Source organism: Pleurodeles waltl, chromosome 11, assembly GCF_031143425.1.
Source record: "Pleurodeles waltl isolate 20211129_DDA chromosome 11, aPleWal1.hap1.20221129, whole genome shotgun sequence".
NCBI classification, from domain to species: Eukaryota; Metazoa; Chordata; class Amphibia; order Caudata; family Salamandridae; genus Pleurodeles; species Pleurodeles waltl.
In genome coordinates this window covers 474,994,515-475,066,603 of record NC_090450.1, presented here as the reverse complement: position 1 = coordinate 475,066,603, position 72,089 = coordinate 474,994,515, and positions in this window count along the sequence as shown.

Genomic DNA, 72,089 nt, shown 5'->3' with positions numbered 1-72,089 from the left:
GCCTCATTCAGCGATCATACCATGTTGGACAGCTCATCCACTATGTTTTAACAAAATATCCCCTCCGCCAAAATCAAATGAGGCCCACTATTTTGGAAATCACTGTTCCAGCACCTTCTCAAGAACAGTGACCATTTAACATTTTAGAAGCAGCTGAACACCTTGCTGATTGAAGGATAAGACTCTGCTAGATGTTTTAGTGAGATTGTGGTGTCAGACAGCGCAATGAAACCTGCTACTGTACAAGTACACTATACAAGGAATGGCTACACATTTTCCAGTCAAGCATATTTTGGAAATGTGTTGGTAACGCAAGGCACACGCCCGACTCTAGTTTATACATATCAAAATGATAATACGCGAATAGAGCCAGTCATTTCCCATTATAATGTTCGTAAACTTCAAAAGTGCACTTGGTGACTGCACTATTTGCAATAGATTTTACCCGTACTTATCGTGTGGGGCAGGGCTTTATGTGGCGGCCGTCCCTAAAAGGTGCGTGGCAAATGTATTTGGTGAATTGGCTTAACCCTGTGAGCTAAATTTCTGTGATTCCCACAGTGTGCCACCCAACCACTATACAGACTACAGTCGGCAAAGGGTCAAAACACCAGCCAAGGCCCAATTGGACCTCACAAATGGTTCTGGCACAATCACTAAAGGAAATAGACCCCTGGAAGGGGACTCAGAGTCAAAAATGAATACAAGACAAACAAGGACACAGAGGAGGAAAGGATGGAACAAAAGCCTGCTTTAAAGCAAGCGCATATCTACCTCCTTTTTCAGCAAAATTCAGATCAAACGATGGGTACAAATGGAGACCAGGTCAATCAATCACCGGAGCCATCAGTGGTCGCCAGGAATCATCTCACAGAGGCTTTCACTCAACAGCAAGACGCGGATGGAAACATCCTAGGACCCAATGTCACTGCCCACCTCAAGGAAAGCTAGGCAAGCAATGTTCTACCTGGACCTGTCGAGAAGGGAAGCTCAGTAAAGAACCCTGTCCGGGTAGCCTGTGGCCTAAACACAGGGGGTGGGGCGCAGGACGATCTAGCCATTTACTTGAGCATTGAAAACTGCCCTTTCCCTCATACTGCAAGCACTACTGCACCGCAACACACTATAGGGACTTTAACATGGGGCAGTTGAAGCTTCCTAAAAGGGCAGGAAGATATTCATTCACGCCTCTCCCTGAGAAGAAAATAAGCATACAATAAGCATACAACTAAGCACACAATCAACCTAATGACAATTGGAGGGGACAAGGGGAAGGGGACACACCGCCACTTGAGGATTACAGACTGCCTATTCGACTTTCAGATGCCACTCTCTGTCAGCCTCACGCTCCATCACACACCATCATTATTCCGGCTGGAGAGCAGAGGTCAGGTCTTCAGGAACAAGCACCGCCAGTGGGCCAAAGTCAACCCCCTTGCACCCTGGGAGATGTGATCACTCAGGGTCAGGTAATAAACAACTTGCAATCTGCTACCAATAGGCTCGTTTTCAAACCTGAATACAAATCCAGAGGCAATTGACGTTTTGAACAGAGGTAACATCTTGTTGTTATTACACATCCCAACTTTAACCGTTTTTTTGCTCAACGAACCTTGTGTCAATAGAATTCATTCATTTTGAAACATCCTCGGCATGTGAAGCTACCGAGAGGACCTGGAGAATAGCTACAATTGCACAGAAAATCCTTGCAGAAAGTTCTTCCTGTGAGAAAGGGCAAAAAACATCAATCCCTATCATGAACCAGGCTAGCCTCTGTTATCATCTGGTCTGGTCTGTGGGCCTGCTAGGTCTAATAACTTTACCCGCTCAGTCCTTGGAGGTGCACGGGGGCACTCACCAAGAAAAACAAAGATCACCCAAGTAGTACATAAGCTCAGCCGGTAGGTTACTGATTCACATAACCCAGACACTGACCTCAATTAACAATCAACCTGGGTGGCAATGACAGAATCAGGTAATTGAAGGCAGCCTAGCAAAACCCTGCAAAGTTCCTTTGCACTTGTGTTCACGGAATGGTAAAGGCTTCACCAGGAAAATCTCTGGCCAGGACTTTGTCAAGTACATAAACGCCTTTGAAGTTATTCTGCTGCAGAAAACGTAGCTGGAAGAACCTTAGCATTTGCACGGATATACTGTATATGCTTCCACATACCAGCAGTTGAGGGGGCAAACTATGGTAATCTGCAAGGCATCCTGGCAACATATGTTTCAACAGCTTGTACTGTCTCTGCATCTCTTCTACACTTCACCTCTTCAGTCACTAACGTGGTCAAAATCATTCCTTCATCTCATAACACCGCAAATGAGAAGCTAATCATGAATGCCTATATTCACCCGAAATGGAAGGCTAAAGACTCACAACAGTTAGTAGATCAACTCGTGGCATACCTGAGCAAGGGCAATACTGTGAACTTCATCCTCACAGGGCAGTTAAATCTACATGTGCTAGGCTCCTCCTCGAACGATGCAGTTATAGCTTAAAGTGCAATCTGTGACATACCTGCGCAAGGGGCTAACTCTCAGGGCTGCCCGACTAAACCTGGCACAGACCTATTAGGTGATCTAGAGCATCTCAATCTAAGGGCTCTCAATGGAAGGTTCCCAGCAGATAATCCACTGGTGGCTTCCTACTATTCCTCTACTGCAAGCATGACACATCTTTGTGTGTCCCTCTCTGTCCCTCTCACTGTTTCAACAAGTCAGCGCTTTCAGCTCAGGAGATAAAGGAGATAGTGATCACTGCCCACTAGAGATATCCATATTAGTAACTGCACCTACACTCATCAGACCTTTGGAGGATTCAGGTTCCATCTTCAGGGTCAACTACAATGGAATTAAATTCACACAATAAACTATAGGGCATATTTCTCAGTCTGCACTAAATGTTTAACAAGCACAAAGCGGGTCAGCAGTAAATGAAATGGGAAGGTATGAGTCCTTTAACAGCAGTCTGGCAGAAAACCAAACATCACTACATACTCAATGAGGCTAGGTGCATCGCAAAAGCTCAATGGATCGAACTTAGGCAGTGTAAAAAACATCAGTAAATCGTACCTTTAGGTTTCTCTGACACAATCCTGAGGACAACACTTTGCAAACATTACAGCAGCAAAAAACAAATTGAAGAGACTGAAGTGGTCGCCAACAGCAAGATGAAGAGATATGGACAAAGCTGTACACGGATATCAAGTATGACAGTGCACTTTTCTGGGGGATGATCAACATGCTATTACGCCCGCTACATGGTGGTGTTTTCTTTCACATATCCAAAGATACTTGAGTCATGTACATTGGGGGCCACTTCAACCAGCACAACACCTCAAACCCCAATGGGCCAGAATCCAAAAAATTAACAATCACCACCTCTCTTGACACCTTTTTAAGGAAGGAATCTCCTTCATCCTTGGCTTATCAGTCACCATCTGGACCCAGGCACTCCCCAAGGTCACCTCGAACAAGCCCAATCAGGCGCAAAATCTGCAATGGTTGGCGAGAATGGTCTCTGGGCATCCCCCAGGAATCTTAAAACGAAATGCAGAAGTCTAGAATGAATCTTTAGAGCCACTTTTCACTGAAATCAGACTCTGCGGCTTAATCCTGCACTCTTGGAAAGGATTAATAATATCTCCGATATACAAAATCAGGGACAAGTCCCTTCCAAATAATTATTGCTTAGTTGTACTCACTGATAATGAGGCAAAATATTTCACAGGAACACTGCCAGAGGAGTAACAAGCATGGGCAATGGAGGAAGCAATCATGCTGCTTAACCAAACTGGGTTCTCAAAAGATTCAGGCATGATAACAAGTATCTTGGCCCTGGCTCTATTGATAGGTAACATAAATGCCTCAAAAGCGCCTCTTCATGTATGCTTCATCAATAACAGGGCCGCTTTCGATTAAGTGGAATGGCCCTGGCTCCTGGGGAAGCTGTCACATTGGAGTATGCCAAAGGTTCTGCTGAATCTGCTAATTGCTCTTCATACAGGCACATGGGTGAATGTGAAGGTAGAAGAAGGAACACACCTATCAAGGCAAACACCAAAGAGCAAGGGGCTGAAGTAGGGGTGTTATGGCTCTTACTTTATTCAATGTGTTTCCGGCTGGCCTTACAACCGCAATCCATACCTGAAAGTTCCATGCCCCAAGGTTGGGGGACCTGACGCTGTCAAGCTTCCTCTATGACTTAGTTTTAGTCAGCCACACCCAGGTAGGCCTACAGCACCTCTTAAGTGCAACACAGGAATATGGAAATGGAAATAGATTGAACGTCAATCTTGACAAAACTTGCACTTTGACGATTGGCAGCAATATAAAAAGGCCATCGCATCGTTCTGGGGCAAGGCACAAATCCAGACGGCATCAGAATACAAATATCTAGAGTTGATAAAGGTGGTCAATTTGTGAGACAGAGGGAGATAAAGAGAAAGGGCAGGCAATGGCAGTGTTGCTAAAGAATCTGAAATAAAAACGGAAAGGGCCAACGCTGTCCCCGTCTCCAAATTGTGGAGGTCAAACTTTTACCAACCATAGTGTATTATTATTATTATTATTAGTATTATTATTATTATTATTATACTACATAGTTTATAAAGTGCACAACTATCAATAAGGTTTCCCAGAACTGGCAAAAGTTACAGATAACTGCACTACGTACACTACAAAGAACGAAGATGTTAGAGATGTTAGAGCGATCTTTGACCCTGTCACCAGGCAGGTCGCTCCCCCCATCTGCCACGCAGCCCCCTGTGGGTTGAACCTCCGTTGCCACTTTTGCCGCCTGAGTACTCGCTCCCTTTTTTCTATTCCCTTGAGCTTGTGCTTCTGTGCCACTTGTTTTCTCCATTCTGTGCCCCTGTGTTTTGCTTTCTGTACCCCTGTGCTCTGTTGTCCCTCTCCCGCCGTCTTTTCCCGCCGTTTTTTCCCCGGGTTTTCCCCTGGGTTTTTCCCCGGGTTTTTCCCTTGCTGCTGAGCCCTGCTGCCCCGCCCCCTTCACTCCCATTGGCCGCCCCGCTCCCACCTCCCAGCTGCCTAAGGCAAGCCCGTCTGCGCCTGTCTGCGCCTGGACCGCACCCAGCACCAGAACCCCTGGAACCCGCACCCCCGCAACGCCAGACTGCACTACAACGCAAGCACCCTCCACGCACTCAACACCAGACGAGACCACCCCTGCTACTGGGCCACCCCGAAACGCACCCAGGGGCCTTTCACCTGCCGGAACTGCAGATTCACCAGCATCCAACCCTCCACACCACCAGCCAGAGAACCCAACCACCTCCGCTGCATCCTCCTCAACACCCGCTCCGCTCGCAAGCACGCCATCGAACTTTGGGACCTCTTAGACTCCACTGCCCCTGACGTCGCCTTCCTGACGGAGACCTGTCTGAACGCCACCTCAGCACCAGACATTGCCATAGCCATCCCACAGGGCTACAAGATCTCCTGCAGAGACCGCACCAACGGAGTGGGAGGAGGAATCGCCATCATCCACAAAGACTCCATCAAAATCTCAACGAACACCGATGACACCCTCACCACCGCCGAGCACATGCACTTCCAGATCCACACCAACCCCAACACCACCCTCAGAGGAACTCTCATCTACAGACCTCCCGGACCTCGCCGACAGTTCAGTGACACCCTCGCTGACCTCATCAGCATCCACGCCCTCGCTTCCACGGACTACATCCTCCTCGGGGACCTGAACTTCCACCTCGAGAACAACAACGACGCCAACTCCACCGCCCTGATCGCCAACCTCGGACTCAAACAGCTAGTAACGACACCCACTCATGCCGCTGGACACACGCTTGACCCCATCTTCTCCGCAAGCCCCCACGTCGCCTTCAACCACACCACCGAACCACACTGGACCAACCACAGATGCGTCCACTTCACCTTCAGAAAACCCACCACACACCACCGCACCCAACAGCTACCACGCCGCTGCTGGGGCAAGGTCACCGGGGACCAACTGACTACCGCCCTCGCCCTGAGACCACCCACCGACCCCACCGACCCAGACACTGCCGCGACCAACCTCACACAGTGGATCAACGACTGCGCCAACACCTTTGCTCCTCTCAAGACCTTTACAACCAACCACACCAACAAGAAAGCCGCCTGGTTCAACGAGGAACTCCGGATCTCCAAGCACACCTGTCAGAAGCTGGAGAAGAAATGGCTCCACGACCGAACACCAGACAACCACACAGCCCTCAAGAGCGCCACCCACAGACATCACCAACTCATCAGGACCGCCAAGAAGACCGCCTTCAAGGACCGCCTAGACAACAATGCACACAACACCAAAGAGCTCTTCAGCATCGTGAAAGAACTCTCCAACCCCAGCTCCATCACCAACGACATCCCGCCATCTCAAGACCTGTGCGACTCCTTGGCCACCTTCTTCCACCGCAAGATCACCGACATCCACGACAACTTCAACCCCGACCCCCCCGCACCCACCACCGAGTCCACCACCCCTGCGACTACCACTCGCACCAGTCGCCTGACCGTCTGGTCCAGCGTCAGCGACGAAGACACCATCTAAACCATGAACTCCATCCACTCCGGATCCCCATCGAACCCCTGCCCTCACCACGTCTTCAACAAAGCCAGCGCAGCCATCGCGCCCCACCTCCGGAAAACAATCAACTGTTCCTTTGAGACAGCAACCTTCCCAGAAAGCTGGAAGCACGCCGAGATCAACGCCCTTCTGAAGAAGCCCAAGGCGGACCCCAAGGACCTCAAGAACTTCCGTCCCATCTCCCTGCTCCCTTTCCCGGCAAAAGTGACCGAGAAGATTGTCAACAAACAGCTGACCCGCTACCTCGAAGTCAACAACATCCTGGACCCGTCCCAATCTGGTTTTCGCAGTAACCACAGCACCGAGACCGCCCTCATCGCCGCCAATGACGACATCCGGACCCTGATGGACAAAGGAGAAACAGCCGCCCTCATCCTCCTGGACCTATCAGCAGCCTTTGACACGGTCTGCCACCGCACCCTATCAGCACGCCTCCATGACGCCGGTATCCAAGAGAAGGCCCTGGCCTGGACCACATCCTTCCTCTCCGGCAGAACCCAGAGCGTCCGCCTCCCACCCTTCCGCTCCAAAACCACTGAGATCATCTGCGGCGTCCCACAGGGATCCTCCCTCAGCCCGACACTGTTCAATATCTACATGGCCCCCCTCACCCACGTCGCACGACAACACAACCTCAACATCATCTCCTACGCCGACGACACCCAGCTGATCATATGCCTCACCGAAGATCCCCAAACTGCCAAAGCTAACCTCCACCGAGGAATGAAGGCCATAGCCGACTGGATGAAGGACAGCAGACTGAAGCTGAACTCAGACAAGACGGAGGTCCTCATTCTCGGACCCACCCCATCAGCCTGGGACGACTCTTGGTGGCCCACGTCACTAGGCACAGCCCCGGAACCCACGGACCACACACGCAACCTGGGGGTCATCCTCGACTCCACTCTCTCCATGACCAGGCAAGTCAACGCCGTCTCCGCGTCCTGCTTCAACACCCTCCATATGCTCCGCAGGATCTTCAAATGGATCCCCCTCGACACGAAAAAAACCGTTACCCAGGCCCTCATCACCAACAGACTCGACTACAGGAACGCCCTCTACTCAGGAACTACAAACAAGCTCCTGAGACGACTCCAACGCATCCAGAACGCCTCGGCCCGACTCATCCTTGATGTCCCCCGCCGCAGCCACATCACAGTCCACCTGAGAGGCCTGCACTGGCTCCCCGTCAACAAAAGGATCACCTTCAAGCTCCTGATCCACGCACACAAAGCACTGCACAACACCGGACCCACCTACCTCAACAACCGACTCAGCTTCCACACCCCCACCCGAAGCCTCCGCTCAGCCAACCTCGCCCTCGCCACAGTCCCGCGCATCCGAAAAACCACCGCCGGCGGCAGATCCTTCTCCTACCTCGCCGCCAAGACCTGGAACACTCTCCCCACCATCCTACGACAGACCCAGGACCTGCTGGCCTTCAGAAGACTCCTCAAGACCTGGCTCTTCGACCAGTAGCACCCCCCCTCCCCAGCGCCTTGAGACCCTTGCGGGTATGTAGCGCGCTTTACAAATGCAGTGATTGATTGATTGATTGATTGAGACCAGATCGCTGGAACAGCAGGGTTTCAACAATTTCCTGAAAAAAGAAAGAATCACAGTCTCTCAAAATTTCTAGCAAATCATTCCAGAGTTTAGGCTCCAGGTAAGAAAAGGCACGGCCTCCTAGGCGCGATTTCCTGTTTCTAGGAATTGCTTCTACCTTTTGATGACTCGACCTCAGGAGGCGATTTGGCAAATAACGAGCAACCAATGATCTCAAATAAGTGGGTCCACATTTGTACATATAGCTCAAGGTCTTAAATTGCACCCTCTGCTCAATGGGCAGCCAATGAAGAGATCTTAACAGGCTGACCGAGCTAGTACTTTGGAGAACAAAGCAAAAGGCGTGCAGCCACATTTTGCACCATTTGGGGGCATTTAAGTAGAGAATTTCTCACCCTCAGATATAGAACATTTCCATAATCCAGCCATGAGGTGACTAAGGCTTGGATTACGGTTCCCTGAGCAGCGGTCGGGAAACAATGAACAAGCTTTTTAAGCCTTTTTAATATACCAAACAGGTGGCTGCTACATAAGTGATCTGTTGGTTCATAGAGAGTTTGTGATCCAGCCAGACTCCTAGGTTTTTAACAACGGGGACAGGATTACGAATATTACACATCGAGCCAGGCCATAAGTAAGTGCCCTAAGGTGTAAAAGAATTGCCCACTAACAAGACATCCGTTTTGTCTCCATTTAACTTCAGGGAGTTCACACTCATCCAATTTGACACTTGTGCAAGACAGGAAGGCAAGGCAGCAGCTTTCTTGTGATCCTTGGATGACAGAGATACCATAATTTGTGTATCATCTGTATTTGAAAAAAATGTAAGACCACAATTCTCCACAATGTCTGCCAGAAGTCCTACATGTACATTAAACAGTAAGGGGCTTAAAATAGAGCCCTGAGGCACACCTGATATTAGATAGTGTAGTTTTCACCTATATTGATTGATATGAACATAAAGAGAGCAGTTTTCTAGGAAAGATTTAATCCAGGCATACCCACTGCCCTGAATTCCAAGTGCCTTGAGTCTTTGGAGAAGCATGCTGTGATTAACAGTGTCAAATGTTGCACTGAGATCTAATAAGGGAAGAGCAGCAGCGCAGCCTTCACCTAATTTATGGCTGAGATACTACAAGAGCCCAAAGAGTGCTGATTCAGTGCTATGACCTACACACCATCCAGATTGGGAAGGATGAAGCAAATTGTTTTGTTTTATCTCTCTAGTAAGTTGCAAATTCACATGTTTGACCAACACCTTAGAGAAAGTGGATAAACGGGATATTGGTGTATAATTAGACCGCATAAAGGGATCTCTATTAGTTTTTTTCAGCAATGGAGTAACCAGTGCACTTTTCCAATTCTTTGGGACTACCCCTTCTGTCAATGACTGATTGAATAATTGGCCAATCTGCTCCAAATTTTACTGGGAAAGTTTAGCCATAATATCAGGGGGACAGGGATCCACCGGAGAGGCTGATTTAATATAGGAAAGAATAGTCTTAACAGACAACGGGCCCTATTACAGCTCTGGTGGCCTAATGACTGCCATGGTCGCAGTGGCAGTTGTTCCCAACGGCCACATTAGGACTGTGAGGGTAGCACCATGGTGAGACCGCTAGTTTTCCTCACAGTTTTCCTCACATAATGGTGTGGTGCTGCTGGCGGTCCTGCCCTGCCGGGGCAGCGCTGCAAGCAGTGCCACCCTGGGGATTATGACCCCCCTCTCCACCAGCGGTTTCATGGCAGTAAGCCCACCATGAAATGGCTGGCGGAGACGGGGTGCAGGGTGCCCCAGCGATACCCCTGCACTGCCCATGCACTTGCAGTGGGCAGTGCAGGGTCCCCCCTGGCCAGCCCTGTCGAAATGTTCACTGTCTGCTTGGCAGACACTGAACATTGTGACGGATTCTGGTGCACCCTATGCACAATAGCATTTCCACCAGCTTGATTACGAGCCAGAGACAATGCTGTAGGCTGTTTCCCGCTAAGCCCGCGGGAAACTCGTAATGGGGCCAGGGGGAAGGCGCCATGCACTGGCGGCAACCTACCAGTCGGGATTTCGGGGGATGGGTTTTTCTGTCCACTGAAGTCGTAATGATCCCCAAGGTGTCCAAAAGCTGAATCTTTTCCAAAATGGTATTAACTTTGGGGATGCTTATTAGGACATTGACCTCAGCGAAGATGGAGAAGGTAGCCTTGATATCATCCAATTACTTGATGAAGAACTCAGCACTTGCTCCATCCTGTATATGGGAAAGAGAGATAGGTAGTGTCACTTTTGTGTGATCTGAAAACGATCTCACAGCTCCAAAAAGAGTATTAGGACAGTTTTGAGTTTCTGTATTTTTATTAGTAAAGTAAGTAGTTTTAGCTTTACGGCAATCTTTATGATAGGACTTTAAGGCATTCTTATAGACTATCTTGTCTACATTATTATAGTTATTATGCCAAATCTCTCTAATTGTTTACATATTTTTTTCTCCTTGTAGAGACACTCATTATGACAGTGAATTTCAGAGAGGTATTACAATCCCGAACATCACCCTATTGAAAGCATATAGACTCATCGCCCTCCAGGACCTATCTTAAGGAATCGCGGACCAAGACTGAACTGTCTCAGCTCAGGGAAGCCTCCATCATCCACCCGGTGTTTAAAAAACGAGTATGGAATTCAATAAAGTTCCAATCTTTAATGGAAGAAAAGGCTGTACTTTCTGGGACAGCTCACGCCGGGATGCCATTAAGGGGCATATTTATACTCCGTTTGCGCCGAATTTGCGTTGTTTTTTTCGACGCAAATTCGACGCAAAACTAACTCCATATTTATACTTTGGCGTTAGACGCGTCTAGCGCCAAAGTTCATGGAGTTAGCGTCATTTTTTTGCGTGAACACCTTCCTTGCGTTAATGATATGCAAGGTAGGCGTTCCCGTCTTAAAAAATGACTCCGATGCTATTGCGTCGGATTTATACTCCCGGGCAACAATGACGCCCGGGAGTGGGCGGGACTAAAAAACCCGCATTTGCGCCGGATTTTAGCGCCTGGGTCAGGGCAGGCGTTAAGGGACCTGTGGGCTCAGAATGAGCCCAGAGGTGCCCTCCCAAGCCCCAGGGACACCCCCTGCCACCCTTGCCCACCCCAGGAGGACACCCAAGGCTGGAGGGACCCATCCCAGGGAAGAAAAGGTAAGTTGTGGTAAGTTTAAAAAAAAAAAAAAATTGTGGCATAGGGGGGCCTGATTTGTGCCCCCCTACATGCCACTATGCCCAATGTCCATGCCCAGGGGACAGAAGTCCCCTGGGCATGGCCATTGGGCAAGGGGGCATGACTCCTGTCTTTGCTAAGACAGGAGTCATGTTAATGGCGTCTGGGCGCCCAAAAAAAATGGCGCAAATCGGGTTAAGACGATTTTTTTGCCTCAGCCTGACTTGCCCCATTTTTGGACGCCCAAACGCCATTTTTCCCTACGCCGGCACTGCCTGGTGTACGTGTTTTTTTTTCACGCACACCAGGCAGCGCCGGTCGACTAACGCCGGCTAACGCCATTCAATAAATACGGCGCCCGCATGGAGCTTCAGAATGACGTTAGCCGGCGCAAATTTTTTGGGTGCAAAACTGCGTTAGCGCAGTTTTGCGTCAAAAAGTATAAATATGGCCCTAAGTACTCACAGCGCACCTACTCCCCCTGAAATAGCTCAGCCTTGCCTTCTCAAGAAGCATCAAGGAGCAATTTTTAAAATATCGTCTGGGGTTCTACCTTGAGCTCCACAACTCAACCTGTGGCTGAGATGATCCACAGTGAATGCCTGTCGCCTGTGTGGCAATGGCACAGAAGATCTGCCACACTTGGTATGCACCGGAACAGAGCTGTTGGCAGAAAGGAGACAGTTGCCAAAACCGCTCTTCAACTAAAGAAGAATTTGGTCGAGGGGGCCGGCTGTGCTGGCATGATTTGCACCCGGCGATATTCAATTAAACTATTGATTAGTAAAATTCTTAGCATTTGTGCACAAAAAATTGCCAAAGGAGTGTTACAGGCAGCGATCAATCATCTCAGCTTCTGCTCTTCTGGAGTCTCTTAATCTCTGCAACCGGCATTTTCATCAATTTTTCTAAACCTGGATGTGGGGCGGTGACTTATGTCTTGAGCATATGGGAGGCAAGTTTAAGACATGCACTTTGCCCCCTTTTTGCAATATGTGGAACTTGGCCCCATTTTGCACTATAAGGAACCCATCCGAATTTGTCACTTTTGCACCAGTATTTAGAGCTGGTCGTGGGCCAGGCACCATGTCTTTCAGCTCATGCTATGTAGCACCAATGGGATCATATTATACGTAATTCGTATTTTAGATGGCTTATTGTCGCGATGAATGTCTTTAGCACACGTACATTGTATGTTTATGCTGTAGAAACTTAATTTTAGTCGGCATTTCCCACTTTTGATCCTTGCATCTCTGTTGTGGCAGCATGCTTAATGAATAAACCTTTTACAATTTTATTTATGTTGCAAAGGTTTTTAGTAACTATGCTGATAAAATAAACTTGTGTACTTGTAACTTGCAACCAGAATTTTTGTTCCGTCTTGAGCTTTCTGTTTTTGTATCCAGAACACAACAACCGACAGACACAAAATTAATCACAACTATTGGCTTTGTCACTTGTTTGCTGTTTACAATAAATGAATAACTACAATGATTTTGTTTCAAATAAATAATATTCAAAACGTTTCAATTCTGAAATTGCGAGACTGTGAACTAAATCTTACTTTCTAAGGGCCAGATGTAGGTACCTTCTGAATTGCGACCCGCAAATTGCAAGTCAGACCGACTCACAATTTGCGAGTCGCAATTCAGAATTTTGGATGGTGTTCCTGACACCATCTGTGATTCGCAGGGGGGTCGCAAAGGCCCACCTCATGAAAATTCATGAGGTGGGTCGCAATATGCGACCCACTTGCGGATGGCGGCCCTCACAGGGATGATGGCCTGATGCGGACATTAAAGGATTAAAGGAAAACGAGATGCATTACAAAAACGAAAAATTAAACATTTTCGTTCAATTTTTTCAGAGCAGGCAGTGGTCCATAGTACCACTGCCTGCTCTGAAAAAATGTTTGCAGTGCCATTCTCATCCCATGGGGACCCCTTCCCTTTTGCGAATGGGTTACCACCCATTACAAAAGGGTGCAAACTGCGATTGGTTTGCGACCGCGTTCGCGGTCACAAAGTAATCCTGCATTGCACTCCGACTCGCAATTAGGAAGGGAACACCCCTTTATAATTGTGACTCGCAAACCCATTTTGCGATTCGGTAACCAGGTTACCGAATCGCAAAACGAGGTCTGTGCATTGCAAAGTGCGAAATTTGCTATTTGTGACGTGCAAACTGCTTAGTACATCTGGCCCCAAATCTCTACCATTATATTCATCTGAATATCTAACACCTTCTGTCTTTCCTCTTCAGTGCCCTCTTTTCACTCCCCTCTTGAATGCACTTTCTCACATCTCCTTCACTTCACCACCTTTGTGCAGGTGGTGCCTGGATCGAAGTCCTGATTTGGGTGTAAACAAGAGCTTGCTCTTGAAACAGGATTTGAGCCCGCATTATAAGGAGGGTCCTAGATAGGGTTAATTTAGTGAGGTATTGCCATCAGAATCAGGCCCGACGTGGAAGCCCTGTTACGCAAAAATCATAACCTAAGGCAGCAGAAATTCCTAATGTCCTACTCAACTTTTATACCTTCAAGCAGACACACTAAATCACTTTATTAGCTAAGCATTGTACTAAAAAGCCAAACAAGTACTCACTGAGCACAAAAAAGATGTCTTAAGTTCTCAAAACTCTCACAGTCCTAAAATACCCATATCTACCTAAATACTCCAATCCATAACTCAAAGGCCCTCATTTATGAAAAGTGGTGCTGCACCTAGTGCCTCGCCCCTTTTCTTGCGCCCCTTAGTGCCCCCTAACGCCATTATGTGCGTGCTGTATTTAAAATACTATGCACCATGGCGGTACTCAGGGGGACTAGCATCATAATTTTTGACGATGTCCGGCGCTTTGCAGGACTAGCGTCAAAAGTTTTGCAAAGCACCCAGAAGTCCATTGAACACAATGAGAGCGTCTTTGTATCATCTGCACTTAGCAGGCGTTAAGAAATGCTCATAAAAAGTGGTGCAAAGGAATCTTATAGAGTCTTTTGCAGCATTTTTACGGCCCCCCTAGTGCCAGGATGCCCCCTTTGCATATATTATGCCTACATTTGGCGCTGCATTTTTGCCCTTCCAACGCCACCAAAGCTTAAAAAGATTGATGCTAATGTGGCATTGGAATGGTGCTAGGCCACCATAAATGTGGGCCAAAATATGTAGGAGCTTTCCAAGTACAAGGCTCAAATAAGGGCATTACTGTGTATGGAAATGTGCTGGGAAATAGCTCCCGATCTTACATGCATGCCAACATTCTGAAACAGAACCGACGGAGATTTAGAAAAAAAAATAGAGGGAATTTCTTCTCGTCATAGACTTACTTTCTCAGGTACTGCCAGAGTGCCGGGATGTTTCGACTGACAGCTTCTAACTGGCGTAGGAATGACTCAGTCACCTATGAACAAAAGGGTTGCTGCCCCTAATCCAGCAGTCTCGTTGAGAGGTGAAAGTCTTTCACGACATGGCACCACTAACGATGGTGCTTAGGCACTTAGGGCCATATGTAGCAAGAATTTTGCATGGTGCAAACTGCGAAAATCGCAGTTTGCGCCATGCAAAATGCCGTTTGCGATACACATTCACAATTTGCGAGTCAGTACCGACTCGCAAATTGTGAATGCGACTCGCAAATAGGAAGGGGTGTCCCCTTCCTATTTGTGACTCGCATCACTATGCTAAATTGCTTTGTGACCGCGAATGCGGTCGCAAAGCAATTCGCAGTTACCACCAGTGTCACAATAGTGGTAACCCATTTGCAAAAGGGAAGGGGTCCCCATGGGACCCCTTCCCCTTTGTGAATGTTGCAAAAAGGGTTTTTCGGAGCAGGCAGTGGTCAAATGGACCTCTGCCTACTCTGAAAAACCGAAACCAAATGGTTTCGTTATTTTTTTTATTTTGCAACTCGTTTTCCTTTAAGGAAAACGGGCTGCAAAATAAAAAAAAATAAACTGCTTTATTTAAAAAGCAGTCACAGACATGGAGGTCTGCTGACTTCAGCAGGCCACCATCCCTGTGAGTGCAGGGACTCGCTATGGAGTCGCAAAATGCGACCCACCTCATTAATATTAATGAGGTGGGTCTCTGAGACACCATTCTGCATCCGATATTGCGACTCGGAAATTGCGAGTCGCACCGACTCGCAATTTCCGATTCGCAATATCGGAACATGTTACATCTGGCCCTAAATTACAAATCACCCTGAGTATCTATGCCTCACACAGAGCAGGTACTCTGAGTCCCAATTCATGGAGACCTCCGTGGTCTTAGTGACAATCCTCCTCAGTTAAGTAAGGAGTACCTATCTAAACTGTAGGTTGTTCAAGCTTGAACTTTAAAAAGGATTCTCCCAATTTGGTGTTCCATAAATATTCCATAAATATCCTGGAGAACTGCAGACAAGCCTTAAAGTAGATGAGGGTGGAGAAGTAACATTTGTTGTGAAAGCAAATGGAGCTTACCAAACAGAAACATTTTACTCATGGATCACCTATCCTGAAACAAACGCAAACACATGTCTTTCACACATACAGAGTAACAAACATACCACAGCAGTATCAAGCTTATCAACACCTAGAAATACCACTTTCTTATCAAGATCACCAAAACTCGTTTATTGGCACCCTACTACATGTAATACAATCCATGAGATTAGGTCCTCTAAGCAATGACTGACCAACCTGGCTTATATTTGCCACAAACACACCACATCCTGGTGTACAGGCAATGCAAGTTGCCGACGTACGCACATGTTACAATCAGCTAGTTACAATTTACAGACAACTAGTACAGTTTGGTATGCAAGCTTTGAACACCGGCCCAGTAAGGGCTCCACCAGCTGTACACCAATTACCCGTTGAAGGCATTAATCCACAAACAGTCCACTGAATCATCTGTAAAGCACCCATGGGTGCCATCTGGATAGCACATAAAACAAATCAGCTGGAAGCAGTGTTTCCCCTTACGGGACACCAAGACAAACATGGAAATCTTACAATGTTCTTGCCATTCGGAATGGTTCCCTCAGTAGAGGACCCTTGGGCTAAAGTCATCACCACAATTTACACTATGGTGTAAAGACGTGTGTGTCACTTGGCAGCTAAAAACAATGCCGGCATGAGGAAGAGAGCCTATCATATACAACGCTCTCATGCTCCCTCCCTGTAACACATAGCAGCATCTTTCACAGCTGCACTGCACTGAGCGACTATTTGGTAAATCTGGGTCTATGTGCCTCAAAAGATGTTTTCTCAGAATAAAGAGGGTGTTTGGTTCAGGTCACAGCTATCTGTGTATTAACATTTCTTTTTTTTTTTTCAATTGTTTATTAAGAATATAGGGCCAGATGTAGCAATTTCTGCATTTGCGATTCGGAAATTGCAAGTCGGTGCGACTCGCAATTTCCAAATAGCAAATGCGGATGCAGAACGGTGTCTCAGACACTGTCTGCAAATCGCTATGGGGTCGCAAAGACCCACCTCACTAATATTAATGAGGTGGGTCGCATTTTGTGAACCCATAGTAAGTCCCTGCACTCACAGGGATGGTGGCCTGCTGAAGTCAGCAGACCTCCATGTCTGTGACTGCTTTTTAAATAAAGCAGTTTTTTATTTTATTTTGCAGCCCATTTTCCTTAAAGCAAAACGAGTTGCAATACAAAAAAAATAACGAAACTATTTGGTTTCATTTTTTCAGAGTAGGCAGTGGTCCATTGGACCACTGCCTGCTGTGAAAATACATTTTTGGTAACATTCACAAAGGGGAAGGGGTCCCATGGGGACCCCTTCCTTTTTGCAAATGGGTTACCACCAGTGTGACACTGGTGGCAACTGCGAATTGCTTTGCGACCGCGTTTGTGGTCACATAGCAATTTAGCATTGCGGTGCGAGTCGCAAATAGGAAAGGGACACCCCTTCCTATTTGCGAGTCGCATTCACATTTTGTGAGTTGGTACAGACTCGCAAAATGTGAATGAGCATCGCCATGAGCATTTTGCATGGCGCAAACTGCAATTTTCGCAGTTTGCACCATGCAAAATGCTTCCTACATCTGGCCCATAGGGTGGTACAGATAATATAGAGTATTAACATTTCTGAAGAGGATAAAGAATGTATGTAGAAGGATCTATGCAAACACTAGGCCTTCTATTATCACACCTTAAAAAGCCACAGATTCTGATTGGTTCAGTTTCAGGAGAGAGGGTCTCTTTTTCCTATACGTGTTTACAGGTTGTCATGACTCTATTGTGTGCTCTATGTGCGGTGTTTTTTACTCAGCAGGCTGATGTCACCCTTCCCTTGTGGCATCTCCTTGCCCAAAGTACTTTCAGTCATGTCTCGTATTGTGCAGGAGATTTTGCCAGTGTATAGTTATGAAATGTATTTGTGTTTCCATCCACTGCTGGAAAGGTGACCCAAGAATAAAATGTTTCTGTTCTATAGGCTGCGTGAGCCTCAACAACAAAAGTAACTGGACCCCCCTGGGCCATTAAGCCATTTGCCAATAAATGTGTAGTAAGGGGGCCTCTCATATTTACTGCTATTGCTACCCGTTGAGGGTTCGCCATATCACTTGTTTATTGTGTTCAGAGATAAGGATACCAACTAGGGATCAATCCTTTTATGGTTCAAGCTTAAACAACCTACAGCTCTGGATAGATTCCCACCTATCTAGCTGAGGAGGAAATCCGCAATACGTCTCCCTGTATAATATTTAGGTGTATTTATCCTTCGGTGAGACAGAGATACTTAGGAGGATCTGATTTTTCGTGCCTGACCAAACGTTGGTGGCGCCATGTCGCGTAGCTTCCCATTAGGGTAATGAGGCTACTGGATTTGGGCGGTAGGATTGCCTAGGTTGTGGGTACTGAGCACAATTCCACACCTGATGACACCTGTCGACCTAATCCAGGGTTTCCAGCTAACTAGCAGTGCCCGTTTCTGACCGAGATGATTGTGGCAACCAAGCTCATGGTACAATAGGCTCCCAGGGATTCGTGGTATATCATCCTGTTCTCTCAGTTACCAAGACCTCACTCAGGCAAAGACAACAGATGCAGATTATATTTAAATAAGCATTTAATACAATATCTGCATCTTAGATAAAAGCAGGTGCATGGCAATAACGAGGATAATGAAAGACAATAGGAGTAAGCATGTAACTAAAAGTGTAAAACACAAGAACAGCCCTACCGTGCTGTCTAAACAGGGCAGTAGATCTATAACCCCCACCCTACGCTAAGTATGAGCACAGCATACTAAGCCTAATATGCCCTTTGGGTTTCCTCCTGGAAGAACATCATCCCTCACACCTTGAGAAGAGGCCTGCATGTTAAATGAATGAAGGGATCAATCTGCCCTTGCAGCAAGAAAGATTGTCCAAACAAAGCTTGTGTCCCTAACCTAGAGAACACCCACACAAATCAGACTAGCTGAGAGTGAGAAAGGGGCAAAGCTTGCTGCAAATGAGTCTTGGGGCTCCATTCACAGTTCCCATCAAGAACTGCAACTGAAAGACTACCAAGATGAACCATCTGTGTACCTGAGACCCTGTGCCACTGCTGAGGGAGAGATGATCTTCCCAAGTAGGCAGCAACTGCATGAAGCAAATGCCAGCATATATATCAACTCAGCAGAGGGAAGCCTTGTCATGATATTTGTTTGATCGGACTTAGAATAAGACAACAACCACCTTGCCATAGGACCTGCCTGCACTGACCCAAATGAGTGCTGCATCTGCAGAAGGTGTCATGATCAGCTGAAGAAGGGGTGGTATGAACAGAAAGCTACATTTACTGGACACCAGGAGGATAATGGGGTATTGGTGCTGAAGCCTACTTGTCCAATAGCTTTAAAAGATTAATTGTGTGAGCTATACAAGGTAGTGCAGAAGATTTCAGAGGCACACAGTGGAGCCAAAGCGGGTGTCTATTGTGGACTGGCTAAAGCCACATATCCTGACATCCTTCACAGTGAAAATCATGGCAATCAATTAAAACATTGAGGAAGACCTTGAACCACGTCCTGCCCTGCTGCAGGGTATTGCAAAGAATGGTTCTGTGGATGGTGTTGTGTAGCCATTTTAGCGATAGCTCCATGCACGTTATTTTAGCATACTAGGCCAGCTGCTGTGCACTCTAACCTAGATATATTTTATTCAGCTTCATTTTATTATTGTTACAATAGCCACTTTTATGGTCTTGTTTTATTTTCTATCTAACAGTTTTCTTAGGCCAGCATTCTGTTCTCAAACAAGACATTCTTGCTCACTCTGTGCTTCTTCCAAGGCTAAAGCAAGGTACATTGCCAGTGAACGTGGTATAAGTTTAGTCTCTGACATTCGTAGAAAGCACACATCCTTATGTAAGGACATTTTCTCAGAACATCAGTTGTTTTGTTATAAAAACACTTCTCTGTCCCTTACACGTTAGAGGGAGATTCCAGCCAGAGAACCACAACTGTATGCTGACTGCTGAACGCTTCACTACAGATGCTAATGCAGACTTCAGGCCTTTGCTCAGGTATAAGGGGATGTTGTCTTCCCAGGTGAACCTGAAGGGCAGAATTAGAGCTTAACACGATGTGCTCTATTGCGATCTAGGCAGAAATTAATCTATTAATTGTAGTGACAATATGGTGGTGTTATTCTTATGCTTCACTTTCCTTGTCACCATTTTAATACTGTCATGCTGTGTCATTCTGGTTATTACCGCTCACGCTTTGCTAACTAAGATGCAGTCATTTTATTAAGATTATTATTGAAACATTTACTGCCTCTGTTTGTCATCGAAAATATGAGACTAATGTAATTGAGGGAAACGGATGAGACCGGAGTGTCCACGGCTTCCCTGGGAAACCAATTATGTCATGCGCTCGGCTGCCCAGACATCCCTGTCCTTGAGTAGGGATGAGGCTTTGCTAGTTAGCCGGAGCAAAACCCCGATTGGAGCGACAGGTGTCACCTGCAGTGGGTCAGACTCAGTCTCCCACACCGCAGGCGATCCTTCCACTCAAAATCCAGTAGTCTCATTAGAATAATGAGAGCCTACCCGACAGTGTAAAACCAAACCTTGGCTAATGCCTGAGCAGCAGAGAGAGTATAGTGAAGTGTAGGGTTTATTTTCTCATCTATTTTTGTTGATTCCAAGGTTGACACCTGTATGTGTCCATGGCATAGAAATATGGGAGAAGCTTACTATCAAAGAGCAGGACATTGTGTGAGCAAGTCCAGGAGTTTCCAAGATGTTGGAGTTAAGGGTGATTACGTGCTCCCCTAGTCTGTGGGTCAGTCCAGTCGTATTTGTACCCAGGAAAGGATCCACAGACTTGAGCTTTTATGTGAACTACTAGGCCCACACTGAGTTAAACAAGGCTGATCCACACCCAATCCCCAGCACTGAAGAGCTACTGGGTGCTGCTTGTTACTTGAGTACCATCAACCAGACCACTGGCTACTGAAAGGTCACATCAGCACCTAGTGGAAGTAGAAGAATGTATTCTTTCCACCAGAAAAGTAATGTCAGTTACAGGGATCCCTTCTGGACTTACGAATGTCCTTGCCACTTTTTAACTACAGGTGAATCATGGGATGGGAGATTGTCTCATGTCATACCGTGACAAATACTGCCATCTTTTCCAATTTGTGGAAGGACCATCTGAGGCACCTAGAACAGGTGCTTGTCAACATACAGATTGAAAAACTGAAGAAACATAGAGGGATATTTACAAGCCCTTAGAGCATTTCTGCGTCACTTTAGCCTCATTTTTTTAACGCTAATGTGGCGTTAAGGAGGCTTCTTACTTTTTATAATGAGATTTTACAGTGTAGTGATTGTACCCCACGTGCAATGATTGAGGGGTGTTAGAAATGGGGTCTCTAGTTGGCAGAGGTATGAACACTTGTCCAAGACAGTTGGCTCTTTTGATTACGTGGTTTGCGTAAAAAATAACCCACACGGAGACCGCAGAGGAGGTGATGTGTGAAAAAATAGGGTGTATGTTGGATTTTCTGACACGGCACAGACAATGCGTAGTTTTTTTCCAAACTGCAAGGGGCTTGCTTGTTTTTCAGCGTGCAGTCTTCGTTCCTCACTGCGATGCAGGGATCTTTTTGATGACCAGGGACGATGCAGGGAAATCCTGGGAATGGTGGAAGAAGTCACAGAGTTTGCGTTGATCCGGTAGGGCGATGCATCGAACTTTCTGTCGCACAGTAGGCGCTGTGTCAATTTTTTGCTCGGGAAATTAGCTACGTCATTCTGGTTCGGCTGTGCATCGATCCGATAGGGCTGTGCGTAAAATTTTCTGTCACAAGGCAGGTGCTGTGTCGAATCTTCACTCGGGAAGTCAGGCTGCGTTGTTTAAGTTCAGCTGTGCAGCGATTTCTCGGTCACAGGTTAGCTGCGTGTCATTTCTGGCAGGCTGTGCGTCGATTTTCAGTGCACAAGAAGTTTCCTGAAGAGATGAAGTCTTTTTGGCCCTGAGACTTCAGAAAACAGAAGGCAAGCTCAATCCAAGCTTTGGAGAGCACTTCTCAGTAAAGACAGAGGGTAGTAGGGCAGCAGCAGGACAGCAGTCCTTCTCAGCAAAGGAGTCCAGATGAGTCCTTTTGGGCAGCCAGGGAGTTTCTCTTGACAGGTTGCAGGTTCAGGTCCAGAAGTGTCTGAGTTGGTGGGGTCAGGGAACCAGTTTATATACCCAAAAATGCCTTTGAAGTGGGGGAGACTTCAAAGAGTGGTTTTGAAGTGCACAAGTTCCCCTTTCAGTACAGGTCTGTTTGCCAGGGTCCCAGTATGGGGGTTGCCAGTCCATTGTGTGATGGCAGGCCACTAGCCTTTGAAATATAAGAGTCAGACCCTCCATCCATCTAGCCCAGGAAGACCCATTCAGTAGGCAGATGAGTGCAGGTGTGACTGAGTATCCTGTGTTTGTGGTTGTCTGGGTGAAATGCACAAGGAAGCTGTCAACCAGCCCAACCCAGACATTGGTTGGAGACAGGCTGTAAGGCACGGATAGATTTTAACTGCAGGAAAATGCTCTTTTTCTGAAAGTGGCATTTCTAAAATAGTAATTTCAAATTCAAATAAGCAGAATTTTCTATTACCATTCTGGCCATACTAAATATGACCTGGTTACCCCTTTCTGATCAGAATCGACCACTCAAACAGTATATGATGGTAGTCCTAATGCTATCCTATAAAAGGAGCAGGCCGCACAGTAGTGGAAAACACATGTAGGATTTTTCTACTACCAGAACATATCAAACACACATGTACATGTCCTGCCTTTTGCCTACATAGCACCCCACCCTATGGGTTACCCAGGGCATACATTAGGGGTGACTTATATGTGGAAAAGGGGAGTTTAGGGCTTGGAAAATACTTTTAAATGCCAAGTCGGAGTGGCAGTAAAACTGCACACACAGGCCTTGCAATGGCAGGCCTGAGACATGGTTAAGGGGCTGCTTATGTGAGTGGCACAACCAGTGTTACAGGCCCACTAGTAGCATTCAATTTACAGGTCCTGGGCACATGTAGTACACTTTAGTGGGACTTACAAGTAAATCAAATAGGCCATTTGGGAATGAACTAATGTTACCAAGTTTCAGGGAGAGAGGATATGCACTTTAGCACTGGTTAGCAGTGTTAAAGTGCACAGAGTCCTAAACTCGGCAGAAACAGTGTCAGAAAAGTGGAGGGGGCAGGCAAAAAGTTGGGGAATGACCATCCTAAGCCTGTGAGGTCTAACAAGGGTCCACTGTCACTAGTGCATAGGTTTTGGGCATGTCCAGACTGGCCAGGGGGGCTAGTGACTTTTGTCATGGGAGGTGAGGGGGAAGGTCGCATTACTGTGGTTTGGTTCAGAACTGGCATGGCAATATGTACCACCAGTTTCAAATCAGCAATCCTGCGTTTATGTGTTGGGGCTGGTTTGACAAACTTGCTATGGCTTCCCAGTCTTAGGCCCTCATTGTGGCTTTGGTGGTCCTCCCTCCACACCCATCTCCCTTACCCCCTTCAGCCACATCATCCCCCACCCCACACCACCCTTCAGCCACATTGCCTCCCTCCCACCACTCTCCCCGCATGCATGCACACATTCACAACAACATCCATACAAGCACTCACAACTCCATTCATACACGCATTCATGCACGCATTCACAGCAACATCCATACACGCACTCAGAACTCCATTCATACCTGCATTCATGCACACATACTCACACCCATCCAAACACACACACTCACACTCACACGCATACCCCCTGACATGCAGACACGCAGTCACTTCAACATACAGGCACCCATATAACCACACATATACACATTCATGCACACACGCATACACAACACACTCGCACACGCAAACACAACATCCCTCACCTCTCACCTCCTTCCCCTGTTGGACGATCACCTTACCTGTTCCAAGGAGAAGGTCGTCTGGCAGGAATTGGGATGGGGTGCTTCCACTGCTGGCAGCGCCCTGCCAGAAGTACACTGCCAGGCCATATTATGGCCCATAATTTGGCGGGCGCATCCTACTGTCGGGGTGGGCTGGAGATGGAATCACCAGAGTGTCTCCGCCTGCCAGCACGACTACAGCCGGATTTCCACCCAAAGTGTGGCGGAAATCCAGAAGTACCCATGATATGGCAGGTGGGAGACCGCCAGCACTTGCGGTCTCCTGATGCCTGTGGCTTTCGCGTTCTTCATGGAAGACCCCCAAAGTCATAATGAGGGTGTATATATGACCATAGATAGACATCACTACCTGTGCCTGGTTTTTGATACAGTACAGTTTTCCTAGATGTAAGCAAGATATGTTGACCACATGTACAATGATGCAATGAAAAGGGCCAAACTGGAATGGGAAGTGCTATAGAGTAGAGTGTATCCACAAAACCTTCCATTCCTCCCTTAGTATTTCTGCACTTCCTACATGTTTGCATATGTTACACTTTTCTTTTAAAAAAAAATTCTGTTCTGATTTCATATGTCACAACCCGCAAGTGGATCCTACGCTCAGTGTACGCTCCAGGTGTGGATAATCCACCCTTGGTGCCTAGAATCCAGAGACAGGCAGGAACAGAATGACATTCAACAGGAAATGACACAGAGGAAATGCAAGACAGGAAGTCCATTATAAGAAGTTGCAGGCAGCCATTTTTTTGTCATTCTGAGTCATCCTCTGCTACAGACTGGATCCTCTGAAACCCTGCTGCTCTGTTCACCCTACATGCCCCCAACATAGCTGAAGGAGTTGAGGAGAGTGCACCCCCTTCAGTGAAAGGGAATTGGGCATATTAGTTGGGAGGGGGTGCTTGACAATTACCTAAGCTTTCTTGGGGCCCAGAGGAGCAGTTGAGCAATGCAACGCTGCACCAGGATCTGGGAGGAGTTTGTTCAGTGCTGTAGTGCAGTGGGTGTCTACCACTGGTGGGCCAGGACATGCTGCAAGCGCTGGGAGGTCCTGAAATGTTAGGCCCAACTGAGGGCCCAAGATTTTCTGTGACAGTCCTCCCAGCTCCACGTGCACCAGCCCAGCCTCACACCACTGTACAGGAGGGTCCTGAGGACAGCCTGGCCGACCCTTCATGCTCAGATGGAGGACTTGGAGTAGCAGAGATCTGGTAAGTGCATTGCCTGCATACTGTTTCTGGTATCATGGTGTGAGTGGTGACAGAGCTGTATCAACATGTATCACATGTCACCATGTTCACAATCTGGGTAATTGCTGCAGCAGTCTTAAGGCCAATGCCCCATGGGATCACATTGGAAGCATTGACCAAAGTGCATCCTGGGACTTGTTGTGTCCTGGCCACTACAGGGGAAATAGCCATCACTCTTGCATTTATGTGAAGAAATGGAAATGCCTTATCACTGCTGGGTGCAATGGCAATGACAAAGGGTTGGTCCAGAGTGAGGTCAAGTGGTTACATCTCTTGTGTTGGATGCTGTGACATGCATGCTTTTTGTGTGCCTCTCATGTCTCTTTTCACATAATCCCAACAATTGCTGCATCAGCCAAAGGATAAAGCAAGGGCCTTATCACTGCTGGGTGAAATGCCAAATGGATGGTCTAGACACTGTCAAGTGTGAGGTCAAGAGGTTACATTTCTTGTGTCAGATGCTGTGGCATGCATGCCTTTGTTGTGTGTATCATCAGTGTAAAGTATTATTCAATGTATCTTGGAGTAATGGCTGACTTTAGAATACTTATTTCACACAAAATGGTTCCAACATTTCCTAGGTTAAACTAATGCACATGTCTTCACAACAGTGGCTTGTATGTATGTTTCATGTAACATCTAGCTAGCTGAGCCTGCTTTGCACACATACCAGCTGGTGTACAGCACTACCAGGCAGCCTTGAACTGCCAAATGTGGCACATGCCATGTAGATTTCGCTGATAGTTTTATGGATTCTCAAATACATATACTCACAGCTAGCAAAGGTCAGAAGCAAGGGCTGTTTTCCACATGTACACCCTTTCAAGCAGTTATGTGGAATCCGACCATGCTACACAGCAGATGACAAGCAATAGTTTGAGATTATCAAGTCTGCACCTGACAGGGTGATCATAGACACATGGCCTTGGGACGGACAGCTCCATCCAGACTGTGTTCCATATCCACATGTAGACTGACTTGTGAAGACGACTAAGTAGTGAGGACAGGAAATCCTTGGCCTAAATTACTTTGGTAATTTTGAACTTCTGTCCAATCATTCACACATACAACTTTTATGGCCCTTGTGAATCTGGCCTAGATATTGCAATCTTGCTTAAGGTTAGACTTTGTCACTGCAGAAAAGTATATCACCCACAATTGTGACAGATGTCAATGTGTGAGGTATGTTTGGACATCTCATTGATATTACACATATATTTCAGATCTATGTCACCTGGAATTGGTCAGTGAGATCAAAGGAGAACAAAGTCAGCATTTACTTCTTGTACTCATGTACCTTGCCTTGATATGGACACCAACTACATAATGGTCTCACTTCCTGTTCAGTGGACCTGACTGGCCAGGAAGACCAGAGAGAGGACATGGGACCTAGAAGAGATTCCTGGGGATGTTAGTGGGCATGGCCTCTTTCTTCTACTGAAGAAGAGGAGGAGGAGGGACTTGTAACATCTACAGGCAGGGGAAGTGCGCCGACCCAGATGGACTCTGAAGACAATGACTGGGTGGAAGCTGCAGAACCTGTAGGGGAGGCCTTGATCTGGACACCTCTGGCTGGGGGGAGGATATTGCCTCTCCCCTGGACAATGAAGAGCTGGACCAGCCAGAGGTGTCCCCAGAGCGGCAAACATCAACACCTGGCCTGCCTCTGACCCCTCTGTACAACATGAAGCCCCCAGTCCAACGGGGCACCCAGCTGCCACCCCTGCCGCCAGTCCCACTCCAAGTGCCTGCCTTAGTCCCACGAGGAGCTCAGATGTCCCCTACACTCAACATCCCTCTTTTTCCACCCAAACCCCTCCCTGTGTTGTGACCCCTGTGGCTGAATCGCAGGAAGAGATGGTTGCATCTGAGGTGGAGTTGTGCAACCTCTCTTGGCTTCTACAGCAGTTGATAAAGGAACACCATGACTTGAGAGGAGATGACCCTTTCCTTGGACTTAATCAATGACACCTTCACTTCCTTGGGTGCAGCCATGATATCAGCCTGTTTCAGCATCCCTCCCATACCACCGTCCATGTTTCTCTCTGTAGATCCTCCCACGCTGTTTCCTCCATACCCATCTTACCGCCCGTGTGTCTCAGTCATGTGGGGTGTCAGCTCCTCCAGCAGCCTGCCAGGAAGAGGCCACAACAGCTGAGGAAATGATTGTCGTAAAAAATGCGGATGACCAGAATTACATTGGACTGGACATTACCATTTGACTGGACGTTTTCTTTCCCTTATACATAGACTGATTTCCCTGACTTATCTTGATGTGTTTTTTTTCCCCAACTCCCTCAATGTCCCCTGCCCCTGCTCAGTGAAGATTAATATTTGATTTTGTTTCTCTCTTCCTAATGGGCGGTGTTTGTTTACTTTACAAGGATGCTTATATAAAAAAATTAAAAAGAACTGTGTCATGTAGTTCACTGTCTGCGCTGTAACCAAAGTATGGAATTCTACGTCTGGAGTTGGTTAGCAATGCCTTCCAAATGACACAACTGTAAACAGATGGTTCTAGTGAAAACCATGTCTTACCCACATTGTTGACACATACATGGCATACAGCCACATTAAGCATTTGAACATCATCAAATAATGCCCAGCCCAGTTGAAATGTGGAATATGACAATTATATACATAGAGCTGTGCAAGCATATCTTACTCTGCTCATGGGGGATCTTGACTGTGTCTCCTCAGTTTTGGTGGTGATGATTCTTTGTGATGTGGCACGTTTCCTGGGGTTCTTAGTTGTAGGTGAGTGTGGTTCCTATCCAGTGTGGCGGTCTGCCTGAACAGGGGGTGCTGGAGCCTGTACAGTATGGAGGTCTACCTGAACAGGGGGTCCCAAAGCCTGCACAGTGTGGGGTCTGCCTGGACAGGGAATGTCAATGCCTGTCTAGTGTGGAGGGCTGCCTGGACAGGGGATATGACAGCCCCTCCAGTGTGAAGGCCTGCCTGGATTGGGGGAATTGGCGCCCATCTAGTGGGTGGGTCTACCTGTACAGGGGATGTCGGACCCTGTACAGTGTGGGGGCCTGCCTGGATAGGGGGTGTCTGCCCCTGTCAAGGGTGGGGGTCTGCCTGGGCAGGAGCTGTCGGAGCCTGTACAAGGTGGGGATTTGTACAAGACAGGGGGTGTCAGACCCTGTACTGGGAGAGGATGTGAGTGTGCAGTGGAGGGCGTTCGCCGGGAAACTGTTCCTGTTGTGGATTGATGAAGGCCTCGTGTAAGTTGCCTAACCAGGGGTTGGGGGTGAGATGGTGCAGGTAGGTGTGTTGGCTCCACTCCATGCATTGACTGAGAAGTATTTGGTATCATTTTGAGTATCCCCTCCATCATCATCACAGCCAATGCATGATGTCTTGCACTCTCTTCCCTCTGTATGACCATGATGTCATTCAGCCTCTTTCCCATGTTTTGCCAGAATCTAGCCATTGTCTCCAACATCTGGGTCATTCTGTGCACCAACTGTGGGAGTCGGCGCATGTCTTGCAGAGAGGAAGACATGCCAGACAGTGTATCCCCTATGTCACAAATATTCTGCCTCACATCTGAGTGCTGTTGGAAAAAATCTTCCTCTCACTCTCCGACATGTATATCTGCCAGCCCTCTTCACCAGGGACGGCATTGAATATGACAGCAGGTCCACCAGCAGTGGGGGTAGTGCCAAGTGGGAGGTTGTGAGGAGTAGATTTGTGCCTAGGAGCTACCTGCTCCTCACCAGGGCTGGCATCTCCCGCAATGTTGCAGAGAAGGCCTGGGAGACACTGTCAGAGTAGGAGTGTATAGGGGAACCAACATGTGAGTTTTAAAAAAAATATATATATTTTTGCATTTTAGCAGAAATACAACTGTAAAAAAGAAAAACAGAAGACACTTCCACCACAGTATAGCAAGTGATTATCAAATTACCCACTCCCTCCACAATATGATCAGATATTTCTTTACAAGCTTGCATTATTATAAGTGGAGAAGTGTGGCACAATGGTTAGAGGGCAGACCCTAAAGCAGAGATCTGGCTCAAGACCAAGGTTCAAGTCCCGCTTTGGCAGGTCTTGGGCTCAATTTCCCTTGGACCAGATCATTCTCGCCTCGGTGCCTAATCTAATTAATGGGTCCCACTCTGGGCAGTAGCTTGCTTAATCTCCACAAATGCCCCAATAGCTTGCTTAATCTCCACAAAGGCCCACACCAGCGCTTGGATGCCTGGCTTCACCCTGGGGGTGCCCAGGAGTGGGCACCTCACAGGGAAAAGCCAGGAGGGGTTCCATAGCAGTATGAGTACAGTGCCTTGAGACCCTAATGGGTGAGTAGTGCGCTATACAAGTGCAAAGTTTACAGTTTTATTATTGTGTCTGGCTCAAATTCTCAGGGCTACGTTCCCGGCTAGTCAATAGGTATGATTTGAGTGGGCTCCATATGTCTCTTGGTTTTGATGCCTGCAGGAGCTCCTCGGCATACAACTCCAACTGCTCCTGGGGGTAGCACATGTCTCTCAACCAGTCCCTGATCGTCGGGGCCTTCTGGATTCCCCAGTGAACCTCCCCTCTCCTCTTAGCCATCAGCAGGGCTATCGCTACCCGTTTGCAGTGGCTTGGCTGTAGGGAACATACCAGTCCTAGCAGACACATTTTAGGCGTGCACTCCACCTCTTCAAGTATCATGTCCGTAAGTGTTTGCATTACCTTCGCCCAATAGCAGTGTACTTTCCTACATCCCCAAGCTGCACGTAAGAAATCAGCCCTCTCTGCCCCACACCTTGTACAATTATCATCAGTTCTCAGCCCATATTTACAAAGTTGCATAGGAGTGTAATAGGTTTGCTGTAGATATTTAAAATGTATTATCCCAAGGTTGCAATTGGGTGTGAGCAAGTCAATGAGTGCACAGCTGAACTCCCAGTCGGCTGGGCTCAGAGGATCATTTAGTGTAGCTTTCCATTTGTGTAGCGCCTGTGACTCTGCCTATGGAGTATCTTGAAGCGATATATTACACAGGCGTGTCACCAGAGCCTTCAAGGACGTACGTGTGAGAATGTATTGTAGTGCCTGAAGTGTAGGGGGCACTTCCGGGAAGGTCCAGTAAAGGTCCTTCAGAGCCGAGCGAAGTCTGTAATACGTAAAAAAGCAAAAAAGGTAAGGGCGGCGGGATACACGTGAGTTCCGCCATTCCTATAAATTGACCTTTTGGGAACACAACTCCCAATACGTTTATACCCTGACTTTGCAGTAATTGGAGGCCCTGCTTTTCATGTGTTATTGATAGGTTCGGGTGGCAGCGTAGAGGAAGCGCAGGTGCATAGTGTGGGGGTTTACCGGCTTGTGTCCCCAGGGATCACCATGCAGCCGTCATGCACTCGACTGTGTTTATCTCGCTTGTGCGTGATGGTTGTTTGCTATGCGGCAATAGGGACTCTAGTGGTATATTGTGCGCTACATCCCTTTCCACTGCCAGATGAGGTATGTATGTCTGGGGGTATAACCAGTAGGGCGCAAATTGCGCCCGGACACATAGGTAATACAGCTGAAAGTCCGGGGCCTCAAACCCCCACTCATAAGGCAAGGTGAGAGCTGCCCATCGAATCCTTGGCTGCTTCCCTGCACCGAACAGTGTCAATATCTTTGAGCGTAACGTTTTAAAGAAATGTTGGGTCAGTTGAATGGGTACATTGGTGATATAAAAGTCTAGGAAGCACTATCATTTCAAGCAGTGCCACTCTATCAGCCAGAGATAGCGGCAGCCATGACCATTTAGAAATGTGATCGTCTAGCCTGCTCATGGTGGTGCCATAATTATATCGGAGCACAAGTTTGGAATCTCTGTGTATCCAAACCCCCAGGTACTTGACTGGATCTTCGCTTCACTCCAGGGGGTAATCTATGTGATGTGTTATGGTACTTAGTGTGAGAGGCAGTATTGTAGATTTCACCTGATTAATGCTTAGGCCGGAGTACTGCTTGTGCCGTATATACTAATGAAAGACCTGCCCCATATATCTCTGAGGTTTCCTGATATGCAGCACCATATCATCCGCATATAACAAAATGGCATGGGGGTGACTGTTAAAGTGTAGGGCTGCTGCCGCATGCCTTTTCCAGACTATACATGCCAGTGGCTCCAGGGCCAATACAAACAATATGGGGGAAGAGGGGACAGCCCTGCCTCGTACCCCCGGATATGGAGAGTGATTGGGAAGTAGAACAGTTTAATCGTACCTGGGCTTTTGGGCCTGCATTTAAGAGGCAGATCCACCTCTTAAACAGAGGTGGTACCCCCATTCAGTCCAGCACTGAAAACATATATGTCCACTCAAGCGAGTCGAATGCTTTAGCTGCATCTAGTAGCACCGCAGCTGTTGGCACAACAGGGTTGAGATGATGAAGGAGTACAAAAATAGTGCACAGGTTGTGTTGTGTCCTGTGTACCGAGGAATGAAGCTGGAATGGTCCGGTAAAACCATAGTGGGGAGCAGGGGTTATAGGCGTATAGCAATTATTTTGGCCAATATTTTAGTGTCAATATTAATTCATGATAAGGGCCTGCATGACTCACACTTATTAGGTGTTTTTTCCGGCTTAAGGAGGGTGATAAGGAGAGTCTGCCGTAGACAGGGAGGCAGCTGTCCCATTATGTATGCTTCTTCATAGACCACGAGTAAATGTGGGGCTAGTACGTCAACAAGCTCTTTATAAAATTCACCTGTGAGGCTGTCAAGACCTGGGGCTTTACCATTTGGCAAAGTACAGATTGTTTCCTTCACTTCCTCCACTGTCAATAGCTGTGCTAGATATTCTCGCTGACCATCCGATAGCCAAATCAGCTCTATGTCTTCCAGATATTCTGCAGTGTATGTTTCTCTAACAGTGCAGCGACTACCATATAAACAAACATAGTAGCTCTGGAAGGTCCCTAAGATAGAGAGGGTATCATAGACTGCTGTGCCCTCTGGCTGGGATACCACCGTGATATACTCAGGTTGGCCCTGTGATCTCAGTTTGAGGGATAGGTTCCTACCTGGTCTTCCCCCTCCTCCATATGCCCTCGCCACATGTTGCTTGGAAAGAAAGCGCACCTCTCTCTCTGCCTCCTCCTTGTAGACTCTAACATGCTCCCATATCTCTGCAAGTGTCTGAGGGTCATGTTGTGTTTCGTACTGGCTTCCCAGCCCTTTAAGTGTTTGTTCAGTGTGAAGCAATTCTGTGCGAATATCTTGCAGAACACCCGCCTGCAGGCCTATACATATCCTCCTTATATAAGAAGCTTCCCATAATTTGAAGGTATGGTCTACCGATCAAATGTTATTCTTGAAATATTCCTGTATTGCCTCCCTCACACCTGTTTTAAATATTACATCATTGAGGGCAGCAGCGCGGAGCCTCCAAGTGAAAGGGGAGGCATGTGTGTAGGCAAATCTATCACTAATTTTACCAGAGCGTGATCTGATAGGATTTTTTGTAAGTGCTGCACATCAGCGGTCCATGTGCTTACCTCTCTGGTCACTAGCCGGTAATCCAGCCGGGACCAGGCGCATGTACTGACGAAATGAATGTACCCTCTCTGACGGCTATGTGTCTCATCCACCATAGATTCACCAAGCCATGAGTATCCATTCCCTCACGTATCACTGCGGCTGCCCGCTTACCCTGCCATTCACCACTTGCAGATCTATCTATATCAGGGTCTATGTGGGTCCCCTCCCCAAATGATAGCTGTTGGGGGTAATTCCAGTAGTCGGTGCCATATTGCTTTATAAAAGTCTAGATCATCTATATTAGTGCCATATGTAGGGATGATTGTAATTCGAGTGCCACACAGCACACCCTGTATTATAACATACTTCCAGCTGGTGTCTATTTCAGTGTGTGTTATGGTGAATGGGACTCCCTTCTTTACCAGGATCAAGGCCCCTCTAGCATATGAAGAATAGGAAGAGGCCACTTTAACGCTGTCCCAACATGTATCAATGACTTGGTCAGTAATGCTCGCCAGGTGTGTCTCCTACAACTGAGCTATTTGTACATTATGTCTATCAAGGTAGGCCAGGACATGACATGTCTTGCGTGGATTGTTCAGTCCCCGGACATTACATGTTAATAATGTCACTTGACTGGTCTTGGGAGCTATGTCACCCCTTGTGTGGGAGGATCTGATGCTCTACGACATGGCATGTATAGTGGAGTATGGCACATGTGAAGTGCAAAATTCCACAGTGGTGGTATAACAAATACAACTTCCAACTTTTGGTTCCCCACCCCCTCCCTCTCTTTAGCCTATCCAACTTGCTAAAGCTACCCTGTGATGTTAACTTTACATTGCAACCTGTTTTACATTGTATGGTTAGTACAATTGTATATTTCATCTTACTTACAGTGAACTTGTTGGGGAGTTCCCTCTGAGGAGCCATCAAAGGACTTCGGGCTCCACCCAGATGTCCAGGGGATGGGTGGGACTAGTGACTCCAGACCTGCTGTGGCTTGACAGCATAGTAGTAGGTGCACAGAGATCCAATCAGGGCTGCAGCTCTGGTGCATCGCATGTGGGTTGATGTGTAATTATCTATATGTTCCTGTTGCCAGTAAAGGACTGTTGTGTGTTTTGCTCCACCACTCGTCCCCTTGTCAATTGATACCTGTTAGACCTGACAGCCTTAGGATGGTCACCCGTAACTTTTTGCCTCCCTACACTTTTTGGACACTGTTTTTGCTGGTTTTAGGACTCTGTGCACTTTACCACTGCTAACCAGTGCTAAAGTGCATATACTCTCTCCCTTAAAACATGTTGACCCAATTGGCTTATTTAATCTACTTGTAAGACCCCAGTAAAGTGCACTACACGTGCCCAGGGCCTGTAGATTAAATGCTACTAGTGGGCCTGTAGCACCGATTGTGCCACCCACATAAGTACCCTCTAAACCATGCCTCAGGTCTGCCATTGCAAGGCATGTGTGTACAGTTTCACTGCCACTTCGACTTGGCAGTTAAAAGTACTTTCGAAGCCTTAAACTCCCCTTTTTCTACATACAAGTCACTCCTAAGGTAGGCCCTAGATAACCCATAGGGCAGGGTGCTATGCACCTCTGCAGTTTATATGTCCTGGTAGTGTAAACATCCTAAATTCGTTTTTACACTGCTGTGAGGATTGCTCCTTTCATAGGCTAACATTAGGGCTACCCTTATATACTGTTTGAGTGGTAGATTCTGATCTGAAAGGAGTAACAAGGTCATATTTAGTATGACCAGAATGGTAATACAAAATCCTGCTGACAGGTGAAGTATTTTAGAAATGCCACTTTTAGAAAGTGAGCATTTCTCTGCACTTAAATCCTCCTATGCCTTACAATCCATGTCTGGCTAGGTTTAGTTGACAGCTTGTGCATTTCACTCAGACAACCCCAAACACAGGATGCTCAGTCACACTTGCACACAACTACATATTGAATTGGTCTTCCTGGGAGGGGAGGGTGGAGGGCCTAACACTTACATGTTTAAGGACAGTAGCCTGCCCTCACACAAGGACTACCACACCCCCTACTGGGACCCTGGCAGACAGGATGGAACTGAAAGGGGACCTTGTGCACTTCTAAGCCACTCTTTGAAGTTTCCCCAACTTCAAAGGCACATTTTGGTATTTAAGCAGGGTCTCCAACCGTACCAACTCAGACACTTCCTGGGAAACAAACTCTGCACCAGAACCTGCAAACTGGCAAGAAGAACTGCCTGGCTGCCCAAAGGACTCACCTGTCTGCTTTTCTGCAAAGGACTGCTGCTCTGTTGCCTTGCTGTCCTCTGGCCCTGCTGTGAAGTGCTCGCCAAGGGCTTGTATACAGCTTGCCTCCTGTTCCTTGAAGTCTCAGGACCAAAAAGACTTCATCCTGCAAAAGAACTCATTGTGCGGCGAAAATCTGACACACAGACTGCAAGAAATGATGCACAGCCTGCATAGCGGTAAAAAATTCACTGCATGCTGAATCAGACAGACGCAGCCCGGCTCCCGCGAGGAGATCGACGCAACGCCAGCGATGCGACCAGAAATTCGACACTCGGCCCAGTGGATCGACGCACAGCCGAACCGGAACGACGCAGCCCGACTTCTAGAGAAGAAGAATCAATGCAGTGCGACAGATTATTCTATGCAATGCTCACCGGATTGACGCAACGCCTGTGACTTCACCTTGCACACCCAGGATCTCAATGCATCGACACCAGGGTGTCCGAAAACCCCGCAACCTGAAGAGGATCCAAGTCCGCACGCAGGAAATCGACGCAATGCCTTACCTGCATGAAAAATAATGATGCATCGACTATGTGCGCCCAAAGAAATCGACGAACACCTCCCTGTTTTCCACACATTTCCTCCTCTATGGTCCCTTACAGTGATTTTGAATGCAAACCAGGTACTTTTTATCTTGCAAGAGACACTTGTTGCTTTTTAAAGACTAAAGACTCTTTATATAATTTTCTAAGTGATATTTCAATGTGTACTTATTGAATCTTAATCGTTTTGACCTGCATTTATCCAGATAAATATTCTGTATTTTTCTAAACACTGTGTGGTGTATTTTTGTGGTGATATACTGTGTTATTGCATGATTTATTGCACAAATACTTTACACATTGCCTTCTAAGTTAAGCCTGACTGCTCAGTGCCAAGCTACCAGATGGTGGACACAGGATAATTTGGATTGTGTGTGATTTACCCTGACTAGAATGAGGGTCCTTGCTTGGACAGTGGGTAACCTGACTGCCACCCAAACACCCCATTTCTAACAACAACTGCATGCACGTAAAATCAAGTTAGATATCCCAGTGACTATTCGTGTGGATGAGGTATCATACTTAGTGTATGGTGCACCGGCTGTGCATGAGATAGTGGTGTTTATAAAGAATGCTAGAACGTCAGCACTTTCGGCCTGATGACGTACCCATTATGGTTATTAAAAAGGAGGCCATAGCTTGGGGATCTTTCCTCACTCTGCTATTTAGATACTGCTACCATTCTTGGAAAATACTCCAGTCATGAAAGAGTAGTGTCACTGTACTGCTATATAAGAAGGGCCTAAAGTTCTCTCAGGTAAGCTTTAGACAGAGAACATTGCTGGACGCTTCTGGCAAATGATTTGCCAAGAGTGTGCTCTGTCATTTACAGCATTGGGCTCGAGAAACAGAATATTATTTCCCCAGAACAACCTGGTTTAGGAGGAATCATAGTACATTGGATATTATTGTGGTCGTTCAAATGGTAGGGTTAGCATTCGTCAATTTCTCCCAAACCTTTGATATATAGAGAGACAGATAGATAGATAGATAGATAGATAGATAGATAGATAGATAGATAGATAGATAGATAGATAGATAGATAGATAGAAAGATAGATAGAAAGGCCAAATGTTGTGGAAAAATCTTTTTCTTTTGGGTGTCCCGCACCACATTCTGGGTCTTATTATGGAGTTACACATGGATAACTGTTGCCAAATTCTGATGGGAGGGATGCAGTGTTTATCCTGTAATGTCAAAACACATAATGGTCTTAAGCAAGACTGTTTGTTGGCTCCCCTTTCCTGCATTGTTGGGGACTTGGTGGCCCAGAGGTTTTCAGCCCCAGGAGAGGAAGAAACAAGAAGAAGAAGTGTTGCAGCAGTCAGAGTCACAGGATAATCAGGAAGGCTTGGAAGACTTGAGCGCTGGAGGTTCTGAGCGACTCAGAAGGTGAGTGCAGGGATGCTGCTTGCATAGGACCCCGACAAGGACAAGCTCAGATGCTAGTTCTGAGGGGCTATCTATACTGAAATAAAGAAGTGTGCCAGAAAGGCATGTATCCCACGTGGCAGCATGGAAACTCCCAACGATTCTGGGGAAAATTACGTGTTACTTACAACGGATATGACACCTTGCAGGTGGCATGTGCACTCGTAAATGGAACCAATTAACAAGTATAACGGAACCCTAGTGCATGACTGAGAAGTTCAATGAGTCACCAAGAAAGCATACTTATCCTAAAAAGAAGTGATAATCTGCAGGTGCAAAACAGACTAAACTTGCATTGCAACAGAACATAGGGGTCAATCATTCAGGTTTCCTGGGAGAGGAATCATGGAGTGCTCAAGACTGGAAGGTGCCACAAGGTAAGCATGAATTGGAGTACTTGGGGTTGGGAGTTGCTACAAGGGAAAGGTGACATGAGCCCAGAGAGTAAAACCCACTGCACATAGGGCACAAAACGGAGTTGTGACACATGCTTACCTGAAAAGATGGGGGGCACACATAGCTTTCCTGCAAGAAACTCACCTTACTATTACTGAACGGGATGCCCTAAAAAGAGGTTGTGTGGTCAACTATATGGCACTACATATTCAGCTTTTGTCAGAGGAGTGTTACTATGAATACGTCCGGAGATGGCTTTCCAGAAAACTGGCAAGTTGATTGATCCTAATGGGAGGTATGTAATGGTGACAAGCAGCCATGCAGGCAGAGACTTGACACTTGTTGAGATTTATGCTCCTAACGCAGAACAGAGTGATGTATTTACAGAACTGTCTAGATTCTTTGCTGCATACATACCACAAAACATTTTATTGGTGGAAGACTTTAATAGTATTGCTGATCCAAACCTTGATTGCTCTCATCCCACATTTCATGAGTTTCTGACCTGGTTTCTCTCCTGAGTATTTTCAGACTGGAAGCGTTGATGGGGGCTGGTGGTCTCCTGGTGGTGATTGAGCCCTGGAAAAAAGAATATTCTTTCTTCTCAGGATTGCATTAACTGCATGTATTCCTGGACACTTTTCTATGTGCACCCAAAATTCACGGGGTAGTCTGCAGTGTAGAATATTTATGCAGTACAGTCTCTGACAACAACCCGTTGTTGCTCGTGTTAGACTGGCATAGAGAACACCCTTGCATACGGGATAGATGGGAGAGGGTAGAAACTCTGGAAGATCCTCTATTCCGGCACACCACTGATGAGGCCATTCATGATCACTTCTTGGATAATGTGAATATGGCTACCTCGCTGCTGTTTGAATGGGACACCTTCAAGGCGGTTATTAGAGGGCAATGCATTGCTGAAGTAGTGGGGGTGCTGTGCACCTTTGTGAAAAAGATTGAGTCCCAGGAAAAAGTGGTGCAAGATTTAGAACTTGCCAGGCCTGGGTAACCTGAGTTGAAACAACAACTTTTAGATGCAAAAGAACAAATGGTAGTTTGCACTGAGAAGCTCCGCTGCTTCGACTACCGCAAGTACATTATTCGGGCAAATGCAGATCGTGATAAAGCAAGATCAATCTTGGTATGACCTGCCAACCCTACATCTAGTAGGTCTCGGATCCTGGAAATAGAATCACAGAGTGGGGAGCGCCTCTTCCACCAGGACAACATCAGCAATAGGTTTGTAGAGTATTATAAGACGCTGTATGCCCATTCTCCTGGTCATACCTCCTTTGGCCATAGAGGACTTTCTGGGACTTGTGGTCTTGTCAAGCCTGGGGGCCCTAAGGTGGAAGACCTTGGCATGGAGATTACAGAACCGGAAGTGAAAGCTGTGATCAGGGCAATGACTAGAAGTAAGATCCCAGGGACAGATGGCCTGCTGGTGGAGTTTCATGCCACATATGTTGAAGAACTGGCATCAAGATTAGTCACTCTATATGTGAAGACCTGGGAAATGGGTCATCTTCCATCCTCAACCTGCGAGGCACTAGTGGTCCCCCTGCTCAAACCAGGCCGACCCCCCCCCCGAAGATTTACAAGCATAACTTCTGCTGTCAATGCTCAATATGGACTATAAGTCCATTAGTAGAATACTAGCCTCTCAGCTGATACCCATATGCTTACATTGATCCATGCTGATCAAGCTGGATTCATCCCAAGGCGAAACACAGAGCTGAACATCTGTTGGCTCCTCTCAATTATGGATGCTGAAGTTTTGGAAAAAACTTAGGGCAGCTGTGTGGGCAATCACTATAGATAAAGTGTTTGAGAGCTTACACTGGGATTTTTGGTATTGGGTAATGCTGAAAATGAGTCTTGGACCACACTTAGTCCAATGGACAAAGCTCCTCTATTCTGTACCCAAGGCGTGAGTAAGGACAGGGAAAGTTATCTCCAACTCTTATGTAGTAGGGTGGGTGATAAAACAGGGGTGCTCGCTCACCCCGTTATTATTCACCATACCTGTTGAATTCTTCATTAGTAGAGCACAATCAGGTGAGTACTTTAGGAGAATAGACGTACCTGAGACATTGCACTATGTGGCCCTACACTCTCATGATACGCTCTTGCTTCTGCGTGACTAGATGTAGATATGCTGGAACCAATTACATTGTAGGAACATTTTGTATCTGGACTCGATATTAACTGGCAGAATTTGCACATGACCCAACCTCTGGATCTGCGTAGACTTGACCGGGAGGGGACTTGAAATACTTTTATACTAAAATCTATCATAGTAAGATTGATCTTCTTGATGGCAATATTGGGGCTATGATCCAAACGCTCCAATTGAGTGTTGACTTTTGGAAGTTGCTGCTGCTCTTAGTTATAATCGCAGTAGCTAGATTGGTGGCACTCCTCCCCCTGCTATATTTCTTCCCCACTTTGCCGCTTCTCATTCCCAGCCATCTATTCCGGGACCTGAACATACCAATGGTTGATCTAATTTGGGGGACCGGTAGACAGAGAGTGTTGAGGGCTAAGCTGCAGTGCCCAGCTGCCGATGGTGGTCTTGCAGCACCAGACCTGGAAGCATACTATCTGACTGCGCAGCTCCAATGGTTCAACAAATGGCTACTGTCCCGAATGAATTGAGACGAGGTGGGGATGATTTTACTCCAAATTACCAAGCACCGTTTTAGGTCCTATTGAATTTCCGACTGCCAATTTGTGCAAAACTACGGAACTGCAGATTGTCAATCATTGCTGGCAGCAGTGCCTTCAGAAAACCCAGACCCAAATATGTTACTCGCAAGATATCCCATTGCTGGGACTGGAGTTATTAGTGACAGGTGAAGCACAGTGGGGACTTGCAGAATGGGTAGCCTACGGTGTGAACCGAGTGGGTAACCTTTACAGAGGCAGAGCTTCTAGAAATTGGGGATTTCTCTGTGACTTTTCAGATGCCTGGACGTCAATTCTTGCTGCTCAGAGCAGCTGCAGCCACTGTGCATGATCAGTGATGGGCAGGGATGGCGGGCCTCCTGCTCACTGGTGCTGCCAAACCCTCTGCCAAACCCTCTGCACCACAACTGGCTACACTAAAGCAATGACTAATGTTTATGGGGCCCTAAGAGATGACATTATTACATCCCCGGTATGGCGGCATGAGAAATGGGAGGAAGATTTGGAGATATCTATTACTGAGGTGATTTGGAGATATCTATTACTGAGGTGGAAGGGATATGATCCTTGCCACTACATCTAGAGTATCCCATACTGCTTGATTCAAGTTGATTAACTTTTACTCCACAGGGCATTTCTAACCCCTGGAAGGATCATTAAGATGTTTCACCCTGCTGCGGCCTCCTGCCCTAGCTGTGGGGAGCACAGTGCTGAAATATTGCACATGGTGAGGACTTGTCCTACTTTATTGAACTTCTGTCAAGAAGTGGTTTAATGTCGAAACAAAGTTACCATGAGAAGGTTCCCGTGCACTTCACTGGTATCTCTCTTGGGGGGATTTCCTCATGCTGCTACACATAAGGTTACCACCAGATTTGTTCACCTGGTACTAGTCTAGGCAAAGCCAGAAATAACCTTACATTAGAAGGCAATTAGGGGCCTTAGAATAATGAAATGGAAGGAGGACCTTATATTAAGGGCAAGCTGTAGGAGGCTGGCCTGGTTTGTAGTGGGTACCTTAGGTACTTACACCTTATACCAGGTCCAGTTATCCCTTATTAGTGAAATGTAGTAGTGTTCTAGCAGCTTAGGCTGATAGAGGTAGGTATAGCAGAGCAGCTTAGGCTGAACTAGGAAATATGCAAAGCTACTGCAACATCACTTATAGTTGCACAGTACCTATACACAAGTAAAGACAATACTCAGTGTTACCAAAAATAAAGGTATTTATTAGGGTGACACAATATCAAAAATATCTTAGAGAAAAAACTCCTTTTGGAGGTAAGTATTATACACAATATATACACTAGACACCAAAATTAGACAAGTAAATAGTCATAGAACAATGCGAGCAATAGGAAATGCTATAGATTGCAATGGGAGAAAATAGGTCTTGTGGCAACACAGACAATATACTAAGAAAGTGGAATGCGAATCACGAATTCCCCCCTAGACAAATGTAGTGTGTGCAGAATCACTGGGAGAGTGAGAATACAGTAAAGGTAAGAAAATTACCCCACCCCAGAGCCCAGAAAAGCAGGAGTAAATTACTGCAAGTTTCCTTAGGACACACTACACCTTGTGATAGGGATTTTTCAGCAGCCAACCAAGTCTGCAAAGAACAGCTGCTGGATTCCTGGACCTGAAGGCCTGCAAAGGAAGAGGACCAAGTCCAGAAGTCGGAAGAAGTTCCAGGAAGGACAGGAGCCCCTGCCAACCCAGAAGAGGGTGCAAAAGAAGAGTCCCCAGTTAGTCGAAGACTGCAGAAATTCATGCTAGGTAGACTCCAGTGGGTTCCTGCATGATGCAAAGGATGTCCCACGACGTGAAGACCGTTGAAGATGTGATTTCGTGTTGGAAGTCACAAACAAGCCTTGGCTACGACAAAAGTGCGTTTTGCATCAAAATGGCACTGGATGGACCCAGGAGGGACCTGGGGGCCTCAACTCTGTGTGAGGAGGAGGAGGGGGCTCTCAGCACTTTAGAGAGACCTCCTGACACCAGCTAGCACCCCCAGAGGTTCCAGGACATGGGGACAAAGGAGGAGCCAAATGCGGTTGATGCAGCACAACAAAGGAAGGTCCCACACCGCCAGAGAACAACTCAGTGAGTTGAGCGTCACAAGACAGAGTGCTGGGGACCTGGGCCGGGCTGTGCACAAAGGAATTTTGCAAATAGTGCACAGAGGCCTCAGGAGGTGAAGAAGTCGCAGCACATACGGGTACCATCGCTCTCTAGGAAGGCAAGGTCTTACCTCCTCAAATTGCATCAGCAGGACCTCAGGACAGTCTATGTTGATGATGTCCACCGTCTGTGTCCTTAGGAGCATGCTCGTAGCTGTGAGAGAAGTCCAAGGGCACCGGTCGTCATCTTGGAAGGAGCCTGGTGGAGCAGGGGAGTGACTCCGTCACCCCACTGGAGGTTTTTCGGTCCTTCTGGTGCAGGATGAAGACAGGGAGTCCGCAGAGTGTGCACACTATGGGAACTGTTGCAGTTGCTGACATGGAGCTGAGGTTGCTGAAGAAAAGTATCTCTGGTGGCTACTTTGTTGCAGTTACAGCATTTCTTAGAGCAGGCTGCAGTTGGTCCAAGGTCAGAGGAAGCTGAAGTTGTTGCAGAGGATTCCTGAAGGAAACTTGCAAGCAGAATCTAAAGAGAACACACAGGAGAGACCGTATATAGCCCTGAGAGGGGGATTGGCTACCTTATCAGGTATGGACCTATCAGGAGGGGTCTCTGATGTCACCTGCTGGCACTAGCCACTCAGAGGCCTCCGGAGTGCCCCCACACCATGCAAAGCAAGATGGCTGAAGTATGGGACACACTGGAGGAGCTCTGGGCACCACCCCTGGGGTGGTGATGAACGGGGGAGTGGTCACTCCCCTTTCCTTTGTCCAGTTTTGTGCCAGAGCAGGGGACAAGGGGTCCCTGAACCGGTGTAGACTGGCTTATGCAAAGAGGGCACCATCTGTGCCCTTCAAAGCATTTCCAGAGGCTGGGGGAGGCTACTCCTCCCCAGCCTGTAACACCTATCTCCAAAGGGAGAGGGTGTAACACACTGCTTTCAGAGGAAATGCTTTGTTCTGCCTTCCTGGGACTGGGCTGCCCTGACCCCAGGAGGGCAGAACCCTGTCTGTGAGGTGGCAGCAGCTGTAGCTACTTTGCAAGCCTCAGAGAGCTGGTTTGGCAGTACTGGGGGTCCATGGTGCAGCCCCCAGGATGCATGGAACTGGCTCCCCAATACCAGATTTGGAATGGGGACAATTCCATGATCTTAGACATGTTACATGGCCGTCTTCGGAGTTACCATTGTGAAGCTACATATAGGTATTGACCTATATGTAGTGCACGCGTGTAATGGTGTCCCCGTACTCACAGAGTCCGGGGAAATGGCTCTGAACTATGTGGGGGCACTTTACTAGTGCAAGGGTGCCCTCACACTTAGTAACTTTGCACCTAACCTTCAGCAAGTGAAGGTTAGACATATAGGTGACTTATAAGTTACTTAAGTGCAGTGAAAATGGCTGTGTAATAACGTGTGCATTATTTGACACAGGCTGCAATGGCAGGCCTGTGCAAGAGTTTGTCTGAGCTCCATATGGGTGGCAAAAGAAATGCTGCAGCCCATATGGATCTACTGGAACCCCAATGCCCTGGGTACCTAGGTACCATTTACTAGGGACTTATAAGGGGGTCCAATGTGCCAATTGAAATTGGTAAATGAAGTCACTAGCCTACAGTGACAAATTTAAAAGCAGAGAGAGCATAAGCACTGAGTTTCTGGTTAGCAGAGCGTCAGTGACACAGTTAAGCACTACACAGACACACACATTAGGCCATAAACTATGATCACTGGGGTCCTGACCAGCAGGATCCCAGTGAGACAGGCAAAAACATACTGATATACAGGTAAAAATGGGGGTAACATGCCAAGGAAGATGGTACTTTCCTACACAAGCTATGAAAGTGCAGTGTTATTCCAGGACGTAAGGAGGGGACTGGGATCAATAGACAGAGCCAGAGCATGGTGCCACCTGGTGGATTGCCTGAAAGAGCCAAAAAAAGTGGTGCCCTGTTAGCTCCCCTACAGATGCACCTGCATCCGAGGGAGATGAGGGCACACCTTGACGGACACAATAAGGGGGAACAGGTGTAACCTGTTGCTCTGACACACTTCCATATGAACCACTGATTATGTATATAACAGCTTTTGACAAAAGACCTATTTGCAGAAAATGGAAATGGATAGAGAAAGAATATGAGGGAGGGCAATACTGCTACGGTGCCGGTGAACAGAATTACGTGCAAAATATATGATACTGGGGTACAATGTTGATTTTTTTTCCTACTCCAGCTGGGAGACCATTGTACTAATATACTGAAATCCGTTAATCAATGTTTAATGTACCTGCACCGCACTGAATGTTACACTAAAAATGGCAATAGAATTTGTTTACAAAAATATTAGTTGCAAAACACATGCTTATCTTTTATAAAGTTGCACAGCATATTTTTTAAACTGAATACTTTAGCAACAATTCATAAACAATGAACTTTAGAAAACCAAACTGAGGACTATGCTACTGTGCCTCCGCCAGGATCAGGGATCCCGACAGGTTGGCGGTCGTCAAAGTCGTGGTTAGCCACGGTGGTGCTGAGTTCGGCACTGCTGTACGTATCAAGACTTCACTTTCCACCAGCCTTTTCATGGCAGGTCCCTGCCATTAAAAGTCTGGGGGAAAGCCAAGGCTAGGGGATACAGGGAGGCCCCTGCACTACCCACAATCATATCATGGACAGTGCAGCGGCCCCCCTACCAGCACCCTTGGAATGCCCTCTGTCTGCTATTGCAGACAGTGCGCATTCCAAGGGTGCTTGTGTGCAACCACATTTGTCTTGGCTTCCTAAGGGAGCCGAGGCCAATGCAACCGCACTGTTTCCAAGGTGCTAGCTGGCAGGAACTTCGTAATACTATGTTTCCACCGGTCAGCCCGGTGGACACATCATAATACGATGGGGCCACCGCCTTGTCAGCAGCCTCGCCCCGTCATATTGGTAGTCGTAATCAGGCCCTTAATCACAAAAAATTCCATCCTTGTGAATCATTCCCCTGAGGCACTTCTGCACTGGATGTATGTAGATGCCTCCTCCTTGCCAGCTGCAATGTAACCTACTGTAGGCCCATGAGGCATAGATTCTATTCATGGCAGGGCTCAGAGCAGACAAACCCTGAAACTGCTAAGATGCTGTTGTATTTAGGTAAAATCTAAACACATTTCAGAACAAGACTTCCAGGGCTCTCAGTGGTGAGGTAGGGATCACTACAAACCATTAGAAGAGGCAGAATGGAAGAGGCATCCGAGCAATTACAGCATAGAAGCAGCAACACAGCAGGGACTGTAGGGTGCTTTGTGTGTGTGCACACAAAACAGAGGTGCAGAGAAGGCCCATATCCTTTTTTAGAAATCAAACCATTTGTAAAAAAAAAAAAAAAATTATACACCATTTTGACATTTTCTGTAAAAACAAAAAGAAAAACAGATTCAAAATGTGAGGCTGGAAGACACAAAGGCTTTCATTACAACCCTGGCAGACGGCAGTAATTTGGGGAAAGGTACTGCCAACAGGTTGGTGACATCTTTTCCCAAATTATGACATTGGCTTGAGCGAAACCGCCAATGTACCAACCCGTCCGTCAGGGTGGTAACATCCTCCGGGCTAAAGACTTCGGTCCTTAGCCAGGCGGGCATAACAATCCCACCCTCAGGATTTTTACCCCGCCTACCGCCATGGTTTTCATGGCATGGTTTTCGTGGCATGGAATTCTTTCCCAGACACTGATAGGGGTCTCCCAGTCCCCCTCCCCAGAGTCCTCCCCTACCCACACTCCTGACTCCTCCGGCATCCACACACCCACATGTGCACACATACACACTCATACACACATGCATACCCACATCCACCGACGCATGCACACATACATACCCACACCCTGCAACACACACTAACATACATTGTAGCACACACGCATTCACAACGCACAACATACACGTACACTCACATTCGTTCATTCACGCATGCATTCCACGCAACTAACACCCGCACTCACGCATACAAAAACAGACACACCCCCTCACACACAACACCCCCACACATGCACACAACATCCTCACCCCCCTCTCCAGTGGAAAACCCAACTTACCTGCTTGCAGAGGGTCCTCCGGCAGGAGACAGGATGCGGCACTGCTGCCAGCAACAGCATCCGCCAGCAAAACACTGCCAGGCCGTATCACGGATCATGATACGGTACGCCGTGTTTTGCTGGTGTGGTGCTGGCGGTATTCCGTCTACGGTCATAATGCTGTTGGTGGCTGGTAGCCATGGTGACGGTATGTTGGCGGCCGTCGTCGCGGCGGTAGGTGGCATTTACCACCAATGTCATAATGAGGGCCAAAGTTTTGAACTTTTTATGAAGCCATGCAACCAATCCAGCTTATATCAAGAAACACAGGGCCTCATTACAACCCTAGCAGTCGGTGATGAAGGGGCTGTAATACCGTCAACAGGCTGGCAGTAAGTATCGCCAAATTATGACCATGGCGGTGACAACTCAGATAGACAGCCACTTTACCACACCGACCGCCAGGGCGGAAACAACAGCCACCACAGCGGTAGCCGCCTACAGCCAGACGGAAGTCAATGTTCCGCCCACCATATAAGGAGACACAAATCCACCACCTTTTCCGGGGCGGTACCAATGACATCAAAAGGCTGGCAGAAACAGAACACAGAAGGGAAAGGACTCACCTTTGGAGACACAATGAACAACCACGCCGCCACAGAGCCTGAACTTCAGATCTTCCCAATGATTTTCTACGTCCTGCTCCACCACGAACACCAACGACGGCGAAGACGACCACAGTGAGTACAGCCGCCTAGCACACAAGGGGAAGGGGGGGGGAAAGAGAGTGACACACACACACACACACACACACCAAACACCATACACATAATCAGATGCAGTAATAAAACATTTTTACCCCGTACCCCTCAGGAATAATGCAAGGACAAAATGAATTGAGGAAAGTGAGTGTAATGATATAATTACAGTAGAAATATGAAAATGAAATCTAATGGTATACACATATATACAGTTCAAGGGACACTGCCCAGTCCTCAATGTGCGTGGGCCCTCACCTGCAGCAACATGGAGAGAACACTGCAGGAGCATCAGTTGGAAGAAAGGCAGGCACCTCAGGGGAACGGGGAACAGGGGGGCACCTCAACTGGCAGATGACAGAAGACCACTGGTCCTGGAGGGGGCAACATGCCCTGTACTTGGTCCTGGGGAGTGCAAGGCCACAGTCTCTAAAGTGGGTGACTTGCCCACTGCTTCTGGAGGGGGCATCGTGCCCTGTGCTTCTGATCCTGGGGAGGATGGGGTGAGTGGGTGTCATACCCACTGGTTCTGGAAGGGTCATCATGCCCTGTGCTTCTGATCCTGGGGAGTCCAAGGTCACAGTCTCTCAGGTGGGTGTCTTTCCCACAGGATTTGCAGGGGCAGGCTGCACAGCAGCCCATGGAGACAGGCCTACACTCCATCCGCTGGTGGTGACGGCTGCTCAGTGGTGGTGCTGCTGATGCTGTTGGTGGTTGTGGGGGGAAGCTCCAGCCCATCCCCTGCCACCTCGGGTGCCTGCCCACTGCTGGTGGTGGTGCTGCTGCTGCTGGGGGAAGGCTCCAGCCCATCCCCTGCAGCCTCGGATGGCTGCACAACCATGGTTGTTGGTGGGGGCTCCGACTGAGCCCCTGCACCAGGCACCTTGTCCTTCCTGTCAGCAGCTGGGGATGGCTCCTTGCACGTCTGGGCAGCACTAGAGGCAGGCCTCTTGCCCTTCCTGCCAGCAGCTGTTAATGGCTCCTTACCCTTCCTAGCAGCACTAGGGCCAGGATCCTTGCCCTTCCTGGCAGGACATGGGGCAGGCACCCTTTCCTTGAGGCTGCCTGGTGCCCTGGGCACTTTCCCACCACGAGTGGGTGTGGAGACTACTGGTCCCATGGACTGGGTGGCTGAGGTGCTTGCCTGGGTTTTTGCCACCCTGGACAGATGTGAAGGAGGTGTGGGAGGGGTAGGGAAAAGGTCAATGGTGAAGAAGAAAAACTGCTTAGGGACATTGGGGCGGGAAGAAGGAGAAGGTTTGGGAGTGGAGGAAGAGGGAGTGGTTGTAGGAGGTGTCTATCTGCTGTGTTTGGGTGCAGGTGCATGGGCTGGATGCTATTCTGAGGTGGATGGCTGTTGGGTGTCTGAGTGTTTGCGTTTGTGTACCTTGGGAGGGGAGGGACAGACACAGTGGGAAAGGACACAGGGGACAGGTGCATGGCTGTTGTGGTGGTGTCTGCCAGTGAGGTGTGTGTTCTGCTAGGTGTGGTGGTGATGGTGTTAGTGGATGAGGATGTAGTGCATGCAGATGTGAGTACGGACGGAACTAGGAGGGAGGTGCAGGAAGAGGAGGAGGGGGAGACATTGGAAATAGTGGATGTTGGTGTGTCTGCATCTGTGGTGCCTGTGTTTGCCTCTGCCACTCTTGTGTCTTGTCATGTGTGCATGCTCATCTGCCTGTGTGCTTGGGATAGGTTGGGGTTGAGGGGAATGGGTTTGGGAAGAGGAAGTTGGAAGGGGGAGGGGGAAACGGGGACAATGGCTCCCATCAGAGAGGAGGCCAGAGCCTGGATTGATCTCTGATGGGCCGCCAAGCCAGTGTGAATGCCCTCCAGGAATGTATTTGTCTGTTGCATTTGGGCTGCAAGCGCCTGGATGGCATTCACAATGGTTGACTGCCCTATAGAGATGGAGCACAGGAGGTCAATAGCCTCCTCACTCAGGGCAGCAGGACTAACTGGGGCAGGGCCTGAGGTGCCTGGGGCGAAACAGATGCCCACCCTCCTGGGTGAGCGGGCTCAGGCAACTCGATGAGGGGCAGCTGGGAGTTCGGTGCTGGTACGGGGGTGGCGGCTGTACCTGTAGCTGGGGTGGTCATTGAAGTGTCAGCCACCACCAGGGAGCTCCCATCAGAGGAGGTATCTGTGTCCAAACTGTCCCCTCCAGTCTCCACCATGGTGATCCCCTCACCCTCCTTCCCACTGGTGCCCTCGGCGTTGGTGGACTCTGCCTCCTGGGTCCTGTGGGATGCAGCTCCCTCCGTCACCGGTGCCTCTGCTCCTCTGCCAGATGATGCTAATGCACATAAGGACAGGATGACAAACCAAAAAGTGGGGGGAAGAGACAAAGGATACCCTCGGTCAATGGCTGCACCAACACCACGTTGGCATACACACCACTGTCACACACAGGGAATAGCCCTATGCACTATGCAATGCAGCACCAGTAATAATGCTAGCCACCAGGGCATGGGGAGGGGCACATACTACCAACTGCAGCACACAATTTAGACCCACACAGCCCTGACCAGTAGTGGATGCCTACAAGCTAGGTAGCAGGATTATCACTTCAGAACCCTGCCCAACATGGGACCTACTCTGCAATGTGAGGCCTGGCTAGGGGAACCCACTGACCCCCATCCCACACCCTGGTACCCCCCCTACCATGCGTAAGTTGTAATGATGGGAACTGTACTCACCCCTTGTGGCTGCTCTGATGCCCGCAAGTGCCCATCCAGCTCCGGATAGGCCACTGCCAGTATGCAGACCATCAGGGGGGTCAGGGTTCAACGGGCACCCCTTCCTTGTTGGGAGGCCAACCCCAGCTGGGCCTCAGCAGTCTTCCGTGCCTAGCATCTTAGGTCCTCCCACCGTTTCTGACAGTGGGTGCTCTGCCTGCCGTGGACCCCCAGGGTCCGCGCGTTTTTGGCGATGGCACACAATATACCCTTCTTTTGATGGGCGCTGACCTGCAGAGAAATACACACAGGAAAAGGTATCAGTCAGACCTTCCTGCCTGTTACACTTATGGCCACCATACCCCTTCACATCGCCATTTGCACACACAGGGCCCAGCACACAAGCTGCACGCCGCCCAGGGGACATCCACCCACCCCCCTACACGAGGCCTTCACACACACCACTCCATGCATTCATGGCCTATGCATCGGGCTCACAGTGTACTCACCTGTTGGTCTGGAGGTCCATACAGCGGTCCGTACTGGGGTAGGAACCCATCCACCAGTGACTCCAACTCCGCCGAGATGAAGGCAGGGGCCTTTCCCCAGTTGCACGAGCAATGGTAGGTTCCAGACACAGGTCACAGCAACACATGCAGTGTAGGTCCTCTCCGTGTTGAAAGTCAGGTAGCAAGTGAGTGATCAGATAGAAAATGGCGGTTACGTCCGCGGAGGTGCATACCGTCACCGCCAGTGTACATTACCATTGGCCACTATACCCCATAGGGCCCAATAATAAACAATGAGAAGTTGCATGGTGGATCGCAACTGCCTCCCGCAATGGCGCACAACGTCAGTGAAATTACCTCACTTCCACCTGTCCCTCCACACAGGACAGGCGGACGCCATTTCGGAGGGAGGGGGGCATGCCCCGGATAAAATCTTTGTGACAGTTTAAAATTGGACATACAGGACAAATGGCACTTATACATTAAAAATTAACATCATGCATTGTATTGTTCTGGCTACAATGTACAGTTTGTGACCGGGTCCACACTCTTTTGCCCCATAGATTGCTGCGGATGAATAAGAGATGCAGACATACCCCAGTGTACAGACCCCTGGTGGACTTGGCAACACTTGAGGACAGGCACATTATCCTCAGCTATGGACTTGACAGGGCCACAATCACGGAGCTGTGTGCCCAATTGGAGCCTGACCTAATATCTGCAATCCGTCACCCCACTGGGATCCCCCTCTTGTGCAAGACCTATCTGTGCTCCATTTCTTGGCAACTGGTTCTTTTCAAGTGACAGTGGAATTGGCAGGAGGAATGTCACAGGCAATGTTCTCAATAGTGCTGACCTGAGTGTTGTCTGCCCTGATTAAACACATGTGCAGCTACATAGTTTTCCTCCAGGTGGAGGATTTGGCCACAGTGAAAGCTGACTTCTATGCAATGGGACATATCTCCGACATCATTGGGACAATTGATGGTACACATATTGCATTTGTCCCCCGTGGAAAAATGAACAGGTGTTCAGAAATCAAAAGAGTTTTCACTCAGTGAATGTCCAGATGGTGTGCTTGACGGACCAGTACATCTCCCATGTCAATGCTAAGTATCCTGGGTCAGTGCATGATGCCTTTATCCTGAGAGATGGCAGCATCCCAAATGTGATGGGCCAACTACAGAGACACAGGGTGTGGCTAATAGGTGAGCCCTGGTTCCTACCCAGTATATGTTGGTGTATGGGTATGGTGTGGGCCATATGGCATGGTGTGTGGCTAAATGTTGTCCCTCGATATTTGCAGGTGACTCTGGTTACCCAAACCTATCATGGCTAGTGACCCCTGTGATGAATCCCAGGGCAAGGGCAGAAAACGTTACAATGAGGCACATGAGAGAACAAGAAGGATTATCGAACGTACCTTTGGCCACCTTAAGACTAGGTTTCGGTGCCTCCATCGAACAGGTGGATCGCTGTGCTACTCACCCAAGAAGGTCTGCAGATAATCGTGGCATGCTGCATGTTGCACAACTTGGCCCTGCGACGCCATGTGCTTTTTCTGCAGGAGGAGGAGGCTGGAGATGGCCGTGTGTCAGCAGTGGACCCTGTGGACTGTGAGGATGAGGATGAGGACAACGGAACTGCAGTGATTCGAAAATACTTCCAATGACACACAGGTAAGACAGTGTTACTTCACATTTGATTGACAATTATTTGTATATCTTTGGCACTAGCATGATGTTATTTCCCACTCCTGTGCCCACTTACTGTACGCTTTGGCAACTCATTTTGCAGATGTTGGGCCCTACTAAACCTCCTGGTGTGATCACTGCAGCCAACTATAGGCCTTTCCGATTTGAACATTACTGTACAGTTCAATTGCAATGTTTGAACATGGTTAAATGAATACATACTTAAATAAGTTTGACATACTCCATACTTGTATTTTTGTTCAAAGGGTGTTTATTTGAGTGCTAAGAAGTAAAGGGGCAAGTGCATTGGGATGGGGTGATGATGGAGGAAAGTCCAGGGTATTGTCCCAGTCTATTTGCTGCACAGGTGCACTGTCCAAGGGGACTTTGGAAGGGTAGCAATGGCAGTTCAAGGTGGACAGGGTGACAGAGTGGGACACAAGTGTGACAATCAGGAGGGTCTCATTTCCTGGCGGGGTCTTGACAATAGTCTCTGGCATCTTCCTGGATTGCAGGGAACGTTTGCGGTTTGCAGGTGGTTCACCTTCTGCAGGGGAGGGGTGCTGGTGGCCTGTTGGTCCTGTGGCGGGACCTCCTGTCCACTAGTAGCAGCGGAGGTGGAAGGCAGTTCAGATGTCAGGCTAGTGGCAGGGGCCCGCTTTTGTGAGGCTGCCTCCCTCATAATGTTGGCCATACCTGCCTTCACCCCTGCTATGGAGACCAGGGTGGTGTTAATGGACAGCAAGTCCTCCCTGATCCCCTGGTACTGTCCCTCCTGCAGCCACCTGTTCTCCTGCACATTGGCTAGGATTTGGCTCAGAGTATCCTGGGAATGTTGGTATGCTCCCAGGATCTTAGTGAGTGCCTCCTGGAGGGATAGTCGGTTCTCTGGTCCTGTCCTCCCCCTGGTGCACAGAAATCCTCCCAGTGTCCCTGTTGTCCTGTGCTTCTGTCCCCTGAACCGTGTGCCCACTGCCACTGACCCCAAGTCCCTGATTGTTTTGGCAGCGAGGTGTGCCCTGGGGTCCCTGTTGTATTGGACACACTGCTGATTGACGTACCCTGGGGACAGAGGTATGGGTACGCTGGGTAGGTGCTGTGGTGGTGTTTCCTGAGGGAGGAGGCTCTGTGGCGGTGTGTGACTGTGGCTGGGTAACCGACTGTCCAGAGGTCCCTGATGGGCCAGGTTGGTCATCCAGATCCAGGTGACCAGAGTTGCTGTCATCACTGTGGGCCTCTTCTGTTAGGGGACTGGATATTGCTGGCACCTCTTCGCCGCTGACATTGGCTGGGGTACCTGTGGGGATGTAAATGCAGTGTTATTGTTTCTGTGTGTGACATATTATGCTTCAGTGGGTTGCCCTCTTTGGTGGTATTTGGTGGTTGACCCTGTCCACGATCCTCCGCCGTAGCTCCATCTTCCTTGCAATGGATATCTGCTGCACCTGTGCTCCAAGTAGCTGTGGCTCTACCCTGATGATTTCCTTCACCATGAACCTTAGCTCCTCCTCTGAGAATCTGGGGTGTCTTTGTGGTGCCATGGGTGTTGTGTGAGTTGTGTGGGTGAGGGTGTGTAGGGTGATGTGGGGTGCGTGAGTGGTGAATAGGTGATGGTGGTGTGTGGCTCTGGTCTTGTCTTTGGTCGTGGTGTTTGTCTCGTGCCAATGGTTTGTAAAGGGGTTTGGGTAATGTTGGTGTGTGTTTTTATAGTGTTGTGGGTGTGTGCGTGTGGTGTGTGTATGGGTGTCAGGGGTGTGTTGTTTGAATTGTCCAATGTGATGTTGTTTTGTATGTGTGTGTGTATTTTGAGCGCAGTTGTATTTACCGCCAATGGTTTACCACCACTGAATGTCCGTTGTGGTGATTCGTTTGTCATAATGTTGTGGGTGTTGTTCTGTTGGCGTAACGGTGTGGGATTGGATACCACCAGTTTATCACTGAATTTTAGTGTGGCAGAATTGTGTATGTGGCTGAATAGTGACAGATTGGTGTGTGTGTGTCATAACATGGTGAACGGATTTCCGGGGCGGCGGTGTGTTGGCGGCAGTCAGCGTGGCGGTAAGTGGGATTTACCGCCAATGTCATAATGAGGGCCATAATATGCTTGAAAATACAATAATCTATGGAGGACACAAAAACACCGTGCTGTAAATTTATAAGATCATGGCTCATCCCTGATACACCACCTCAAGAATTCCACTGTCTCTTTCGTAACACAATGAAAGCATGGGGGTTTGAAAGACGCAGGCTGAAAAATTACCTTAATCCTCCAAGGAAGAACATGTGCAAGTAACTCGGGACAGCACCAAACCAAGCAGAGACCAATGCCAGAGAAAATCAATTCACTCAGGCCTTATTCCCTTCTACCCCTAGTTTGCCAGTGTTGCTCTTTGCTTGTAGATAATGTCTGGCCACCTCAGGATTAGAAAAGAATGAACCTACCCTCTGTATCGGAAACACAGTTTAGTTAGGAACATGAGGAAGGGCTCTAACCACAAAGTGTGCATCTCCTTCCTACTAGATCTCATCAAAGCAATAGTATAGCAATGCTCAACTCTGGGAAGATATGGATCTTCCATCCTCTCACTTCCTGGTGTTACTTCCGTGCTACAATTCCACTTCTTGGGCTGCGTCATCTGGGACCTCTCGACATGACCAGCATCCTGCCCAATCAAGCAATTTTTGCCTCTGGAGCTCCTGATAGATAAACACCTCAAGAAGAGAAGCAACAGATGTTAAGCTATTTTTCTTCACTATAGGATTTAAGAACTTTATCAGCTGTGACACATCTCCAGTCTCACTTCCTCACTCTAAATGCTGCAACACTTCTCACCTCATTTTAAGTCTTGGGTCACACATGGCCTCCAGGCTCACTGTAGATCCTCAGGTCCCTGTACCTGCCAGCAGACGTGGCAGGCCTCATTGCCCACAGCCACCATGTTGTCAGTCTGGGTGCCACCAGGACTCGGACAAGAATGGGAACATAGCACATCCCCACCAGCAGATCCACCCTGTGGGGTGGCACCAGTTCCAAAAGTCCAAAGATACTGCTACACCTACTACAGCTTCTTCACGACAACTCAATGCAGCCCTGTAAATGGAGCTACAGCAGAGACTTCCAGGGAGACCATCTTGGAGCACGGCAACAGCAACATGACTGGTTAAAAAATAATTGCTTTAGCAAACTAAGTTGAATACTGCAGCATGACATTTTAAAATAAGTTTCCAAACCTTACTATATATAGGGAATTATATACACTAGATCACCATAAGATAATTCCTAAAGTCCTCAGATGCATTTTGACCAATGGTATATCCTGCTATGACATACTCATGGCTTTTACATGAGTATCAGTCCTAACAGAAAGTGGACCCAGGTAATTAATTTTGGAGGCTCGGCACCAAGTAATAATGTTTACAAAAGGTATACTTTTTTGAATCCTCTGTAAAAGTGTATTTGTTGCATTTGAAGTAACTATGGGTTTTAAACACCTTGGGAACCTCATTTAACTGGTTTTAGAACTAGAAACTTTGCCCTTTCAACAGTTAAAACAAGCATAGGTTACACTAATATGTTAAGTTTAATATGCTAATGCATGTAGTGTTAGCACATTAGCTCAAAACATTTGAGAGGAACCTAGTAAGAAAGAGATTGCTATAATTGTAAAGTAGTCCCTCATGCAGTTCATTGCAAGCAATTGATTGGTGGCAAAAGGATACAACCAAAAAAGCCAAAGCATTAGGTGAAATGGAATGCTCCACTGGCATGAGCCAAGACGTAACTGACAGTGTCTTAACCAATAGCTAAAAAAGGCTGGTCAGAGAAAGCACCCTGAACATATATTGTTAGCAATAGATCGCTTTGACAGCTGTGCTATCATAACCCAGACCTTACAACCTGAAACCAGACCTAGAAACCAGGAAATGAATAGCATGACTGGTGATCCAGTGTTAAACAACTTGTACACCTTACTCCACAGTTTAAAGTGTAGACAAACAGATGGGCCATTTCTATTGTTGGTATAAAAGTGGCCTAAAATTACAAAAGTGTATATCTATGTGGAGTAGCACACTTTACACTTCATCCTTTACATGTCCTACATGTGTAATCATATACTCATATATGACATTATGTATTCATTGTGTGTCTTAATCCTATTAGCCTGTGTGAAGCATCTTCCGATATTAATGAACTGTAATCATTGCAGAAACTAACGGGCAAATTTACCAAAGGGTTGCATCGCTTTGGCTTCACACAACAGGATGCAAAAGCAACACAATGCTTAAAATGTGATTCATCAAGCCATGCAAGTCCACCTTGCTTGGCCTTGAGTTGCTTGATAAATCCAGAGTAGTAAAACTCAACACAAATCGCTGTGTTATGTTACTCTGCCCCAGGGAGGCATTCCATGGGTAGTGCTGGAAGGTATCCCATTCTGCACAAAAACAATTCTGCTTAGAGAGCAGACACTTCCACCATTGTGCAAGGGTGCTTGCACTGGCACTAGACAGCGCATTGTGTGTTAGGACTGGAAGAGGCAGGAATGCACTGTATAATGTTAGATACAGTGCATTCCTGCCCTTTTCCTGCTGGCAGTGCATCCCAGCAATGTGGCTTGCTGTGCTGAGCTTTGTGACATTTTGATAAATGTGCCCCTAAGAAAGTTATATACGCATGGGACTAATTTTCAGTTGAAACGTACACCTCAAGGTATATTTGCACATGTAAACATGTATTCTTTTTTTCACAATTTACATTTATTCCTTGAGCTAAACGTGTGCATGTATAACCATGTATTCAAAGTGCATACCTAAGCTGAGCTAAGTTATCCTAACTGTAGGCCTCAGTCTGAAATACATTTTGCTTTGCCAGCATCTTCTTTCTTTTTCCACAGGTTTATTATCATAATTCTCATTAGCTAGAGAAAGGTGTATTGTATATATTAGACTGCTGATAGTGAGGCTTGAAGAGAAGAACTTGGCAAGGAGCTTGGAGACTACTAGTGAGAAGAAGACTCCTATTCATTATGTATCAGAAATGAAAGATGTTCATCATTGCATTTACTGTCTTAGTTTTGAATCACTGGGAAACCTAAGAGATGTTGCAGTGCACATCACAGGTAATGAATTGATTGGCTTCTGGTGGTGTGGGAAAAAATATGAATGTTGCTGAAGCCCCTATTGTTTTAATTGGTATTCACACAGTTAGTAGTTAGCCAGATTCCCTTTAGACTTTAAGGGGTACAGACCTCTCTGCTTTCCTTTTTGCAAGTGTAAAGTTTCATGCTAAACACATTCCTTTTTCCTAAAGACTTGTACTGAAGTCTTTACTATGCTGACACCTTTCTAAGCTCCCGAATCAGAACCCTGTCTAGATGATCTTGTAGTCATCCTATATTTAGGAGAGAAGGGGGAAGTTTTTAAATGGAAAACCTCTTTTTTATTTTCTTGTTCTTTGTGGCTGCTACTATTTTGTATCTTATTTTGCTATGGCTGACTCTATTGAGATATTTTTCAGCTTATCAGTGATATTGCTCTGCCTTTTGAATATATTCCTGGCATGTTTATACACTGAATTGATTTTTAATGTAGGTACATCTTTGTTAATTACAGTCATTGGTTCCTGGTCCTTATTGTGAAGTTGCATTAGCTTCACAAGTTTGAAATGTATTTATGATGTTTGCTTCCTTTCAGTGCTTCATGTCATCCATACGACCAACGGGGAAAAATCTTTGACAACTTTACTAAGAGACAGTGGCAGACCTCTCTGTGCAGTCTCAGATGGTAGCTTGTCAGATGGTTGATTACTCAAGCAAAGGGAGTTACTGTATCCCCCTAGACTTGCCTACACCCAGTCCTACCCCATATAGTCCATGTCTCGATTTAAAGGATCGTCAATGTTCCAGCCATTCAGAAAGGAGTTATAAAAGGAGAGAGTGAGTACTAATTGGCTCGCGCATTCTTATTGTGTATGTCTAGCTTGCAGTATTTTGCTAAGATTCTGTGGTGGGATGCTGTGATATTTTAGTTGTTGTGTAGATGTGGATGCTTTAAATTGAAGAAGTTGAAGTGGTTATCAGGCTGGACGTAGCCTAAAATAAGTAATAAGTTATCAGTGTAGAATACACTGTGTTACAGTGGTCTGCTAAGTTTGGTAGTGTCAGTCATGAGGTTGCATCGGCTGTACAACTGAGATAGGGACATAAAACTTTGTGTGAGCGTAGGTACTGAATGGTGTGGTGGATCCTACTGCACAGGGGTGAAGCTCCACTGATTTGGGTGATTTCCCACTGCCCAAGGTTTCACCTAAGTGTGAATCTGAGTAGGCCGGGAGGGGTCGCTCTGGATCAGTTCTTGAGTGATTGAAATTTGAATTCTTTAGTGGAGCAGATAAATGCTTTGTTAAAATCATTTAGAATTGCTTGTTTATGCTTGCTGAGAGTTGAGATAAGAGGACGCTCATTAAGATTGTAAAGGAAGATGAATCACTGAGAGGAGTGAGAAGTACATCATAGTGTGCCGTGCTAAGTTTGGACAGTCAGCGTTAATGCCACACTGGCTACATAAAAGAGTGCTGCACTATTATTGGTTGTTAACACGGAGCAAGAAATGTGGGCAAAGAAAATATTTCCTGGATTGAACAAAATTCTGTTTGTGACTGTGGATATTACTGTTGAAAATTGATTTTTTTCTAGGCTATGCTATGTTTGATCAGGGGAGATGTTAGTGTACCTGCTCCAGACGGAGAAGAGGCACCACCAGAAGGGAGGGCCAGACAGTATATGGCCATAAGTGTGGGGCTCACCATGTGCATTTGGCTGAGCCAGTAGCAGAAGATCACTGAGAAAGAGGATGCTTTAATGTTTCCACACTATTGCACATTTAATCTGAGAATTATTGAAAATCTGAGAAAGATACTGTATGAAATGAAGCCACCTCCTAGACCTGCTCAGTATTAAGCACTTAATGCTTAGGAACCTATAACTCATATTAAAAAAAGGAGAAATATCAGGGAAGAGTCAGAAAGGCAGAACGAAGCTATGCTATGGAAAGCTGATATAATGAGGGAACTAAGTTGTATCCTGCATTGAAGATTGAGGAGCCTCAGAAAGAAAATAAAAAGGAGGGTAAAGTAGAACCCAAGAGAGTTTAGGTGAAGATAGTGATAGTGAGTCTAGCTATGATTTCCTGAATGTGTTTTTGTCGGCTACCCACTTCCTTATAATGTAACCCAGCCAGAAAGAAAGAATAGTGTTGTTACCAATGGAGACTCTTAAAGAGCCACCGCCTTAGTGAATACAAGTCAGAACAAGATGGGAGAGGGTTCCCACAGTTACCTTGCATAAACCTGAGTCATCAGGAACCACAACACATGCTTTGATGGTTGCTACTGGAATAAATCAAGTACTGTTCCTGTTGTCCCTGGTTGGGACAGGGGACAGTAACTACTCCTTTAGATCTGAATCAGTGATTCCACCTTAGGTTGCCCCTGTAGCATCCACCATTAATCAAACAGGACTCCTCCCTTAAAATAATCCATTCTGAAGTCTCAAAAATCTAACCTGTCTATTTGGAATTCACCTCAGTAGTCCCCTAGAAGGATTTGTGTCCAGTACCTCTGGAGTTCAAAATGTTGTTAATTCACAAGAATTAGATGATTGGATTAGATTACTCAATAGGTCCTAAGGAGGTTTCAGGGCTAAAGGCTGGAAGACAGAACACAGTGGATGTGGTCTGTTGGAAATTAGGTTATTAGTTGTGTGGCCTGCACAAGTAATAGATCCACAATTGTTCATATAGGGAACCAAACACCCCATTGTAGCACTTGACTCTTAGAGGGTAGCGGAACAGAGCAGTCCAAGGCATGCCTAAGGGAGGCGTGAGGGCTAAAAATCACCAATCACTGGCACACAATAATAACACTCAATAAATAATTATCCAGTCAGTACATTTTCTTTAGAAAAAGGAGAAGTATATTTGAAAAACATGCACACACCCCTAAATACTATGCAATAATTTACAAATATATACATTGCCTGATCGAACATACCATAGATGACATTTTGTAACCACTGTTCACCCCCTAGAGGGGTCACCCAAACATATCAAGTTAATTCAATCATTTGTTTTGTGATAAGACACATTTAGTCACTTTTGGCAGGAATCGTGTTCATTATTGCAGTGATCAATAAATCATTCTAAACCAATAGAGCATTCACAGTCATTATGGTGAACTAATAAAGCACTTGTGATCATTTTGCTGAATCTATAAAGCGTTTGCCATCATTATGGTGAACCAATGAAGCACTTGTCATCCCTATACCCTGTGTTTGTTAATTTTTTATACTTTTTGCACCAAATTGCAATTATAAAATCATCCCCTCGATGCCATCACATTATAATGATAGAGAGTCTAACAACATCAACATTACTGTCATGTATTTTCCGGCCTTCCAAGTCCTGCTGCATGTCACCATACACGTGGCCCCTAGGGGCATTACAGTCCCTGCTGCAGAGCAAAAGCTCTGGACATGGGAATGATTGAAGATGTAAAGGAAATCCAGGGGAGGTGATAATTTTAGAGTCTCCCCAACTTAGGATGAGGACTCAGCAGGTTAATGGGAGAGAAAGGTAGCATTTTCCTGAGCTGATTGGTGCTGGTCCCATCGTCCTAGGACCACCACATGCAGAGATATGGACAAAAATGTGTTTGAACTAACAAGCCCCCCACAAGGCATTATATGGTGATTTGGGCAAAGGTGGTGAATTTCTTAGCAGTGGCTCTGCCTGGAAGAGCCAGGTCAGGTTTTTACCTGTTTGTTCTCGTATCGTTTTAGTGGCCTGACACTGTGTTCTTTGTTCTGGGGTGCCCGGTTCTACTCATGCACTCTATGCCTCCATCCTCATTGGAAGGCAGCTCGGAGAGCCCACCTCCAGCTGCCCTCACTGGCTCCCTGAGCCAGCAGCCCTCCTGTGTGCAGCCATGGGAGCCTGCAGCTTTAGTCCTGTCTGCCCACTTTTGTGGGCAAATGTGCATTGTGTGGCTGGCCTCCCGCTACCTCCAGTCATGGGGAGTGGGGTGGCTGGCCAGGTGTAGGAGTATGGCAGCGCTCCCCCTTCTGTTTTCGCACCACGTCAAGGTATGGGGTCCTTGGCCACTCCAGTCTTCTGCTGGGGAGTGCAATGGCACCCCCTAATCCAGAGCTTCATTGAAGCAGGACAGCACTTCTCCACTTCGATGGGCACTCTGGGTTCAGGGGATAGTGGTCCCAGCCCCCAGAAAAAGATTCCTTGGAGTCCCTGGGGGAAATGAAGGAATGGGGGGGTTCACGCATACCCTCCCCCATCAATTATCAAAATCTACTTTGTACAATTCCCTGGCCCACCCTGGAGGAGTTTCACCAGCTGAGCAGCCAGATATTAGGGCATAGTACTGGGCCTCCCAGCTTCAGGCTGTGAACAACTGGAGATATGCATTCAGTAATAGCCTGGCAATGAGACTGGGAAGATCCCTGATGGGAGGGAACTCTCACATACAAAACATATACAGCAAATCATTTAGGTCCTCACTGTTTGGGCCCAAAAAACCCTCTTTATGGCCTGGGATGAAGCCACAAGCTATGTGGGGTGGTGAGGCAGACTCTCCATGGTGACTCACTTGTGTTTGGGTAACCAGCGGAGGGAACTGTGGAACTTCACAGGAATGCCCCTGGGATATGATTAGGATCTTGACCTTGAGGCACCTGGCTAGGAGGAATGGGATGAAATCCTTTCAGGCCCTAAAGGGTAAATACTAGTTACAAAGTACTCAAATATTCAGGTTCTTACAAGTGAAGCACGCCTTGCAAGTGGAAGCCATAGAGTGGAAGACAATGGAAGACAGTAGCCCCACTGAACACAGCATACTACTAGACAAGATGACCTGTGAAGCTATTACCTACTGCATAGTTATAAATAATTGACCAGATACCCTTTGCTTTCTCAGACCCTGGTGAGAGGGCGATATGAGTCAGATGGAGGGTATATATTGGGAAGCAGCTATTATGCACCCCTAAGAATTGGTAATCAACAATCAATTCAACTAAAGATCATACTCAGAGTTTACTATAATAGAAACAAATAATTCAAGATGCGCAGGTCACAGTCCCCTAATTGTTTGTGCTGTTGCGAGGGAGAAAGCTCCTTCTTCCATATGATTTGGGAATGACCTCAAGTGCAGCTGTACAGACAAGAATGATTTCAGAGCTTACCTCTGTGCTGGGGGTATGGATACCCCACAGTCCTTTACATTGGGGATACCAAACAATGTATACGTACCAAGGAGACACTTCCTCCTCTGCCCTGTGGGCTTTGTAATGGCAAAATGCAATATAGCTAGAGGGTAGGGGAGCCCAATTCCCCTAGCTAAAAACATGGATAATTAGGTTGAGCCACTCCATAGAGGTAGAAAAGGCAGTTTACGAGGGAAGGTGCTACCTAGGGAAGTTTTGAAAGCTATGGGGAGTATGGAGGTAATTCTGTTGATTGGAATGAGAGTTCTGATAATCCCTGAGATGCTTTTTGGGGTAGTAGACTTTCAAGTTGAGGGGCAAGACTGTGAGACAAGAATTGAGTCCTGCTGTCATGTACTGGGCGGGGACTGAAAGAATTGTATCTGCTGGAAGAGGTAGCATCTGTACTTGTAATATGTGGGGCTTATCCCACCCCTTAATAGAGACTGAGGCCCTCATTATGACATTGGCGGTAAATCTGGCTTACCACCACGCTGACGGCTGCCAACTTACCGCAGCGGTGGATATCCGTTCACCATATTATGACACACACACACCAATCCAACAGATTTCAGCCACATACACAAATCTGCAAGTCCAAAGGTCAGTGATAAAGTGGCGGTATCAAAACCCACACTGTTACACCAACAGAACAACGCCCATCCCATTATGACCCACAAATCACCACGGCCGACATCCAATGGTGATAAACCAATGGCGGTACATACCGCCGCGCTCACAATGGACACCCACATACAAAACAACACCACATGGGACAATTCAAACAACACACACCTGACTTCTATACACACACCACACCCACACCACTATAAAACACACACCCTCATTACCCACAAGCCTTTACAATTAGAAATCACTGCCACCAGAGAGACACCAAGACCACTGACACAACTAGAGCCATACACTACTCACACCTATGCACGACTCACGTGCTCCACATCACACACCCCAACACATTACCCAACATAACACCCATAGTACCACAAAGACACCCGCGTTTCACAGAGGAAGAGCTAAGGGTCATGGTGGAGGAAATTGTCAGGGTAGAGCCGCAGCTATTTGGAGCACAGGTGCAGCAGATATCAATAGTCAGGAAGATGGAGCTATGACGGAGAAACTTGGGCAGGGTCAAAGCCATGGGACAGCACCCCAGAACTAACGATGACATCAGGAAGAGGTGAAACGACCTACAGGGGAAGGTACATTCCATAGCAGCAAGACACCAGCTCGCTATCCAGAGGACTGGCGGTGGACCCCCACATCCTCCCCCACAACTAACAGAATGGGAAGAGCAAGTCTTGGCAATACTGTATCCTGAGGGCCTGGACGGAGTCGGAGGAGGACTGGACTCTGGTAAGTCAACTCTCTACTATTATCACCCCCCTACCTGCATGCCAACACATACCCTCACCCTCACTCCCATCACTCCACTACATCCCACACACTCTACCATGACATCTCACTTATCCCAATGCCAAGCCCTGCATGCTGTACCAATGCATGGACACCACTCACAGCCCTGCATGGACACTCATCACTAACGCATGCACAGCATAGAGAATTAACAATCCCACGACACACTAACATACAAAAGTGGAAACTGGCATGGCAAATCCAACCACAGAGTGGAAGCCAGGGATGTACAATATGTCATACACATCAACCATAACACATCATTTACACCCCCACAGGTACCCCAGCCACTGTCACCGGAGAGGAGGTGCCAGCATTATCCAGTCCCCCAACAGAAGAAGCCCACAGTGATGACAGTATCTCTGGATTTCAGGATCTGGACGATCTACCTGGCCCATTAGGGACTACTGGACAGCCAGTTACCCAAGTCCAGTCACAGACCACCACACAGCCTCCCCCATCAGGAACCAACACCACATCACCCACCCAGCATACCCACACCTCTGTCCTCAGGACATATCAATCTCCGTGTGTCCACCTCTACAGGGACCCCAGGCCACACCTCACACACAAGACAATCAGGGACCTGGGGTCAGTGGCAGTGCTCACACGGTTTAGGGGATAGAGGCACAGGTCAACAGAGAATCTTGGAGGAGTGCTGTGCACCAGGGGGAGGACAGGCCCAGGGAACCAACTCTCCAGGAGGCACTCTCCGAGATCCTTGGAGCCTACTAACATTCCCAGGACACGATGGGCCAGATCCTGGACAACATGCAGGAGAACAGGCAGCTGCAGGAGGGACAGTACCAGGGGATCAGGGAGGACTTGCAGGCCATCCACAACACCCTAATCTCCATAGCAGGGGTGCTGGCAGCCATGGCCAACATTATGAGGGAGGCAGTCTCACACCAGCGGGCCCCTGCCACTAGCCAGACATCTGAACAGCCTTTGACTTCCACTGCCGCAAGTGGCAAGGAGGCCCGGCCACAGGACTCACAGGCCACCAGCACCCCTCCTGCTGCAGAAGGTGAACCACCCCGCAAAAGTTCCCTGCGATCCAGACAGAAGCCAGAGACACTTGCCAAGACCCCTGCCAGGAAATTAGACTTTCCTGATTGTCCCCCTTGTGTCCCACTCAGTCACCCTGTCCACCTTGACTGCTGTTGCTCCCCTTCCTAAGTCCCCTTGGACAATGCACCTGTGCTACAAACAGACTGGAACAATACCCTGGACTTTCCTCCATCATCACCCCATCCCATTGCACTTTCCCCTATATGTTAGCACTTCAATAAACACCGTTTAAAAAAAATCCATTTGGAGTATGTCATGTATATCAAATATGTATTTTTTTAAACAGGTACAAACATTGCAAATGAACTGTACATAGAATGAGCATAGATCAATGACCTGTAGCTGGCTGTAGAGATCACACCACAAAATTAATTGCCAGAGGGAACATTAAGTGGGCATAGAAGTGGGAAATATCAGCATGACATTGCCACACAGATTACAACCAAAGTAAATGAAATGTAAAGTTACACTCTGTTACCTGTGTGTCATTGGAAGTATTGATGGATCACAGATGTTCTGTTGTCCTCATCCTCATCCTCTGCCTCCTCATCCTCACTGTCCACAGGGTCTACTGCTGCCACAGGGGCATCTCTAGTCTCCTCCTTCTGCAGAAAAGGGACATGGCGTCTGAGGGCCAGGCTGTACAACATGCAGCATGCCACTATTATCTGGCAGACCTTCTTGGGTGAGTAGCACAGGGATCCACCTGTTAGATGGAGGCACCGGAACCTGGCCTTCAGGAGGCCAAAGGTTCTCTCAATGTACCTCATGATAACATTCTTCTGCCCTTGTCCTGGCATTCCTCACAGGGGTCCGCAACCATGGTATGTTTGGGTAACCAGGGTCAGCTGCAAATATTGAGGGACAACATTTAGCCACACACTATCCTATATGGGCAACACCATAGGCATACACCAACATATACTGGGTGGGAACCGGGGCTCACCTATTAGCTACAACCTGTGCCTCTGTAGTTGGCCCATCACATTTGGGATGCTGCTATTCCTTAGGACAAAGGCATCATGCACCAACCCAGGATACTTAGCATTGACGTGGGAGATGTACTGGTTTGCCAAGCACACCATCTGAACATTCATGGAGTGGAAACTCTTACGATTCCTGAACACCTGTTCATTCTACCGGGGGGGGGGACAAATGCAATATGTGTACCATCAATCGCCCAAATTATGTTGGGGATATGTCCCATTGCATAAAACTTGGCCTTCACTGTAGCCAAATCCTCAACCTGGGGGAAAACAATGTAGCTGCACATGTGTTTTATCAGGACAGACAACACTCTGCTTAGCACGTTTGAGAACACTGGATGTGACAATCCTGCTGCCAAGCCCACTGTCACTTGGAAAGAACCAGTTTCCAGGAAATAGAATAAAGTTAGCACTTGCAAAAGAGGGGGGATCCCAGTGGGGTGACGGATAGCAGATATCAGGTTAGGCTCCAATTGGGCACACAGCTCGGTGATTGTGGCCCTGCCAAGTCTATAGGTGAGGATAATGTGACTGTCCTCCAATGTAGCCAGGTCCACCAGGGGTCTGTACACGGGATATGTCTCCATCTCCTATTCATCCGCAGTGGTAGGTACCTAAAGGACACAAGAGTGAGGAGGCTGTCACAAACTGAACACTGGAGCCACAACAGTAGTTTGGATTCTGTAAACATGTAATGGGTCAGCGTGATCTGTCCAGTATGTGCCTATTTCTCCTGTGACGCAGCATGATTCCATAGGGCTGCTCCCCCCTGAAATGGCATCCGCCTGTCCAGTGTAGAGGAACAGGTGGAAGTGAGGTAGATCCGCTGATGTTGTGCGCTATGGCGGGAGGTGGTCGGGAACCGCTGTGCAATTCCTCATTGGTTAAAATTGGACACTATGGGGTACCGTGGCCAATGGTGATCTACGCCGGTGTTGACGGTATGCACTGCTGCGGATGTGACCGCCATTTTCTATCTGATTCCTCACTTGCTACCTGACCTTCCGTAGGAGAAGACCTACACTGCATGTGCTGCTGTGACCTGTGTCTGGAACCTACCATGGACCGTGTGACCGGGGAAAGGGCCCCAGCCTTCATTTCCGAGGAGTTGGAGAGACTAGTGGATGGGGTCCTACCCCAGTACGGACTGCTGTATGGGCCTCCAGACCAACAGGTGATTGCACTGTGGGCACTATGCATGTGGCATGAATGCATGGAGTTGTATGTGTGAAGGCCTCGTGTAAGGGGGGTGGGTAGATGTCCTCTTGTAGTGTACATGTTGTGTGCTGGGCAATGTGTGTGCCAGTGGTGATGGAAACGGGTATGGTGGGCCATATGAGCAACTGGCTGGACTGTTTGTCTAATTGTGTTTTCCTGTGTGTATTTCCTCTGCAGGTCAGTGCCCATCAAAAGAAGGGTATATGGTGTGCCATCGCCAAGGACGTGCAGACCCTGGTGGTCTATGGCAGGCGGAGCACCCTCTGTCGCAAACAGTGGGAGGACCTGGGACGCTGGGCATGAAAGACGGTGGAGGTCCAGCTGGGGATAGCCTCCCAAAGAGGAAGAGGTGCCCATCGAACCCTGACCCCCCTGATGACCCGCATACTGGCGGTGGCCTATCCATAGCTGGATGGGCGCTTGAGGGCATCACAGCAGCCACAAGGGGGTGAGTACAGTGGCTATCATTACAACTTACGGCTGGTGGGTTGGTATCCGGGTGGTGGATGTGGGTTAGTGGTTGCCCCTAGGCCACACCTGACATAGCAGTGTAGGTCATCTGGTGGCTAGGGTTCTGAAGGGATAATCCCGCCTACCTAGCTTGTAAGCATCCACTACTGGTCAGGGCTGCGTTGGTCCCAGGTGTGCTGCAGTTGGCGGTGTGTGCCCCTCCTCATGCCTAGCAATATCAGTGGTGGTGCAATGTATAGTGCGTAGGCCTGTTCCCTGTGTGTGGGGGTGCTGTGTACACCAATGGTGGTGTTGGCGCAGCTATTGACCCAGTGTATCCTTTGTCTCTCTCCCCCTTTCTTGTTTTGTCATCCTCTCCTTATGTGCATTAGCATCATCTGGTGGAGGAGCAGAGGCACCGGCAATGGAGGGAGCTACATCCCACAGGACCCAGGAGGCAGAGTCCACAATCGCTGAGGGCACCAGTGGGATGGAGGGCGAAGGGAGCACCACGAGAGAGACTGGAAAAGACAATTCATACTCAGATACCTCCTCCGATGGAAGCTCCCTGGTGGTGGCGGGCACTTCTGTGACCACCCCAGCTACAGGTACAGCTGCTACCCCCGTACCAGCACCGCCCTCCCAACAGCCCCTCTGCGAGTTTCCTGCACCCGCTAACCCAGGAGGGTGGGCATCTCCTTTGCCCCAGGCACCTCGGGCCCTGCCCCAGTGAGCCCTGCTGCCCTGAGTGAGGAGGCTATTGACCCCCTGAGATCCATCTCTGTAGGGCAGTCAACCATTGTGAATGTCATCCAGGGGCTGGCAGCCCAGATGCAACATTTTAATGCAATCCTGGAGGACATTCACACTGGATTGGTGGCCCAACAGAGATCAATCCAGGCTCTGGCCTCCTGTCTGATGGCAGCCATTGTCCCTGTTTCTACTGTCCCCTCTCCAACTACCACTTCCCAGTCCCATTCCCCTCAACCCCAATCCATCCCAAGCACACAGGCAGACGAGCATGCACCCAAGAGTGTCACAGGCAAACATAAGCACCACACTTCATCCCACAGGCCCTCACACAAACCCCATCCATTTGCAGACACAACATCCACTATTTCCACTGTCTCCCCTCTTCCTCCTCCTCCACCTCCCACCCAGTAAAGTCCATACTCACACATGCCTGCACTACATCATCATCCACTACGTGCATCACCAGAAGCAGATCACACACCTTACTGGCAGACACCTCCACAACAGCCATGGACATGTCCCCTGTGTCCTCTCCCACTGTGCACCAGCAGGCAAGGAGACAGGCAAGAAGGGGAAGGAAACTGCACCAGCAGCTGTCACGGAGACCCCACCACCAACCGTGGTTATGCAGCCATCACAGAGTGAAGGGGATGTGCAGGAGCCTCCCACCACCACCACCAGCACCACCACAGTGCAGCCATCCGCGGGTGCAGGGGCTGTGCAGGAGCCTCCCAACACTACCACCAGCACCACCACAGTGCAGCCATCGGAGGGTGGGGTGTGCAGGAGCCTCCCACCACCACCCTCACCACCACTATAGTGCAGCCATCCGAGGGTGCAGGGGCTGTTCAGGAGCCTCCCACCACCAGCACCACCACAGTGCAGCCATCGGAGGGTGCAGGGGCTTTGCATGACCCTCCCACCACCACCACCACCACAACAGCGCAGCCATCCAAGGGTGCAGGGGCTGTGCAGGAGCCTCCCACCACCACCTCCAGCTCCACCATAGTGCAGCCATCACCACCGGTGGACACAATGTGATCCAGCCTCCATGGGCTGCTGCCCAGCCTGTCCACTCCAGAACCAGTTGGTAAGACACCCACTCGATAGACTGTGGCCTATCACTCCCCAGGACAAAGCACAGGGCATGTTGCCCCCTCCAGAACCAGTGGGGAAGACACCCACTTGAGAGACTGTGGCCTTTCACTCCCCAGGACCAAGCACAGGGCATGTTGCCCCCTCCAGAACCAGTGGGTCATTTGGTGACTGGTGCAGTGCATTGAACTGTCCCTGTCGGTTTGTGTCAAATTTCTCTAAATAAACCGTCTGAACATTTAGGGGCAGATTTATGAAAATTGGTGCTGCACTTAGCGCCCCCCAACACCACCATGTGTGCGCTGAATTTAAAATACGGTGGACCATGGTGGTAGTTAGGGGTACTAGAGTCATAATTTTTGATGCGAGTACAGCGCTTTGCAGGATTATCTTCAATTTTATTACGCTAATCCTGCCAAGCACCCAGAGGTCCAAGGAAACCAGAGCAGGCGTTAAAAGTGCCAAAAAAAAATGGTGCAAGGAAATCTCTTAGATTTCCTTGCACCATTTGTTTCGCCCTCCTAATGGGGGAATGACCCCTTTGCATATATTACGCCTGGCGCAGGTATAATGTAGTGCAAAGTGTTACAAAGTGGCGCAATGCACGCATTGCACCACTTTGTAATAATGGCGTAGCATTTTTGACCTTCTAACGCCACATTAGCGTCACACAAATGACACTAAGGTAATGTTAGAATGGCACAATGTCCTTTTAAATCTGGGCTTTACTTCTTTGTGCATGTCTTCTTGGATGGACCATCACAACACTGATGACACGTTGTCTGGAAGGAAACATGCCAGCTGGATCACCAACTTTTCCTGAACTGATTAGTCTCAGCTCTCACTCTGCGGATTTGGAGGAAAACTCTGTGGAGCTTTGGTTGGCCCACATTGACTAAGTGGGAATGTACTGTGGAAGTGGGGGCAGTTCTGATAATGCTTTTGGCACTGCTTTGGTGGGGCACAGGAGTCATAACAAGGCACCCAACTCCACGGTTTGGCAAGCACCAGCAGTTATTGTATGCTTAAGGGACCCGCAGTACTGACATATTGTGAGCGAACAGGGCTGATTGCAGAGGCCCCCTAACTTTTTGCCCCCATTTTCCACTTTTTGCTGGTGTTTTCCTGACTCTGATGGTGCCCTGGGTACTGCTAACCAGTCCCAGGGCCTGTGCTCTGTGTAAAATCAGTATGCAAATTAGGCTAATTATAATTGGCTAAGTCAACCTACCTGTAAGTCTCTAGTATATGGTAGGGCATGGAGGTTTAGGGATCCCAGCATAGGTAGTGCCCCCATAGGTGCACTGCTGAGGTGCCGAGTGTCATTTTAAAGGCAGGCCTGCCTTGCTGGCTGCTTTTAAATTAAAGTTATATGCAAATTCGACTTTGGAATTAAAAGTAGTTCCAAAGTCCTAAACTACCTTATTTGTACATATAAGTCACCCCTAAGGTGTGCCCTATGTGCCCCTAGGGCTGGGTGCCATGTAACTAGAAGCAGGGACCTTAAAAATAGTTTATAAGCCCTGGTGAGGTAAAACAGCCACATTTGTTTTCCCTCATTGTAGTGAATGGCCTCCATAGGCTAGAATGGGGAGACTTTATTTTAATTTTAAAAGTCCCCTTAAGTAACAGATACCAGAAGTTTGGTATCAAATTAATTGTTATTATAAATCCCACAACTTCCAGTTGTGGGATTTAATATAACTTGTTCAGGTAAAGAGTTTTAAGCTTTACCTGAAAAGTTGCCAACTTCAGCCCTGCAGTTTTTTTGCTGCTGTGCTCTGATTGGCCAGCCTCTGGCAGCCTGGCCAGGCTGCCTTGATGAGGTGTGAAGTGGCCTGGCTCCACACAAAGAGATGTGTCTGGGGGAGGAGATCTCCCCTCAGCAGATGGCGAAGTTGGAAGGAGGAGGGCTGCCAAACTGGTCTTCAAAGGCAGAGAAGGACATTTGGAGCAACCCAGCAACACCCTCACATCCTGCAAACCCAGACAATTAGGTGCCCCCTTGATTAGATTAGGAGAGGGCAGGAGAGGGGTGTGTTTAGGATGGTTAGCCACACTAGTGGGTGGGCTCAGCCAGATGTAACCTCCAAAAATCACTTTCAGCCATGATGGATTTTTGAGGAATGTTGCTCCCTGGGATTGATTTTTGCCACACTTCCCAGGAAGTGGTCATCACAGGGGAAAGGACCCTGCCCCTGAATGGAGAACCAGGACCCCCCTGTTTGTCACCCAGGAACAAGGATAAAACTGTCAGACCTGCACCCACACCTCAGATCCCTACCAGGAAGCACTACAGAAGAAGAAGGACTGCCCTGCTGGACCCCTGGCCTGCACCTGGACCCTGCACTCTGAAGGACTGCACCAGCTGCACACTTGGGTTTCATCATAAGAAGGACTTTGCCTGACTTTAACTGGTTCAATGAGGGACTACCTGTTTGCTATAGGTGAAAACTTGCTAACCAGAGTCCCCTGCACCAACTCCTGAAGAAACCAACCAGCTGACCACTGTCCAATGGCCAAAAAGGAGTTTGCGCCAGGTGCATTCTGGGAGTTGTACTCCACTTCCCCAAGGAGCATCTCAGAGCTACTGGAACCTTGGGGTGAGCTGTGGACCCCCACAGAACCTTACAATAACATCTGGAAGAAGATCCGGAAGTTTGGAGAACTTTGGAGAACTTTTGAAAAAAAGCTCCATAGATGGACCGACCCGCCGCGGCAACTCCAGCTGGCTTGCCTCAACCGCTACCGAGGCTGACTTGCAGGTTCGTCCAGGTGAAGAAAATCTCCAAAAAAGAGACCACGGTAAACTTTTGACTGAGGCCTCCCGTGGGCTGTAGCCGAGCCTGGCTCCATCGCGGTCGGCCTTAAACTTTGACTTGTTCCCGGTCGAGGTGCGACCAGATTACCAGATTGGCGCTTTTTGTTTCTATGCGCTAGAAAGTAATCATTCTTTAAAAATTTATATCTCCAGTTCCCCTTATCCGATTTTATTTGTTTTTGTGTAATTCTAAAGATACAAATATAATCTATTTTTATAAATTGATTTTGGATTTTTAAACTGTTTCCTGTGCTATTTTGCGATATTTGAATGCTTTACA